The following is a 72,089-nucleotide window of genomic DNA, read 5'->3' as shown; positions in this document are numbered from 1 at the left end:
GGACATTCATTGTTAACTGCTGCTATATTTCTGCATAGCTTTATCCATTTGTAGTGCATTTGGAAAGTATTCTGACCCCTTGACTGTTTCCACATTTTGCTTCATTACAGTCTTAATCTAAAATTGGTTGAATAATGTTTTACCCTCATCAATCTACACACAATACCCCATAATGAAAAAGTGAAAAGGTTTTAAGACATTTTTGCAAATGTATATACAGTGGGGAGAACAAGTATTTGATACACTGCCGATTTTGCAGGTTTTCCTACTTACAAAGCATGTAGAGGTCTGTAATTTTTATCATAGGTACACCAACTGTGAGAGACAGAATCTAAAACAAAAATCCAGAAAATCACATTGTATGATTTTTAAGTAATTAATTTGCATTTTATTGCACGACAAGTATTTGATACATCAGAAAAGCAGAACTTAATATTTGGTACAGAAACCTTTGTGTGCAATTACAGAGATCATACGTTTCCTGTAGTTCTTGACCAGGTTTGCACACACTGCAGCTGGGATTTTGGCCCATTCCTCCATACAGACCTTCTCCAGATCCTTCAGGTTTCGGGGCTGTTGCTGGGCAATACGGACTTTCAGCTCCATCCAAAGATTTTCTATTGGGTTCAGGTCTGGAGACTGGCTAGGCCACTCCAGGACCTTGAGATGCTTCTTACGGAGCCACTCCTTAGTTGCCCTGGCTGTGTGTTTCGGGTCATTGTCATGCTGGAAGACCCAGCCACGACCCATCTTCAATGCTCTTACTGAGGGAAGGAGGTTGTTGGCCAAGATCTCGCGATACATGCCCCATCCATCCTCCCCTCAACACGGTGCAGTCGTCCTGTCCCTTTGCAGAAAAGCATCCCAAAGAATGATGTTTCCACCTCCATGCTTCACGGTTGGGATGGTGTTCTTGGGGTTGTACTCATCCTTCTTCTTCCTCCAAACACGGCGAGTGGAGTTTAGACCAAAAAGCTCTATTTGTGTCTCATCAGACCACATGACCTTCTCCCATTCCTCCTCTGGATCATCCAGATGGTCATTGGCAAACTTCAGACGGGCCTGGACATGCGCTGGCTTGAGCAGGGGGACCTTGCGTGCGCTGCAGGATTTTAATCCATGACGGCGTAGTGTTGTACTAATGGTTTTCTTTGACACTGTCGTCCCAGCTCTCTTCAGGTCATTGACCAGGTCCTGCCGTGTAGTTCTGGGCTGATCTCGTGATACATGGCCCCATCCATCCTCCCCTCAATACGGTGCAGTCGTCCTGTCCCCATGGGAATTGACATTCCTCATGATCATTGATGCCCCACGAGGTGAGATCTTGCATGGAGCCCCAGACCGAGGCGGATTGACCGTCATCTTGAACTTCTTCCATTTTCTAATAATTGCGCCAACAGTTGTTGCCTTCTCACCAAGCTGCTTGCCTATTGTCCTGTAAACCATCCCAGCCCTGTGCAGGTCTACAATTATACCCTGATGTCCTTACACAGCTCTCTGGTCTTGGCCATTGTGGAGAGGTTGGAGTCTGTTTGATTGAGTGTGTGGACAGGTGTCTTTTATACAGGAACGAGTTCAAACAGGTGCAGTTAATACAGGTAATGAGTGGAGAACAGGAGGGCTTCTTAAAGAAAAACTAACAGGTCTGTGAGCGCGGAATTCTTACTGGTTGGTAGGTGATCAAATACTTATGTCATGCAATAAAATGCAAATTAATTACTTTAAAAAATCATACAATGTGATTTCTGGATTTTGTTTTAGATTCCGTCTCTCACAGTTGAAGTGTACCTATGATAAAAATTACAGACCTCTACATGCTTTGTAAGTAGGAAAACCTGCAAAATCGGCAGTGTATCAAATACTTGTTCTCCCCACTGTATATATATATTTTTTTTACATAAGTATTCAGTGCATCCTGTTTCCATTGATCATCATTGAGATGTTTCTACAACTTGATTGGAGTTCAGCAGTGGTAAATTCAATTGATTGGACATGATTTGGAAAAGGCACACACCTTTCTATATAAGGTCCCAGAGTTGACAGTGCATGTCAGAGCAAAAACCAAGCCATGATGTTGAAGGAATTGTCCTTAGAGCTCCGAAACAGGAGTGTTGAGGCACTTCTATTGCTTGTCACTATGGGGTATTGTGTGTAGATTGATAAGATTTTTTTTTTTTTTTAAACGTATAGATTTTAAAATAATGCTGTAACATAACCAAATGTGGAAAAAGTCTGAATACTTTCCGAATGCACTGTATATAAAGTAACAGTAAAAGTTGCACACACTTGGCATTCTCTCAACCAGCTTCATGAGGAAAGCTTTTCCAACTGTCTTGAAGGAGTTCCCACATATGCTGAGTACTTGTTGACTGCTTTTCCTTCACTCTGCGATCCAACTCATCCCAAACCATCTAAATTTGGTTGAGGTCGGAGGATTGTGGAGGCCAGGTCATCTGATGCAGCACTCCATCACTCTCCTTCTTGGTCAAATAGCCCTTAGACAGCGTGGAGGTGCGTATTGGCTCATTGTTCTGTTGAAAAACAAATGATAGTCCCACTAAGCGCAAACCAGATGGGATTGTGTATCGCTGCAGAATGCTGTGGTAGCCATGCTGGTTAAGAGTGCCTTGAGTTCTAAATAAATCACTGACAGTGTCACCAGCAAAGCACCATCACACTCCTTCTCCATGCTTCGTGGTGGGAACCATACATGCAGAGATCATCCCTTCACATACTCTGCGTTTCAAGAAGACACGGCGGTTGGAACTAAACATCTCAAATATAGACTCATCAGACCAAAGGACAGATTTCCACCGGTCTAATGTCCATTGCTCGTGTTTCTTATTGGTGTCCTTTAGTAGTGGTTTCGTTGCAGGAATTCGACCATGAAGGCCTGATTCACCCAGTCTCCTCTGAACAGTGAATGTGTCTGTTACTTGAACTCTGTGAAGCTTTTATTTTGGCTGCAATCTGAGGAGCAGCTAACTAACTAATCCTCTGAAGCATTGGTAACTCTGGGTCTTCCTTTCCTGTGGCGGTCCTCATGAGACAGTTTCATCATAGCGCTTGATGGTTTTTGCGACGGCACTTGAAGAAACTTTCAAAGTTCTTGACATTTTCCGGGTTGACTGACCTCCATGTCTTAAAGTAATGATGGACTGTTGTTTTTCTTTGCTTATTTGAGCTGTTCTTGCCATAATACGGACTTGGTCTTTTACCAAATAACCCCTACCTTACCACAACACAACTGATTGGCTCAAACACATTAAAGAAGGAAAGAAATTCCACAAATGAGCTTCTAACAAGGCACACCTGTTAATTAAAATACATTCAAGGTGACGAACTCATGAAGCTGGTTGAGATAATGCCAAGAGTGTGCAAAGCTGTCATCAAGGGAAGGGTGGCTACATGATTCCATTAGGTTGATTTTATAGTTTTGACATCTTCCCTATTATTCTACAATGTAGAAAATAATAAAAGTAAAGAAAAACCCTTGAATGAGTAGGTGTGTCCAAACTTTACACTGGTACTGTATATATACTTTTTTAAATTGTTGCCGGTTTTGCATGTTATTTTGGCATTAACACATGTCACATACAGTTCAAGTCGGAAGTTTACTTAGCCAAATACATTTAAACTCAGTTTTTCCCAATTCCTGACATTTAATCCTAGTAAACAATTCCCTGTTTTAGGTCAGTTAGGATCACCACTTTATTTTAAGAATGTGAAATGTCAGAATAATAGTAGAGAGAATGATTTATTTCAGCTTTTTTCACATACACTCAATTAGTATTTGGTAGCATTGCCTTTCAATTATTTAAGGTGCTCCAAAGTCACATTTTTCAATTGAGCAGCCTGTCTTGTTTGCCGCCTTTTTTGCATAAATTCTTTGAACCATACAACTTTTCAATTAAATCGTCGAATCAGGGCTCTAACAGTTCTCACAATTAGTTTCTTAATAGGTGCATGTTTGGCAACTGGAAATAATATTTTTTACAAATATTCCAAGTGCTGCATCTAGATTCTCCTCATACGTATGAGTCCTGAGAAAACATTTTGTATTAGGCTTATAAATAACTTTAGGCCCTGCCTTTGATACTTCAGCTTTCCTCGTTATTGCCACAATAGTTGGTTGAGTGATACCGTGGGTCATGTTACAGGCATTAGTCAAGGTAAGAAGCTTCCTCTTGAAAGGACAAATAGATGATAACCAGTCAATGTTCAGGTCAACAAGAAAATACATGACTCTGTTAGCATTCGAGACCATCAGACACATTCTCCAGATACTGACAGTTTGCACTTGGTCTATCGCAGCACCCTAAAAGAAGAGGSTCCWGATGAGACACAAACCTGCAACCACAGCACTTCTACTTCATTTTRCATGAGATCCTCTCTGAGCTTTACAGGAATATGGCTCTGAATATGTACAGCAACCCCGTAGACATTCCTGTCTTTTCTATAGAGGTTATTTCCTACTATMCTTATTGCTGTATCAAAAGGTGCTGTCTTACCAAGTCTCAGAAATGACAAATATATTAATATTATCAAAGATGAGCAAATTACTAATCTCATGAACTTTGTATCGGAGGCTACCTATATTAATATGAGCTAACTTTAACCCTGTCCTGGATAAAACTTAACTCATAATGATAATGGGATGTAATAACGAAAGAAGGAATTACTGGATTTTTGAGCACATTATGTTCATCAGATGGCTTACCTGGTTTAGCTTGCCAGCAGCAGGGTGTTCTATTATTTGTGCCACTTCTGCATAGCTGTCTTGCTGGACTGTGGGTCTCTTCTGATTGGGGTGTTGTCCTGTTAGCGTGGGTTTTAGAGGGGGGAACCCTGTTTGTTTAAGTACGCTTAAGTTTAAGTATGCTAGGTCGTACATCAGCTGGGGTGAACGTCACGGTGTTTCTCTAGGTAAACATTGTATAACAGAGCACAGCCTCTAGACAGCTCAGCATTGTTGCTCTGAAAAAATGTGGAAGGGCACATCGCCACATGGTGGACATAGTGATTTTGGTGTTAGGAAATTTCACTGCAGCTCTGGCTGCCACTTGGTCCATTGCAGGAGCTACATGTCCTTGCATTGCCATCAAATCATTAGTACCTGTGTGAATTACAATGTTTGGCCCCATTTAATGTGTTGCTTGACAGACTTTTGGTGGTCTACCACTTCGCGGCTGAGCCGTTGTTGCTCCGAGACTTTTCCACTTCACAATAACAGCACTTACAGCTGACCGGGGCAGTTGAAGCAGGGCAGAAATATGACGAACTGACTTGTTGGAAAGGTGCCACGTTGAAAGTCACTGAGCTCTTCAGTAAGGCCATTCTACTGCCAAATCAAATATTTATTTGTCAAATGCGCCAAATAAAATAGGTGTAGACCTTAGTGAAATACTTACTTACAAGCCCTTAATTAACCAACAATGCAGTTAAGAAAAATACCTACAAAAAAATATAAATAAAAAGGTAAATAAAAGGAAATTACCTCGACCGATTAGTCGAGGTAATTGAGGTAATATGTACATGTAGGTAGAGTTATTAAAGTGACTATGCATAGATAATGACAGAGAATAGCAGCAGCGTGGGGAGGGGGGGGGTACAGAACAAATAGTTTGTGTAGCCATTTGATTAGATGTTAGAAGCAGTTTAGAAGCCTCTTGGACGTAGCCTTGGCACTCCGGTACCACTTGCAGTGCGGTAGCAGAGAGCTCTGGATTTTCCCACTTGCAGTGCGGTAGCAGAGAGCTCTGGATTTTCCCACTTGCAGTGCGGTAGCAGAGAGCTCTGGATTTTCCCCCTAGCAGCTTTTGTTTGTGACGCTGTTTAGAATTTCCGAGGTATTTTTTTTACAGGTAGAAGGGGCAAGCGCCTGCTACTGTTGCCAATGTTTTTGTTGTTTTTTTAGCAATGATGCATGTCACTTTTTAAATAATGCACTTTTTTATAATGAAAATATAAAGCTATTAAATGTAATTAACACTCTAAACCTAATTTACAATGTCCAGAACAATAATATTATAATTACCGTACCAAAATAAGATAAATGACAATACGGGCCAAAAAAAACAATTTATCTTCATCGTTCATTGAAGTTGATGTATTTAACCAAAGCCTAAAGGAGTGTGTGTGTGTGTTAACAGGCGTGGAAGGAAGCTAAAGTAATACCGCTACCTATAACTAGTAAAGCACCCTTTTCTGGCTCTAACAGCCGCCCAATCAGCTTGCTACCTATTCTTAGAAAACAGATGGAGAGAATTGTGTTTGAACAAATACAATGCTCTTTTTTTAAGAACACAAGAACAACTGACTTTTAGCATGCATATAGGGAAGGGCACCCAAATTGTACTGCACTGACTCAGATGACTGATGATTGGCTGATATAAATTGAAAATAAGATGATTGTTGGAGCTGTATTGTTAGATTTCAGTGCAGCATTTGATGTTATAGATCATCATTTGTTAATGAAAAAAACTAACTTATGGCTTTACCATATTATGACCTCACCATGTTATGACCTGTCATCACATGGTGAGAGTTAGTTATCCAACAAAACTCAGTATTATTAAATGGAAGCTTCTCTAACATTAGATATGTACTGTGCAGTATCCCTCAGGGCAGTTGCCTTGGGCTATTACTCTTCTCTATTTTTACAAATGATTTGCCACTTGTCTTACAAGAAGCTAAAATGACTATGTATGCTGATGATTGCACACTCTACACATACAGTGGCTTGCGAAAGTACTCACGCCCCTTGGCATTTTTCATATTTTGTTGCCTTACAACCTGGAATTAAAATAGATTTTTGGGGGGTTTGTATCATTTGATTTACACAACATGCCTACCATTTTGAAGATGCAAAACATTTTTTATTGTGAAACAAACAAGAAATAAGACAAAAAAAATCTGAAAACTTGAGCGTGCATAACTGTTCACCCCCCCAAAGTCAATACTTTGTAGAGCCACCTTTTGCAGCAATTACAGCTGCAAGTCTCTTGGGGTATGTCTCTATAAGCTTGGCACATCTAGCCACTGGGATTTTTGCCTATTCTTCAAGGCAAAACTGCTCTAGCTCCTTCAAGTTGGATGGGTTCCACTGGTGTACAGCAATCTTTAAGTCATACCACAGGTTCTCAATTGGATTGATGTCTGGGCTTTGACTAGGCCATTCCAAGACATTTAAATGTTTCCCCTTAAACCACTTGAGTGTTGATTTAGCAGTATGCTTAAGGTCATTGTCCTGCTGGAAGGTGAACCTCCATCCCAGTCTCAAATCTCTGGAAGACTGAAACAGGTTTCCCTCAAGAATTTCCCTGTATTTAGCACCAGCCATCATTCCTTCAATTCTGACCAGTTTCCCAGTCCCTGCCAATGGAAAAACATCCCCACAGCATGATGCTGCCACCACCATGCTTCACTGATGGTGTTCTCGGGGTGATGAGAAGTGTTGGGTTTGCGCCAGACATAGCATTTTCCTTTTAGTCTCATCTGACCAGAGTACCGTCTTCCATAATGTTTGTGGAGTCTCCCACGTGCTTTGCTTATTTTTTTCTTTAAGCAATGGCTTTTTTTCTGGCCACTCTACCGTAATGCCCAGCTCTGTGGAATGTACGGCTTAAAGTGGTCCTATGGACAGGTACTCTAATATCCGCTGTGGAGCTTTGCAGCTTCTTCAGGGTTGTCTTTGGTCTCTTTCTCTTCTGATTAATGCCCCCCCTTGCCTGGTCCATGAGTTTTGGTGGCCGACCCTCTCTTGGCAGGTTTGTTGTGCCATATTCTTTCAATTTTTTAAATAATGGATTTCTTTACCGCAGCACGAAGGAAAAGCAGCCAACAAGTGCTCAGCATATGTGGGAACTCCTTCAAGGCTGTTGGAAAAGCATTTCAGGTGAAGATGGTTAAGAGAATGCCAAGAGTGTGCAAAGCTATCATCAAGGCAAAGGGTGGCTACTTTGAAGAATCTCAAATATAAAATATATTTAGATTCGTTCAACACCTTTTTTGGTTACTACGTGATTCCCTATGTGTTATTTCATAGTTCTGATGTCTTAGCTATTATTCTACAATGTAGAAAATAGTAAAAATAAAAACCCTTGAATGGGTAGGTGTCTAAACTTTTGACCAGTACTGTATATCTGGGGTAGGGTATAAAACAATTTCCAGAGTGTTTAAAGTTTCCAAGAGCACAGTGCTCTATCATTGGGAAATTGAAAAAATATGGAACTACCCAGACTCTGTGTAGAGCTGGCCGTCTGACCAAACTGAGCAACCGGGCAAGAAGGACGTTGGTCAGGGAGGTGACCAGGAACCCAATGACCACTCTGACATAACTACAGAGTTACTTGGCTGTGATGGGAGAACCTGCCAGAAGGACAACAGTCTATACAGCACTTCACCAATCTGGGATTTATGGAAAAGTGGCCAGACGGAAGCCACTCCTGAGAAAAATACCCTTGACAGCACGCCTGAAGTTTGCAAAAAAGCACGTGCAAGACTCTGAGATCAGAAGGATTCTGTGGTCAGATGAGACCAAAATTGAACACTTTGGCCTGAATGCAAAGCGCTATGTCTGGAGAAAACCAGGCACCGATCATCACCCATCTAATACCATCCCTACCGTGAAGCATGGTGGTGACAGAATCATGCTATGGGGGATGCTTTTCAGTGGCAGGGACTGGGAGACTGTTAAGGATAGAGGGAACAATGAATGGAGTCAAATACATGCAAATCCTTGGTAACCTGCTTCAGAGTGCAAACAACCTTGAATTGGGGCTAATATTTACATTCCAACAGGACAATGACCCCAATTATAGAGCCAAAGCACCACCAGAATTGCTTCAGAAAAATAATGTGAAAGTCTTTGTGGCCCAGCCAAAGCCCAGACTTGAATCCTATTGAAAAAATGTGTAAAGACTTGAAGATTGCTGTTCATCGATGCTCCTGATCTGACTTAACAGAGCTTGAGAAAATCTACATTGGGAGAAAATCCCCAAATCCAGATGTGCAAAGCTGATACAGACATACCCAAGAGGTGTGTCTGTATCGCCACCAAAAGGTGCTTCTACAAAGTATTGACTCAGGTGTGTGAAGACTCATGTAAATGAGATTTCATTTTAAAATAAAATTGCATCCATTTCTCAAAACAAGTTTTCACTTTGTCATCATGGGTTATTGTGTGTAGATGGGTTAGAAAACCAATCTATTTAATCCATTTTGAATTCAGGCTGTAAAACAACAAAGTGGAATAAGTCAAGGGGTATGAAATCTTTCTGAAGGCACTGTAGGTTGACCAATCTGCTTGGTGGATACCACAGATACATTTACGAAGAAACTACAGCATGAATGACCCAAGCTCCCCAAAGAGCAAAAGGGTTTAAGTAATACAGTTTATGGTCATTTGCAAGGGTATCTCTCAAATAATTTTGAATAATTACAGATGCAGTATGCAGAAATTGCTCTGCCATTTCCTGGTTGCTAAAAATCTAATAGTTTAACTAATTTTAGTTTGTGACAAAACAAGCAAGTATAGTGTAGAGAATCATTGTACCATCTAAACCACTATAAAATATATTTTCCATAACACACATTTTTGTATTTTCCAGCTGTTTGAAGCTGGTGTAAAAGACGTAAAACCGAAACATGAGTATGGGAAGCATAGAAATAGTGCACATGGAACATATCTACTGCTTCTTAGACTTGCTTTCAATGAGAACAGATCGAGATCTCACATTTCTATATGAATTTGGAAAGTCGCCCAAAAAGTTGCAGCTTTAGTTATTTGCATTATTGTTTTATGGAAAACCGTCATCAAATTATTGCAGATGATGCCATATTTGTGCTAACCAGGAAAACATTGTATGGGACCAGCATTGAGAGTCCCAAACATGCTGGGCTGTTTGTTTGTTACCAGGACAAAGTCAACTGCTTTGTAGGAGGAYCACCAGACTCACGAACTGAGGTATATGAAATGTTGATGTTTTTTTAAAACAAGAACGAATCATGACGTCAGTGATCTTCAGGTCGGAGCTCTAGAAAGAGGCCAGAGTTCCACACTTGGAATTCCGAGTTGGATGACCCCTCAATTTATTTTCCCTGTCCGAGCATGTTCTTCCCCGAGTTTCCAGTTCTCTTGAACGCACTGAAGTCTGAGATTTCCCAGTTCAGAGTTTCCAGTTGTTTTGAACGTGGCAGAAGTCATGCTGGATTGACAGCATTGCCAACATATTTAACCATTTCTGGCCCATCGTATTGCATGTGAACGTTTATCCTTTTAAACTTGGAAAACAGATCCTTTCAGACAGATGTGTTGAATTCTTAAACCCAGACATGGACCGCACACCCTCTCCACCGAATAGCAGGCAGGGGGAAGCAAAATAGTGACGTCTTTGCGACGCTTGCAGTTTACCATTGATTCCTTACGAACTACTAATTGTTGAATTTGCGATTTCCGACTTGTGTTATGTTTATGTCCAATGAGCACCGATACGTTTTATCCATAATTTATCTTCATATTACAAGGATTGAAAGGGATTTGCCAGTAGATTTGTCGATATGATTCGTGATGATGACTGCTTGTCTAGCTAAGATTGTGTACGTATGATGTTGACATGATTAGTCCAATCAAAGCTACAGTAGATATAAAGTGTTTTGATGTAATTTTATCTGTGGCCAATGACCTTCAGCGTTCTTGGTTGTCTGTTGCTGGGTTGTTAAAATTGAAATGGCAGGTTACAGTCATAACTTTAGTCATTTGATTTGGGTTCTAATATTTAGCTTTGTTGCTTTTCCCGAACCCAAAACAAAGGCTATTTTAAGAGCCAATTCCCACCCCGGAATCATACTCTATTTACAGGACTGTGTATATGTATTATTTTGACGACTTCTTTGTATATTGTTTTAAATGTCTTTCTCTCACTAGCTCTAGTTGGGGCTCTATTGAAATGCACCAAAAACCTTTGTGATTACATTCACTAGCATATGAGTGTCGGTGCAACAATCTTGAACACAGTATTCTTTCAAAAAACCAAAAGCTGTTTTCAGAGCCGAATCATTAAAAATTAAGGGCTAATTTCCATTGTCTGTGTGTGTCTGTTACATATTAGATATTACCCAGCTACAATGTGTTTATTATAATGATGTTTAAAATAATATTACCAGTTTTAAATGTTTAGAAATTATACTTGATTACTATTTCAATAACGATTATCAATAATCCTGAAGATTAATTCAGTCGCCTCTGGTCAAGAAAAACACATTTTCCTATCCAGGTACTACAAATCTCAATTATACCACAAGGTGGCAGCACGACTACAAATGAAATTCTGACGTTTCTTCAAGATTTCAGACACTTGGTACTGACAAGTGTGCTAATCTAATTTACACAGTTCACTAGATATATAAATAACATTGAAATGGCATGCCATTGCCTTAAAATCAAATGTAAACGGCTTAAAAAAAGAAAAAAGCAATGTTGCTGCATGCAAAATTCGAARTTGTGAAGTATCACGAGTCGAGAGCAAATCCACTAGGCACTAAAATGCATGCAACACATTATTGACAGTTTCAAGAGGGCACATTAGCAGGAAGATCCCCGCCTGGGAATATTAGCCAATCAGATGCATACATTGGAGTTGCTCGAGACCATTGCCCGAGTCGTGACCGACTGAATGCGATTAGCCAAGGAAATGCACGCAAAATATATTTACATTGTTTATAAACATTGGCATAAAAGAAACTTGTATGTTGGGTTCTTATGGGGTACATGTAATATTCTTCAAGAATCAAAAGGGATCAATGGTATTATCATTACTTTATAAGTCCAAAAATGGATGTAGCAACTATGAATTCTAGCTTTAACATTCAGTGCATTCAGAAAGTATTCAGACCCCTTCCTCCACATTTTACTTTATAGCTTACTCTAAAATGTATTAAATAAAATAAATGTAAATCTACACACAATACTCCATAATGACAGTGAAAATAGGTTTAGACATTTTTGCAAATGTATTACAAATAAACAGAAATACCTTATTTACAGAAGTATACAGACCCTTTAGTAGAAGACTTGAAATTGAGCTCAGGTGCATCCTGCTTCCATTGATCATCCTTGAGATGTGTTTACAACTTGATTGGAGTCCACCTGTGGTAAATTCAATTGATTTGACATGATTTGGAAAGGCACCTACTCGTCTATATAAGGTCCCACAGAGCAAAAACATAGCCATGAGGTCAAAGGAAATTGTCCGTAGAAGTGGAAGGGTACATTTCTGCCACATTGAAGGTCCAAGCACACAATGGCTTCCATCATTCTTAAATGGAAGAAGTTAGGAACCACCAAAACTCTTCCTAGAGCTGGCTGCCCAGCCAAAACAGAGTAACCGGGGGAGAAGGACCTTGGTCAGGGAGGTGACCAAGAACCCGATGGTCATTCTGACAGTGCTCTAGAGTTCCTCTGTAGAGATGGGGGAACCTTCCAGAAGGACAACCATCTCTGCAGCACTCCACCAAATCAGGCCTTTATGGTAGAGTGGCCAGACAGAAGCCACTCCTGAGTAAAAAGGCACATGACAGCCCCCTTGGAGTTTGCCAAAAGGCAAGAAACCAAGATTGAAGTCTTTGTCCTGAATGCCAAGCTTCACGTCTGGAGGAAACCTGGCACCATCCCTACAGTGAAGCATGGTGGTGGCAGCGTCATGCTGTGGGGATGTTTTTCAGCGGCAGGGACTGGGAGACTAGTCAGGAGAGGGAAAGATGAACAGAGCAAAGTACAGTGAGAGCCTTGATGAAAGGTCCAGAGCGCTCAGGACCTCACACTGGGGCGAAGGTTCACCTTCCAACAGGACAACGACGCTAAACACGCAGCCAAGAAGTGGCTTTGGGACAAGTCTCTCAATATCCTTGAGTTGCCCAGCCAGAGTCCGGACTTGAACRCGATCAAACATCTCTGGAAAGACCTGAAAATAGCTGTACAGCAACACTCCCCAACTAACCTGACAGCGCTCGAGAAGATCTGCAGAGAATGGGAGAAACTCCCCAAATACAGGTGTGCCAAGCTTGTAGCGTCATACCCAGGACTTGAGGCTGTTATCGCTGCCAAAGGTGCTTCAACAAAGTTTTAGAGTAAGGCTGTAATGTAACAAAATCTGGAAAATGTCAAGAGGTCTGGATACTTTCGGAATGCACTAAAAAAACACAGACACAGGAAATGAGTCGTTTTTAATAAATATGGTGGCTCCCAAAAGAGCCTTTGCTTCTGCTGAGCTGTTTCCTTACTGCAATACCTGCTGCCAGGAGTGGACCTGTGAATATTCCAAGACCGTAAAGACATTGGAGACAGCTGTGAAATAAAGTAGAGTATATTTTTCTTATTAATTCAAGAGATCAGTCTCAAACCTGCCCATGCCAATTGCTGGACTTTCACATAGAGGTTACTAAGTCGCACAGTTCAAACCACATTTTAAATAATCATTTATTTATTTTTTTTTATAAATGTGGCTTGTTTATTAGAAGTGTTCTGCCTTGCAATAAAAAAATCAGATAAAATTGAAAAAAAAACAGCAAATACTTAGGTTAAGTATTTAGTCCTATAATGGTATTTACTGACATAATATAAAGAAAAAAATAATTTCTAAAAGTGTTATAGGCTACCCAATTTTAAGTTTACTGACTGTTCAGGGTTACAATAGGTATAAGGGTTAGCGTTTTTTCCCAGCAAATTTTTTTTATGGGTTTATAACTCCTGCTCCTCACCGTGGCCATCTGCAGATACTAGATACTTATTTCGCTGGGTTGATAATCTGAGGTACCAACTACATCAGATCAACAAATAAATGAGCTAGACCCATCCATTTGGTTTGTAACTCAGTGAGCAGCATACGCTCAATTCGATGCCTACGAACGAACAGATTGACACATATCAAATTACCCAGGAGCCATTTAGAGAACAAACWTTGTCCAAATTTCTCCTGCCAGTTTAAATTGTATTGTGAAGCAGAACATTCCAAAGGCGAGTTGGTGCCACGCTGCTCAATAGAACTAATAGCAGCTGGAAGGGTGAAATGTGCCCTAAAATAAGGCCTGTTTATTGTGATTACTTCAAAACTACAYCAAGCAGCTGGAACATACGGTAATATTATGAAACTGGACTCCATGTCGGATGCAATGAATATATTTATCAGAAAAAAGCAGTGTCAAAAACGTTGTGCTCAGCCTGAAAAGAATCGAGCTAGCTTGCTTAGTAGCTAGCTAACTTAAAAATAGCTTTACATAAGCAATTTCGGTAGATAGCATCAGACTACAACGTTAGCTACACTTGTAGCAAACTCTTAAAACTTCTTCAGGATTGGTGGGTCCCCTGCGGAACGGTTGAGCTAATGTAGGCTAATAAGATTAGCATGAGGTTGTAAGTAATAATAACATTTCCCAGGACGTAGACATATCGGATATTGGCAGAAAGCTTAAATTCTTGTTAATCTAACTGCACTGTCCAATTTGCAGTAGCTATTACAGGGAAAGAATACCATGCTATTGTTTGAGGAGAGTGGACAGTTTTGAACATGAAAAGTTATTAATAAACAAATTAGGCACATTTGGACAGTCTTGACACAAAAGTTTMAACAGAAATGCAATGGTTCATTGGATCAGTCGGACACATTGCACAAACACTGATGCCATCTAGTGGCCGAAATCTAAATTGCACCTGGGCTGGAATAATACATTATGACCCGTCTCTTGCATTTCAAAGATGGTACAAAAAAAAACATGTTTTTTTCTTTTGTATTATCTTTTACCAGATCTAATGTGTTATATTCTGCAACATTCCTTTCACATTTCCACAAACTTCAAAGTGTTTCCTTTCAAATTCTACCAAGAATATGCATATCCTTGCTTCAGGGCCTGAGCTACAGGCAGTTCGATTTGGGTATGTCATTTTAGGTGAAAATTTTAAAAAAAGGGGCCGATCCTTAAGAGGTTTTTATTAACATTGACTTGGACGATCGCATCCAAAAACGTATTACAAAGAATAAGAAGAAAAAAATAAAAAAAACTTTCGACCTAGCCAGAAAAGACTGACATTTTAATTTACCCACCCCATGACAGATGGGCTTCTTTGTTGGACATGGGCAAGCAGATAGCACATGTCATGTTTCGCTTAACTGGTTGTACCAGGAAAGACGCCGTATGTCATACCTGGTTTAAATGCCCCATGAGCAAAAATGCTGTGTCTAGTTTCTTTTTCCAGCTTCTACGTCACCAACAGCTCTGGGTAACTTCCCTTCTGTAATCTAATCTATTTCATATACATTAATTGACTTCAACAACAAATTGTTCTTTGCGTTTTTATTTGTGTTTCAAATACAGGAGAGTTATTTAAGGTAGACTCAGCGATATGACGTGGATGCAGAAAGTAAACAGCATAGTGGGTCAATTTCCGCAACAACTAAAAGGGTTGAAGCGCGAGGCTCAACTTCTCCACTGTTTTGGTCCCGTGGCTACCAGGCTGCAACAGTGTGAAGCGAACCCGTTCACATGCTCAGATACTGTGTATGACTGTGAGAGAGAAGTCTTGCATCTCGCTCATCTCAATATCTGCGATGCTGCTCGTGGCAAAACATTTCGCTGAGTATCTAATGTATAAACAAAGATTTGTCAAGAACTGTACAATATTTACAGACTGTCTTTCCAAGGAAAAATGTCCCCCCCCCCKKAAAAAAAATGTTATAGTAATATGCAAAACATCAGACATAAAAATTAAATGACCATTTTCTCTTTAAATATGACTCATTTATAACCATTCCTGTAGGGGAACTTGATAATGTTTCTTTCTCTTTGCAGCTGCATGATTCTGATGAACTTAAGCACTAATGTCGGTTTCAAATATACCCATTCTCTACAAAGTTGATGTCAGGTTTCCGTCTCATCCACCCATCTTTTGTGTCAAAGAAAAAAAATAAGACAGCTCGGATATGTGGGTGTACGTACAATTGAACGTTTAACATGTGAAAAATGTTAATGCTAAGGCGGCATCCCAGCACTCGTGAGTTTGTTAAAATCCTCCTCATAGAAATAATTTAAATGGGTTTATATATTATCACATAGCTCACTGGTGCCACTGCCTACTGTCGCATAGAACGTCGCATAGAACGAGTGAGAGAATTAACACCGTTATGTTGCATCCTTTCCACAGACAAGCCATATATTCACACCGCTCACTGCACTCCTCTAATGCAATGTTTAAAAACAAATAATTTATGTAAAAACAGACAGTAATAGATTCTCTGAAACGTTTTTTTGTCTGACGCACAGTTTTACGATGTCTGTGAGACAATCCACGTGACTAGGTGCAATAGCTCCTCCTTCTGCCTTCGGTGTATTTTCTCACCTTGGTCTTTGCCTCCTGATTGGTCAGTGTCATCTCTTGACCAATCAGGAACAACACCAGCTCCGGTGGGGTCATCATCCATTCTCAAGGTCAAGTCAATTAATTGCTATATTTTTGTCATTGAACTAAGGAGAGGTCACTCCAAGGTCACACCTACCGACCCTCTTGTTCCTAGAGTGGCCTTTCAAGTTGTCCGTCGGACCCACACGACTCCAGGTGGGATGGGACCTCTTACCTCGTTCGCCCACCTCACCGTTCCTGGGGCCTAGTTTCTGTGCCTTTTGTTCTTTCGCTTTCTCTTTTCTTTCTGTCTTCCATCCCCTCTGTCTGTCGCTCAGGCCTTGGCGCTGAGTGTGAGCAGCTCGATGAAGGAGTTGAAGAGGGTGTCCAGCCAGCCCTGGTTGGCCATACACTGCTGCACCACCTCCTCCTGCCCAGGATCCTCAGCTGCCTGCTCTATAGTGTTGGTCTGCCAGGGAAACACAAATATAAGCACAATATACAGTTTATTTAGACTATGGTAATATGTCTATTTGAAAAATAGAAGTACATGTCTCAAGTCTATGGTGTGTCTACCCAAGGAATAAACATTATCTATGCTGGGTAAACACAATATTAATATAAACTAGGGCTGTCAAAGTTTATGCGGTAACGCGTTACAGCTTGTGACTAGTTCATGTTGAAGAACATGGATAAGTAGCCTAGGCCTGGCTGATCTGTTGTCTTCTGTGGAACTCACAACATAGTTGGACAGGTTGATATGCTACGTGTTTCAGAAATGGGAAGAACACTCATTTAGAATGCCTGAAGCTTTAACAGTACTTGAGTGTGTGTGTGTGACTATGTGCAAGTCTTAAACTTCAAGAACATTGATAAGAGGGAGTAAGCCTACTTAAACATTGAGAGCATTTTGTTTCTGATACAGATAATTGTGTGTTTCTGGCCCTTACAATCAAAGTATAGTATGCCTGTAACTCAATGCCCTGCTTTTTAGAGCCAAATMTGAGCAATTAAAAAAATTGCAATTAAATCGTGATTAACTACTGAAAAATCATGCAATTATTTATTTTAATTGTTTGACAGCGTTAATATATAAACACAATACTTAGAATTCCTATCAACCATTGTTGATAAGCAAAGATTAATATAATTTACTCTATTTCAACCACAATATATTTGGTGTGTTTAAGCAAGGAATAAAAGACATTTGGGTAATATTTCTGCTGGGTAAATTGAAACAATATTTAAATAAACCATAGTAGGGGAGACACAAATAACTGTTCTTGATCCAATATTTCAATATCAACAAGAGAAATACACTGCTCAAAAAAATTAAAGGGAACACTAAAATAACACATCCTAGATCTGAATGAATGAAATATTCTTATTAAATACTTTTTTCTTTACATAGTTGAATGTGCTGACAACAAAATCACACAAAAATGATCAATGGAAATCAAATTTATCAACCCATGGAGGTCTGGATTTGGAGTCACACTCAAAATTAAAGTGGAAAACCACACTACAGGCTGATCCAACTTTGATGTAATGTCCTTAAAACAAGTCAAAATGAGGRTCAGTAGTGTGTGTGGCCTCCACGTGCCTGTATGACCTCCCTACAATGCCTGGGCATGCTCCTGATGAGGTGGCGGATGGTCTCCTGAGGGATCTCCTCCCAGACCTGGACTAAAGCATCTGCCAACTCCTGGACAGTCTGTGGTGCAACATGGCGTTGGTGGATGGAGTGAGACATGATGTCCCAGATGTGCTCAATTGGATTCTGGTCTGGGGAACGGGCGGGCCAGTCCATAGCATSAATGCCTTCCTCTTGCAGGAACTGCTGACACACTCCAGCCACATGAGGTCGAGCATTGTCTTGCATTAGGAGGAACCCAGGGCCAACCGCACCAGCATATGGTCTCACAAGGGGTCTGAGGATCTCATCTCGGTACCTAATGGCAGTCAGGCTACCTCTGGCGAGCACATGGAGGGCTGTGCGGCCCCCCAAAGAAATGCCACCCCACACCATGACTGACCCACCGCCAAACCGGTCATGCTGGAGGATGTTGCAGGCAGSAGAACGTTCTCCARGGCGTCTCCAGACTCTGTCACGTCTGTCACATGTGCTCAGCGTGAACCTGCTTTCATCTGTGAAGAGCACAGGGCGCCAGTGGCGAATTTGCCAATCTTGGTGTTCTCTGGCAAATGCCAAACGTCCTGCACGGTGTTGGGCTGTAAGCACAACCCCCACCAGTGGACGTCGGGCCCTCATACCACCCTCATGGAGTCTGTTTCTGACCGTTTGAGCAGACACATGCACATTTGTGGCCTGCTGGAGGTCATTTTGCAGGGCTCTGGCAGTGCTCCTCCTGCTCCTCCTTGCACAAAGGCGGAGGTAGCGGTCCTGCTGCGGGGTTGTTGCCCTCCTACGGCCTCCTCCACGTCACCTGATGTACTGGCCTGTCTCCTGGTAGCGTCTCCATGCTCTGGACACTACGCTGACAGACACAGCAAACCTTCTTGCCACAGCTCGCATTGATGTGCCATCCTGGATGAGCTGCACTACCTGAGCCACTTGTGTGGGTTGTAGACTCCGTCTCATGCTACCACTAGAGTGAAAGCACCGCCAGCATTCAAAAGTGACCAAAACATCAGCCAGGAAGCATAGGAACTGAGAAGTGGTCTGTGGTCACCACCTGCAGAACCACTCCTTTATTGGGGGTGTCTTGCTAATTGCCTATAATTTCCACCTGTTGTCTATTCCATTTGCACAACAGCATGTGAAATTTATTGTCAATCAGTGCTGCTTCCTAAGTGGACAGTTTGATTTCACAGAAGTGTGATTGACTTGGAGTTACATTGTGTTGTTTAAGTGTTCCCTTTATTTTTTTGAGCAGTGTATATATCAAATAGGTGTATCTATTACAATAATATAAAATACAGGGCGGACGTCCTTACCTCTTTCTTGCAGTGCAAGAAAGTATGATATTTATAATGATGCAGGGAGTGATAGAGGCTGTAGATCCGACATGATTCTGTTGACAGTTTAAGGTCCTGGGGGAAGACAGATTAAAAACAATATATGGAGAGAATAAAATTCACCTATATAATCAAAGGTTCAACAGTGCGACATGAGAATGCACATGACACACACCTGCAAATACCTACAAACAAACTACCAACTTATGGGAGAGATGGGCAACGCAYCCTAGCAGCTGTTGAACTGATTGTTGGTAATGCCTTGAACGCAAAACACCCACTCACTGCAAATACCCACAAACACACCCGCCCCCTCAAAAACACCCACCCAAAATACTTTATTTGAATCCACAAATTACATTACAGTCGAAGAATTGAATTGAAACAACAAAATCTTGAAGAAGTCTAGGGTTGAGAATACTTTCTGAAGTCAATGTATATGGACAGTCAGGGATACAGCAAGCACCTTCTCCATACAGCTATGCTGCCCATGACAGCTGACACGGAGCAGTAACTAGCTAGCTGCTTTGCCTGTCTTACGCAGGCCTGCAATCTGAAGGCCATGTACCGTCACAAGCCTATGTACACGGCCGAGGCTCCCAAACATCAGTACCACAACTTTGCACTGGTGTACAAATTACCTGGACTAACCTGTACCCCTGCACATTGACTCGTTAGTGGTACCACCTATATATAGCCTCGTTCTTGTTATTGTGTTACTTCAGTTTATTTGGTAAATATTTTCTTAACTCGTTCTTGAACTGCATTGTTGGTGAAGGGCTTGTAAGTAAGCATTTCACGGCGCATGTGACAAAGTTTGATTTGAACGTTTAAACAAAATTGGGATCCTTAACGCTAAGAAGAATCAATAACCCAATTATTATTTATTTTAAATTTACATAGAAAGTAAACAGCATAGTGGGTCAATTTCCGCAATTACCAAAAGGGTTGACGCGCGAGGCTCAACTTCTCCGCTGTTTAGCTCCCGTGACTACCACGCTGTGAAAAGCGTGAAGCGAACCTGCACACATACTGTGTGTGACTGAAATGTTGTATCTCGCGCATCTCAATATCCTAGCCTATTCATTGATGATAGGCCCCGCTTCACAGAAGTTGAGAGACATTGTGAGATAGAAACTGTGAGATACAGCTATTGATTGCCAATAGACAGGCCTAGTACACGATTCTGAATGTCTGCCTGGTGGCCGACCTGACTCTATCGTGACCCTTCCCTCTCTCCGTCCCTCGCTAGCTCGCTATGAAAGATGCGAGTGTTTATGTTCTTGACAGTACAGCATCTAAATTTGTCTCCTCTGTTAAACAAACGCTGAATCTTGACACTTGGGAGTTGACGTCGGTAGGCGACGTGCAAGGAGTCGAGGAATCAATTATTGTGTCCTGTGTGGCAATACTTTTAGGAATTTCTATCGTTTTAACGGAAAACCGATAAAGCAGTTTATACATTAAATAAATGTTTTCCATTTGTCARATCCCTACTGGTAATCAAGGCATGATGGGGTGGTAATTCAGCAACTTGGCAGCAAAGGTCTGACCATATAGGAATCAAAATAGCAACCCACCTCCAAAATGAGCAACTCCCTCTGGCCTCCCCCCACAACAACATCTGGCATATTTGGTATGCAAAACCACCTACATCAGAACTACCTACAAACACACACCTGCGGTTTGGGTAGGCTCTTCTTGACTCTGTTAAGGGTCTTACGGTTGTAGCCCTCCCCACTGAGCCGCATCCACACATCTCCTGAGTCCAGGGGGTCCGCCGCCATATGAGGATACATGTGCAGGGTCTCCTAAACGGGTGGAGAGAAAATGGAAGGAAACCACACACAACCAGTCAAAAGTGTGTACTATTTTCTACACTAGAATAATAGTGATGACATCAAAACACATAGAATCATGTAGTAACCAAAAAAGGTGTTAAACAAAATCTAAATATATTTTACATTTTAGATTCTTCAAATTAGCCACCCTTTGCCTTGACAGCTTTGCACACTCTTGGCATTCTCTCAACCACATTCCTGAGGAATGCTTTTCCAACAGTCTTAAAGGAGTTCCCACATATGCTGAGCACTTGCTGGCTGCTTTTCCTTCACTCTGCGGTCCAACTTATCACAAACCATCTCAAATTGAGTTGAGGTTGGATGATTGACGGAGTGCTGCATCAGATGACCTGGTCTTCACACTCTCCTTGGTCAAATAGCCCTTACACAGCCTGGAGGTGTGTTTTGGATCATTTTCCTGTTGAAAAACAAATGATAGTGGGACTAAGSGCAAACCAGATGGGATGGCATACCGCTGCAGAATGCTGTGGTAGCCATGCTGGTTAAGTGTACCAAGAACTCTAAATAAATCACAAACAGTGTCACCAGCAAAGCACGCCCACACCATCACACCACCTTCATGCTTCACGGTGGGAACAATTGATGCGGAGATCTGGTCACCTACTTTGTGTCTCACAAAGACACGGCGGTTGGAACCAAAAATCTCAAATTTGGACTCATCAGACCAAAAGGACAGATATCCACGGGTCTAATGTCCATTGCTCGRGTTTCTTGGCCCAAGCAAGTCTCTTCTTCTTATTGGTGTCCTTTAGTAGTGATTTCTTTGRAGGAATTCAACCATGAATGCCAGATTTACACAGACTCCTCTGAACAGATGATTTTGAGATGTGTTTGTTACTTGAACTCTGAAGCATTTACTTGAGCTGCAATTTCTGAGGCTGGTAACTCCAATGAACTTATCCTCTGCAGCAGAGGTAGCTGGGTCTTCCTTTCCTGTGGCGGTCCTCATGAGAGACAGTTTCATGATAGTGCTTGATGGTTTTTGCGACTGCACTTGAAMAAACTTTCAAAGTTCTTGAAATGTTCCATATMGACTGACCTATAATCTGCTGGTCCATCATTAAAGCAGTCAATCACGTAATGTGTTGGTCCATCATTAAAGTAATGAAGGAAATAAATTCCACAAATMAACTTAAGGCGCASCTGTTAATTTAAATACATTCCAGGTGACTACCTCATTAAGCTGGTTGAGAGAATGCCAAGAGTGTGCAAAGCTGTCATCAAGGCAAAGGGTGGCTAAATATATACACACACACAGTTGAAGTCAGAAATTTACATAACACTTAGGTTGGAGTCATTAAAACTAATTTTTCAACCACTACACACATTTTTTTAACAAATTAAAGTTTTGGCAAGACAGTTCGGACATTACTTTGTGCATGACAAGTAATTTTTCAAAAATTGTTTACAGATTATTTCACTTATAATTCACTGTATCACAATTCCAGTGGGTCAGAAGTTTACATACACGAAGTTGACTGTGCCTTTAAATAGCTTGAAAAATTCCAGAAAATGATGTCATGGCTTTAGAAGCTTCTGATAGGCTAATTGACATATTTGAGTCAATTGGAGGTGTACCTGTGGTGTATTTCAAGGCCTACCTTCAAACTCAGTGCTTGACATCATGGGAAATCAAAAGAAATCACCAATACCTCAGAAAAAATATTGTAGACCTCTACAATCGGTTCATCCTTGGGAGCAATTTCCAAACGCCTGAAGGTACCACGCTCATCTGTACAAACAATAGTACGCGAGTATAAACACCATGGGACCACGCAGCCATCATACCACTCAGGAAGGACACACCTTCTGTCTCCTAGAGTTGAATGTACTTTGGTGTTAAAAGTGCAAATCAATCCCAGGACAACAGCAAAGGACCTTGTGAAGATGCTGGAGGAAACAGGTACAAAAGTATCTATATCCACAGTAAAACGAGTCCTATATCGACATAACCTGAAAGGCCGCTCAGCAAGGAAGAAGCCACTGCTCCAAAACCGCCATAAAAAAGCCAGACTACGGAATGCAAATGCACATGGGTACAAGGATAAATGTCCTCTGGTCTGAAGAAACAAAAATAGAACTGTTTGGCCATAATGACCATCATTATGTTTGGAGGAAAAAGGAGGAAGCTTGCAAGCTGAAGAACACCATCCCAACCATGAAGAACGCGGGTGGCAGCATCATGTTGTGTGGGTGCTTTGCTGCAGGAGGGACTGGTGCACTTCACAAAATAGATGGCATCATGAAGCAGGAAAATTATGTGTATATATTAAAGCAAWATCTCAAGACATCAGTCAGGAAGRTGAAGCTTGATCGCAAATGGGTCTTCCAAGTGGACAATGACCCCAAGTATACTTCCAAAGTTGTGACAAAATGGCTTAAGGACAACAAAGTCAAGGTATTGGAGTGGCCATCACAAAGCCTCGACCTCAACCCATAGAAAATTTGTTGGCAGAACTGAAAAAGCATGTGCGAGCAAGGAGGCCTACAAACCTGACTCAGTTACACCAGCTCTGTCAGGAGYAARGGGKCAAAATTCACCCAACTTACTGTGAGAAGCTTGTGGAAGGCTACCCGAAACGTTTGACCCAAGTTAAACAATTTAAAGGCAATGCTACCAAATACTAACTGAGTGTATGTAAACCTCTGACCCACTGGGAATGTGATGAAAGAAAAAAAATCTGAAATAAATCATTCTCTCTACTATTATTCTTATTTAAACTGAGTTTAAATGTATTTGGCTAAGGTGTATGTAAACTTCCGACTTCAACTGTATACATATAATTTTTAAATCACTCAAACGTTTTAGAACACCTACTCATTCAAGGGTTTTATATTTTTACTATTTTCTACATTGTAGAATAATAGTGAAGACATTAAAACTATGAAATAACACACATGGKATCATATAATAACCCCKAAAAAGTGTTAAACAAATCTAAATATATTTTAGATTCTTCAAAGTGTGTGCGTGCGTGTATGCATGCCCACTACCGTTCAAAAGTTAGGGGTCATTTAGAAATGTCCATGCTGATAATGGGCCTGATAATGGCATATCAAGAAGCTGATTAAACAGCGTGGTCATTACACAGGTGCACCTTGTGCTGGGGGACAATAAAAGGTCACTAAAACTTGCAGTTTCGTCACACAACACACAATTCCACATGTCTCAAGTTGAGGGAGAGTGCAATTGGGCATTCAGACTGCAGGATTGTCAACCAGAGCTGTTAACAGAAAATGGTTAATTTCTCTACCATAAGCCYCCTCTAATTTCGTTTTAGAGAATTTAGCAGTATATCCAACCACAGGACACATGTCTGGCGTCGTGTGGGCAAACGGTTTACTGATGTCAACGTTGTGAACAGAGTGCCCTATGGTGGTGGTGGGGTTATGGTATAGGCAGGCATAAGCTACYGACAATAACCACAATTGCATTATATCGATGGAAATCTGAATGCAGKGATACTGTGAGGAGATCCAAGGCCCATTGTGAGGCCCATTTCTTTAAAGGCATCTGTGACAAACAGATGCATATCTGTATTCCCAGACATGTACAGTGCCTTGCAAAAGTATTCATCCCCCTTGGAGTTTTTCCTATTTTGTTGCGTTACAGCCTGTAATTTAAATTGATTTTTATTTGGATTTCATGTTATGGACATACACAAAATAGCCCAAATTGGTGAAGTGAAATAGATTTTCCTTTCTTGTTTCAGAAAATTTCCTGAAATAAAAAACAGAAAAGTGGTGCATGCATATGTATTCACCCCCTTTGCTATGAAGCCCCTAAATAAGATCTGGTGCAACCAATAAGCTTCAGAAGTCACATAATCAGTTAAATAAAGTCCACCTGTGTGCAATCTAAGTCTCACATGATCTGTCACATGATCTCAGTATAAATACACACACAACTGTTCTGAAAGGCCCCAGAGTCTGCAACACCACTCAGCAAYGGGAACCACCAAGTATYCAGCACCATGAAAACCAAGGAGCTCTCCAAACAGGTCAGGGACAAAGTTGTGGAGAAGTACAGATCAGGGTTGGGTTATAAAAAAATATTCAAAAGTTTGAACATCTCACAGAGCACCATTAAATCCATGATAAAAAGATTGTAAGAATATGGCACCACAACAAACCTGCCAAGAGAGGGCCACCCACCAAAACTCACAGACCAGGCAAGGAGGGCATTAATCAGAGAGGCAACAAAGAGACCAAAGACAACCCTGTAGGAACTGCAAAGCTCCACAGCGGAGATTGGAGTATCTGTCCATAGGACCACTTTAAGCRGTACACTCCACAGAGCTGGGCTTTACGGAAGAGTGGCCAGAAAAAAGCCATTGCTTAAAGAAAAAAAATCAGAAAACACGTTTGGTGTTTGCCAAAAGGCATGTGGGAGACACCCTAAACATATAGAAGGTGTTGTTGGCCAAAAATGTAGCTTTTTGGCCAACAAGGAAAACGCTATGTCTGGCGAAAAACCCAACAAGTCTCATCAACCCGAGAACACCATCCCTGTGGGGAAGTTTTTGCATCGACAGGGACTGGGAAACTGGTCAGAATTGAAGGAATGAAGGATGGCGCTAAATACAGGAAATTCTTGAGGGAAACCTGTTTCAGTCTTCCAGAGATTTTAGACTGGTCAGAAGTTCACCTTCCAGCAAGACAATGACCCTAAGCCTACTGCTAAAGCAACACTTGAGTGGTTTAAGGGGAAACATTTAAATGTCTTGGTATGGCCTAGTCAAAGCCCAGACCTAAATCCAATTGAGAATATGTGATATGACTAAGATTGCTGTACACCAGTGTAACCCATCCAACTTGAAGGAGCTGAGGCAGTTTTTCCTTGACGAATGGGCAAAAATCCCAGTGGATAGATGTGCCAAGCTTATAGAGACATACCCCAAGAGACTTGCAGCTGTAATTGCTGCAAAAGGTGACTCTACAAAGTATTGACTTTGGGGGTGAACAGTTATGCACACTCAAGTTCAGTTTTTTTGTCTTATTTCTTGTTTGTTTCACAAAAAATATTTTGCATCTTCAAAATGGTAGGCATGTTGTGTAAATCAAATGATACAACCCCCCCAAAAAATCTATTTTAATTCCAGGTTGTAAAGGCAACAAAATAGGAAAAATGCAAAGGAGGTGAATACTTTCGCAAACCACTAAAAACCATAGATTAGGGCCGAATTTAAAATAAAAAAAATATTTAATTGACTGATTTTCTTATATGAACTGTAAAATCTTTAAAATTGTGGCATGTTGCTTTTATATTTCTGTTCAGAATATATACATTTACAGTATATTCAGAGCAGGTTACCTGGTGCTGAGTACTCATGTTTACTCTCCTCATCAGTCTCCTCTTCTGTTCCACGATGATGCCATCAATCTTCCTCATTCCAGGGAGGTACAGCTCATCTGAGGGAACCAATGGAGATGGAGAGGAAAGCCTGATTAATTGGATATGTTTCAAACGACTGTCAATCATTCCAAACCTGGAGAGGCTAACCAGGGGCATATTCAGTTGATGAAATGTTTTGCTACATTGCGGAACGGTTTGTACTGAACCTAACGCTTTCCCACAATGCTGTGCACTGTTCAACATTCCTCAAGGTATGTTTGCTCCTGTTTGGTGTGTGTGGCGGGGTGTGGCCTGATCAATATGGGTGTAGAGTTGCACATTTTGGGGAATATTCAGGTGGAAACTTTCCGTGGGAATATATGCAAATTAATATTAATACCATTTAAATGTAGATGTTTTTTGCATTGGATATATTTACCATATCATATGGAGACAGAAACATAAACCTTTTTCCTTATCATAAGTAGACAATTGCAAATMATTAAATCCTTCCAATAGAAAAAAAKCAAAAAACAATTCAGCTACGAATTGAACTTMAATTAAATGAGTTGACTCGTCACATGGGATGACTTCACTGAACAACAACGAAGGGAATATTGAATGATCCCCAATGATCCATCGCATCTCCCAAAAATATGTTCAACATACGTCTGTAAAATGATAGTCTAGAAACTAAAGCTTTGGTTGTCTTCCTCTCAGGCTTCCATGTTTTCTCCCTGGACCTCCTCAATGTCCACCTCTTGAACATTGGACTCTGAGGCCTCATCTTCACTGTCACGTTCTAACCTTGTTGAGGATGGCTCATTGTCAGCCCCAAAAAGCCTCAAATTTGCCCYGATGGCCACCAATTTTTCAACCCTTGTATTGGTCAGCCTGTTGCGTGCTTTGGTGTGTYTGTTCCCAAACAAGGAGCAGTTGCACTCTGAGGCAGCTGATGTTGGTGGGATTTGGAGGATGATGGAGGCAACAGGGGAAAGAGCCTCAGATCCACAAAGTCCCTTCCACCAGGTGGCTGATGAGATATATTGGCACGACTGCCAAATTGCCTATGGTGCCATTCCAAAGCCCTTGCTTGGAAGTGTACTTCGCCAGACTGCCAAGAACCTTGCCCTCTTCCAGGCCAAGGTGGCGAGACACGGTAGTATAGGCTTTGTTGATCTCTGCACCAGACAGGATGCTCTTGCCAGCGTGGGGTCCAACATGTATCCATTGTTTATGGGCTTTAGGCAGAAGTCTTCACGCTTTTTCATGTATTTCAGAACTTCAGTTTCCTCTGCTTAGAGCAACAGTGAAGTGGGCAGGGCAGTACAGATATCTTCTCTTACATCTGCAAGCAGAGTCTGAACATCAGACAGGATGGCATTGTCTCCCTCAATCCGTGCAATGGCTGCTATAGGTTTCAGGAGTTTCAGGCTGCTTACCACTCTCTCCCAAAATAAGTCATCCCGTAGGATCCTCTTGATGGGGCTGTCCATATCGGCAGACTGATACAGCTTGGAGAGACTCCTTCCCCTTCAGGAGACTGTCAAACATGACACCCCAACAGTAGTTGCTGGGCAGCTTCAATGTGGTGCTCTTATTCTTCTCACTTTCCTTGGTGAGGTAGATTGCTGCTATAACTTGATGACCCTTCACATACCTAACCATTTCCTTGGCTCTCTTGTAGAGTGTATCCATTGTTTTCAGTGCCATGATGTCCTTGAGGAGCAGTTTCAATGCATGAGCAGCACAGCCAATGGGTGTGATGTGAGGGTAGGACTCCTCCACTTTAGACCAAGCAGCCTTCATGTTCGCAGAATTGTCAGTCACCAGTGCAAATACCTTCTGTTGTCCAAGGTCATTGATGACTGCCTTCAAACTCATCTGCAATGTAGAGACCGGTGTCTGTTGTCCCTTGTGTCTGTGCTCTTGTAGAATACTGGTTGAGGGGTGGAGATGATGTAGTTAATTATTCCTTGCCCACAAACATTCAACCACCCATCAGATGATTGCAATACAGTCTGCTTTCTCTATCATTTCAACTCTGTGGAACTCTGTGTCCAGCAAATGAGTAGATAAAGCATGTCTGGTTGGAGGAGTGTATGCTGGGCGAAGAACATTCACAAATCTCTTACAATACACATTGCCTGTGAGCAGAGGTGAACCAGTTGCATACACAGCTCGAGCAAGACATCCATCAGCATTTCTCTAACTATGTTCCTCCATTGAGTAAAAAAAAACATCTGATTCCAAGAGGACCATGAGCTGTTGCTATCGATAAGGTGTCCGATTCATCATTTTCACCTCAAATAAAAGTAGAGGACCTTTTGTCAGAGGTTGCATGTTGTGTGCGCTGAGGGAACTTTATGCACTTGGCCAGATGATTCTGCATCTTTGTTGCATTCTTCACATATGATTTGGCACAGTATTTGCAAATGTACACAGCTTTTCCTTCTACATTAGCTGCAGTGAAATGTCTCCACACATCAGATAGTGCCCGTGGCATTTTCCTGTGAAGATTAGAAAAGAAATTWWWWWAAAAAACGAATACAATTCCATGTACAGATAAATAGTTAAGCAGTTAGATTAAACAACTCCTTTGTAAGATAAATGTTTTCAAATGAAACATGTATGGAAACTGGTGAATTAACCCTCCTCAGTTAGCAGGCTCAAGCAAGCTAAAACCCACATGGTAGCAAAAACTAACTAGCAGAAATTGTTAACAAGTTAGAAATTACTTAAACGCTTTGCTGTAGGCTACTATTTACTAGTTAACAACAAATCATGCATGTCATATAAAATATATTCACCCCACCCAGTATTGTAATCAAAACTTACCAGAAAGCATGTAGTCCTTGGCTCAGACAGTGTAGTAGTGTGGGCTCAATAGAATCTCATTAGTGTGCAGGATCTTGAGAATCAGCTGTACATGTAATGGAAGAATGCACTGTGCATGCAGAAGGTTGCAATTCCATTGAATTGGGGATAGTTTAACCAAAATATGCCACAAGACCTAGAATTGCCTTATGTGTATCCCACAAAAAAGGTTCACTGTTATAAGTTAAGCAAAATTCCCAAAATTCCTGGGCTGAACTTCCCATGGAAAATTCCCAACCCTTTGCAACCCTATATGGGTTTGACCATTTGAAATCTCAAAACCGAACAATTACCATAATCACAACATTCAACTGGTCGTTCAAAACATCACTGTTTCCATTCAAATGAACATTTGAACGTTTGGCAGTGCCTTCCCTTATCAAACTCTTTACCGACATATTACAGCTGATATAACACTATTTGCTTTTCAGAAATGAGCACGAAACAATCAAGGCTAAAGGTCAGAAACTATCCCGAACACACACTGTACCTTATTCACACTGTATGGCCGACCCAAATCACACTGTGCTGACTCAGATACTTTCTTCTCGCCTTGTCCTTTCTAGAATGGTTCCAGCTTTATCAATAAATGTATTGAGGACGTCGTCCCCACAGTGACTGTACGTACATACCCCAACCAGAAGCCATGGATTACAGGCAACATTCGCACTGAGCTAAAGGGTAGAGCTGCCGCTTTCAAGGTGCGGGACTCTAACTCGGAAGCTTACAAGAAATCCCGCTATGCCCTGCGACGAACCATCAAACAGGCAAAGCGTCAATACAGGGCTAAGATTGAATCATACTACACCGGCTCCGACGCTTGTCGGATGTGGCAGAGCTTGCAAACTATTACAGACTACAAAGGGAAGCACAGCCGCGAGCTTCCCAGTGACACGAGCCTACCAGACGAGCTGAATCACTTCTATGCTCGCTTCGAGGCAAGCAACACTGAGGCATGCATGAGAGCATCAGCTGTTCCGGAAGACTGTGTGATCACGCTCTCCCTAGCCGACGTGAGTAAGACCTTTAAACAGGTCAACATACACAAGGCTGCGGGGCCAGACGGATTACCAGGGCGTGTGCTCCGACCATGTGCTGACCAACTGGCAGGTGTCTTCACTGACATTTTCAACATGTCCCTGATTGAGTCTGTAATACCAACATGCAGAACACCATAGTCCCTGTGCCCAAGAACACAAAGGCAACCTGCCTAAATGACTACAGACCCGTAGCACTCACGTCCGTAGCCATGAAGTGCTTTGAAAGGCTGGTAATGGCTCACATCAACACCATTATCCCAGAAACCCTAGACCCACTCCAATTTGCATACCGCCCAAACAGATCCACAGATGCAATCCCTATTGCACTCCACACTGCCCTTTCCCACCTGGACAAAAGGAACACCTATGTGAGAATGCTGTTCATTGACTACAGCTCAGCGTTCAACACCATAGTACCCTCAAAGCTCATCACCAAGCTAAGGAACCTGGGACTAAAAACCTCCCTCTGCAACTGAATTCTGGACTTTCTGACAAGCCGCCCCCAGGTGGTGAGGGTAGGTAGCAACACATCTGCCACGCTGATCCTCAACACTGGAGCTCCCCAGGGGGGCGTGCTCAGTTCCCTCCTGTACTCCTGTTCACCCACGACTGCATGGCCAGGCATGCCTCCAACACCATCATTAAGTTTGCTGACGACACAACAGTGGTAGGCCTGATCACCGACGAGACAGCCTATAGGGAGGAGGTCAGAGACCTGGCCAGGTGGTGCCAGAATAACAACATATCCCTCAACGTAACCAAGACTAAGGAGATGATTGTGGACTACAGGAAAAGGAGCACTGAGCACGTCCCCATTCTCATCGACGGGGCTGTAGTGGAGCAGGTTGAGAGGTTCAAATTCCTTGGTGTCCACATCAACAACAAACTAGAAGAATGGTCCAAACACACCAAGACAGTCGTGAAGAGGGCACGACAAAGCATATTCCCCCTCAGGAAACTAAAAAGATTTGGCATGGGTCCTGAGATCCTCAAAAGGTTCTACAGCTGCAACATCGAGAGCATCCTGACCGGTTGCATCACTGCCTGGTACGGCAATTGCTCGGCCTCCGACCGCAAGGCACTTCAGAGGGTAGTGCGTATGGCCCATTACATCACTGGGGCAAAGCTGCCTGCCATCCAGGACCTCTACACCAGGCGTTGTCAGAGGAAGGCCCTAAAAATGCCAAGTCTAGGACAAAAAGGCTTCTCAACAGTTTTTACCCCCAACTCATAAGACTCCTGAACAGACTATTTGCATTGTGTGCCCCCRCAACCCCTCTTTTACACTGCTGCTACTCTCTGCTTATCTTATATGCATAGTCACTTTAACTATACATTCATGGAAATACTACCTAAATTGGCCCGACCAACCAGTGCTCCCGCACATTGGCTAACCGGGCTATCTGCATTGTGTCCCACCACCCCCTCTTTTTACGCTTCTGCTAATCTCTGTTCATCACATATGCATAGTCACTTTAACGATACCTACATGTACATACTACCTCAATAAGCCTAACTAACAGGTGTCTGTATATAGCCTTGCTACTCTTTTTTCAAATGTATTTTTACTGTTGTTTTATTTCTTTACTTACCTACACACACACCTTTTATTTTCTCGCACCATTGGTTAGAGCCTGTAAGTAAGCATTTCACTGTAAGGTCTACACCTGTTGTATTCGGCGCACGTGACAAATAAACTTTGATTTGATTAGCTACGGCTAGCCCGTAACCAGGCTAGCCCAGTTCAGCCCTATAGTGTGAATCGGACTACAGTGTCCCTTTATGTCAATTACATCTAACTCATAACAAGAATGACTTAGGGCCAAATCCTCAACTTGGGATATGCATGAGGCAACTTGTACTTGACAAAAATCCTTGACATATTGCAAGATTAATGTCCATTCCTTCAGTGTTGAACCTTTCTCTGCCCCAAGGGGCATAGGAAAGTTAGGATTTGTCCAAAGGGTGGCGGGTAAGTTACACTTTCTGCACTTGTTATGGACAAATCCAAACTTTAACTCTCTGGGTGCCACTGGGATGTGAGGCGAATGAGGTGAAAAATTCAGAATGTTTTCAGTTAGCGATGTTATGAATAGATCAGACATGATAGATCATCATATCTGAACATTCTGTAACTTTGAGCGCTCCTGAAAAGGGCTGTCCGTGTTCATTAGGACACGCCATGATCAGTTCCAAATAGTCCCTACCCATTTCAGTCCAATTTCTTCCATTTGGAGCCTAATGAACATGACCTAGGCCAGGGCTACATGATATAGGCCAAAAAATTTAATTGCTATTTCTTTTACCAAATATAGCGGTCTGATTTGCGATATAGATCAAAACACGAGTCTACTGTTGGAATCATAAAAGTAGAATGGAATTTAAGAAGCAAAGTGGAAAGCAGCATTGTTCTTGTTTGGAACAATCGGTTAACTGCATTTGACCTAACAGAGCAGCATGCAAACTTATTTTGAATCTAACAGTGGGGAGGAAGAACTGTGCTGCTTGAGTGCGCTGCAAGGCTTTGTGTGCGTGGGAAGCAGCTGCAACAGGAGACAGGGAAAGAGACGACAGAGTAAACTATGACGATATTGACAAAAATCCATATCACGAAAAAATAATTTTTTTGCGATACTGATCAATTATATTTTTGGAAGGTGCACAGTTACTCTCCGCCTTTCTTACATCATCTCAAAGAAATGTCCATAATATATTAGCCTAAGTCATTTGGTTACCAGGTGGATCTAGCAAAAGGCTGCAAAGGAAAGTAAGGCATAATAAACATTTTCCCCAACTCAACTTTATTCAGAAAAGCGTCACACACATTAAATTGAGATATGAACAACTGACAAGGGCAAAGTTCCCAGCGCTTATGTCAAAATCCTTCTGGGTAACTTTACCTTTCATTGTAAACAAAAAATACATTTTCCAAACCCAGTTGAGATTGTAATCAAAGCAAATTCAGCAGGATATGGTGGGAAATAGGCTATTAGAAGTGCCATCATTCTTTAATGAATTATATTGTTAATGTTGTCTTTGGTGTGCTTATCAATGCACAAACCCCTTTTCCACCACTCCTAATTAAAAATAATAATAATATTGATAGGTCATACGAAAGTTTTACAGAGCATGGAGTTTCAAATGCATGTATTTTAATGACTATTTTTAACAAAAGAACACCTGACTAATAAAAATATTTTAAAATCAGTCATCTTCCTCAAATATGGTCCGGAGAAAAGGATGATGGCCCATTTCTTTTTGCGAGAGTGATGGAATCTAATTTGATTGGTCCTCAACTCAAACACTTCATTCAGGATGAAGAGTTAGCAGGTTAAAGCTAAAGCATTCGTTGCCATAGAAATGTACTGAAAGGTGAGCCACCTTCGTGTCAACGGTTATCCCAAGTTAAACAAGGAATTGACCAAAAGTTAGCACAGTAACTTCTCTATCCAGCTTTGTGGTTCACCCCTCAGGGCTGTTTGTGTATTGTGCGGTGTGCGGGTTCTGCTCTCACCGTCTGTGTCCTCCACGGTTTGGATCATGTCGAGGTCCAGGGCCGTGTGTGTGTGTGTGTATGTGTGTGTGTTGAGCGCTCACCTTCTGTATCCTCCAGGGCTTGGATCATGTCGGGGTCCAGGGCCGTGCTGACCAGCATCTCCACATAGCTCCTGAACATCTCCCGCATGGCCCGGTTGTTCACCCTGCCTTGCACTGTCACTGCAGAGGTTACACACACACACACACACACAGTGTTGTCACAATACCTGTAGCAGAAATTGAGGAAAACAGGCATAATGGTTTCTTATGTTGTAACCCAGAGTCCCATTTGTTTCATCTCCAAGCTATAGCACACAATGTAACATAACACTCCTAAATGGCCAAAGAGCTTAGTCTGCATTGTGTTTTCCTTTATGCCATGGAAAATGTTGTACCGTATTATCGTGACAACCCTACACACACAGCTCTACCTATTTGCCCAACACATTCCTGAAAGCTTATTTTCGTCTTCCCTTCTATTCACTGCCTGGCGCACCTATTCCATTTATTATAGGGCAGATACAGACATTTCAAAAAATATGTTTTCACTTTTTCATAATGAGGTATTGTGAGAAGATGGATGGGTGAGAAAAATATAACTGTAATCCATTTTGAATTCAGGCTTTAACAACAAAATGTGGAATAAGTCAAAGGGTATGAATACTTTGAAGGCACTTACGAGGGCCCATAGGGCTCTGGTCAAAAGTAGTGCGCTGTATAGTGTTATGGTGTAACTATCAATAATCAGTTCAAAACTGCTTCACAAAAGAATAAAGTATTACAGGCTACATTCCCGGACACAGTTTATGACTAGCCTCAATGGAAATAGCTTTTTACTCCGAGAAACTCCATTGAGAATGCGTTTTAGTCCTGGACTAGGCTTAATCTGTGTCTAAGAAACTGGCCCTACAGGCAAAAAAACGCTTCTTACTCTCATCCTCGCTGGCTGCCTCCTCAGATGAGTCGGAATCAGACGACGAGGGGACCCCCTTCAGCCACTTCCTCTTTTTCGGAAGAGGTTCCGCCTTGACCTTGGCTGGCTTCGACTTGGGAGGGTGCTCTACCTTCTTCCCTTTCTCCACTCCCCCTTTCTTCTCCTTCCCCTTCCCTCGTTCTGTCGTTGCCACTGTGGCGGCCCGTTTCTCGGGCTTCTGAGACGGCTGCACCCTCTTCTCTTTCTCTCTCTGCTTCTCTTTCTCCCCCTCCTCTTTCACTAACGCAGCCGCCTTCTCCTTTTCTCGCTGTTCGTTCTTTGCCCTTGTTCTCTCCCTGGGCTCACGCTGCACCGGTGCCACTCGCTGCTCCCTCTCCTCCTTCTCAGCTCGAGGCGGGGTCTGGGTGGTGAGAAGCGGAGACGCCATTTTGGGGAGGGCCTGTTGCCTGTTGAAGAAGAGTAGAGAATTGAATAAAGAGAAAGCAACCATATTTCAGATGTCCAGTTCTATAACCACCCACTTCCAACCAAATAGATGACTACTAACCCTAATTTTGTGGGGGTCATGCCCTCTCACCCCCCTAGCTGGCAACTTTCAGTATGCTGGCTACTTCAGATTTTTGCGAACACTGGATGGCTAGATGGAAGTACAAACACCATGTTAGCTCTTTAGGCTAGTATTTTCCTCTTATGCCTTGTCCTTGGACATTCAACAGGACAGCACGCTCTGAAATTTATATTTAAAAGGTGCAAGTAAAAAAATGTCCAGACATATCTTTCGGACAACACTGTCCTATGAACTGTTCAATGACAAGTAGGAAGAAAACCTTTGAGAAGTGAAGGCATATACAATGTACAGTTGAAGTCGGAACTTTACATACACATAGGTTGGAGTCAWTAAATCTCGTTTTTCAACCACTCCACACATTTCTTGTTAACAAAATATAGTTTTGGCAATTCGGTTAGGACATCTACTTTGTGCATGACACAAGCAGTTTTTCCAACAACTGTTTACAGACAGATTATTTCACCATCACAATTCCAGTGGGTCAGAAGTTTACATACACTAAGTTGACTGTGCCTTTAAACAGCTTGGAAAARTCCAGAAAATGATGTCATGGCATTAGAAGCTTCTGATAGGCTAATTGACATCATTTGAGTCAATTGGAGGTGTACCTGTGGATGTATTTCAAGGCCTACCTTCAAACTCAGTGCCTCTTTGCTTGACATCATGAGAAAATCTAAATAAATCAGCCAAGACCTCAGAAAAAATATTGTAGACCTCCAACTCTGGTTCATCCTTGGGAGCAATTTCCAAACGCCTGAAGGTACCACGTTCATTTGTACAAACAATAATACGCAAGTATAAACACCATGGGACCATGCAGCCGTCATACCACTCAGGAAGGAGACACCTTCTGTCTCCTAGAGATGAACGTACTTTGGTGCGAAAAGTGCAAATCAATCCCAGAACAACAGCAAAGGACCTTGTGAAGATGCATAAGGAAACAGGTACAAAATGATCTATATCCACAGTAAAACGAGTCCTATATCGCATAACCTGAAAGGCCACTCAGCAAGGAAGAAGCCACTGCTCCAAAACCGCCATAAAAAAAGCCAGACTACGGAATGCAACTGCACATGGGGACAAAGATCGTACTTTTTGGAGAAATGTCCTCTGGTCTGATGAAACAAAAATAGAACTGTTTGGCCATAATGACCATCGTTATGTTTGGAGGAAAAAGGGGGATGCTTGCAAGCCGAAAATACCATCCCAACCATGAAGAACGCGGGTGGCAGCATCATGTTGTGTGGGTGCTTTGCTGCAGGAGGGACTGCACTTCACAAAATGGATGGCCTCATGAGGAAGGAAAATTATGTGTATATATTGAAGCAACATCTCAAGACATCAGTCAGGAAGTTAAAGCTTGGTCGCAAATGGGTCTTCCAAATGGACAATGACCCCAAGCATATTTCCAAAGTTGTGGCAAAATGGCTTAAGGACAACAAAGTCAAGGTATTAGAGTGGCCATCAAAAAGCCCTGACCTCAATCCTATCGAAAATTTCTTGCCAGAACTGAAAAAGTGTGTGCGAGCCAGGAGGCCTACAAACCTGACTCGGTTACACCAGCTGTCAGGAGGAATGGGCTAATTGAGTTTATGTAAACTTCTGACCCACTGGGAATGTGATGAAAGAAATAAAAGCTGAAATAAATCACTCACTATTATTCTGACATTTCACATTCTTAAAATAAAGTGATGATCCTAACTGACCTAAGACATGGAATTTTTACTAGGATTAAATGTCAGGAATTGTGAAAAACTGAGTTTAAATGTATTTGGCTAAAGTGTATGTAAACCTCCGACTTCAACTGTACATGTKTAAAATAAAGCCATTTTCACGCAAGACCGATGGCTATAGGCATGTATATTATTGTTCTGGCTTTATCTAGCTCTATTTGTGATTTTACCTTAACTCACTGGCTTGCTAGGTAATCAATCCTCTGACGATAACCATCTGATTATGTGTTAACTTGCACGAGGTGCATTTGAAGTTGCATGTGATCGTATGGCGTGGTCGGGAAATAGGTGTATAGATGCGTACCTCAGTCCGGATGGTCTGTGCCAGGGTCGTCGAGAGCACACTCTCACATAGTCCTTCTTGTTGATGTTCTCCAGGAACTTGACGTACAGGCGCTGGTATCGCCTCTTGGCATCTCCAAAGTAGCCCAGATACTAAGAAAAAGAAAGAGCAGCCATTTTGTTTATTGGGATGCCTAATAGCTACTTATTTAACAGATAGTCATCCTGGTGTCCACACAAATCAGTGGGTCTGTTCCAGGTCATCTTTATTGCAGTTTATTTGATTCTATATTCATAGTGTCTGAGTAGGACCAGGTTCCCACTGTCCATTTCTTATCATCGAAAACGAAAAATGCTGATCTAGGAACAGTTTTAGATCTCAGGAATAACGTCACTATGATATAGCACTCGTAAGATGCTCAGCGACTGCAATTAAGAAGACCTGAAACCAACAATCACACAGTTGGACAAAGCAGTGATCTTCATGTGGAACGTCAGTGGCACCTTTGGCACCTCATTTTGGAAACGGTACTGGAAGAGACTATCCGGACTTGTACTATGCAACGCTCATTTTCATTTACGAAATGTTTAAGACATTTTCCGATGCGTGCTCTGCTGATAGACAGAAACATGCATTCTGTGTAGACATTGAGCAGTGATCTTCATGTGTCGGGTCAGTGGAACACAAAATTAAGAGTACAGATTATTGTATGGGAAAATAAAGTTTCTGAGAAAGATCATTTGAAAAATACAAATCGTATTGAGTGAATGTATTTATTGAGATGAAAATGCAATGAATTGAAGGTTCTTTGTTGATGTAAAAATCTAAATTTAAAGATTAGGGTTGTGAGGTCCGGTAACAAGAAATTCTTTGAGAAAAAAWTTTAAATGGGGTATGAATAGTATGGATACCACTGTGCCGGGTGGACAGACCGACTGACTCACGTTGCTGGTGGCACAGAACTGCCTCTGTCCGTTCTTAATCTCAGGGCTGAACTTCTGCAGCAGGGCTTTCTGCACCCTCCAGATGGGGGGAGGTTCTCGACCGGTCTTCAGGGCCAGCTGGGGAAAGGATTTAATACAGTACATACTGAACACACACACAATCAACTTATGGAACAGATGGACTACATTGAGAAACAATCTAACTGTTGATCTGGTGGTTAGTGATGCCTTAATTATTTTACACAAAAACGCAAACACACAAATACCTTCATAGTTCCGATGTCTTCTACGCGCACCACAAACTCGTCCCTCTCTCGGAAAATGCCTTCCCCTCCACTCTCACTCTTGTCGTCCTCGCTCTCTCCAGCAATGGCGGCATCCTCCTGCTTCTGGGCCACGTGCAGCGAGGTGACCTGAGGGGCGGGGGCGTCTTCCGGGGACGCGGGGGGCTCCAGTGCTGGCTCGGGGGAATCCGAGGCCGGGGGAGTCTGGGAGGAGGGAGGGAGGGTGGCGGGAGCAGGAGGAAGAGAAGGAATGGAAGGAGGGAGGGGGCTCGGAGGTTGGGACTGCTTCTGTTGTGCCGCCTCTTGTGGGGGCAGGGGTGATGAAGGGAGAGAGAGGAGAAGTAAGGGGGAAGGCGGGGGAGAGGGAGAGAAGGACTGAGCGGGGGAGGCGGAGAGAGGTGAGGGACCGACTGGTGCCACTGGTGCAGAGGCTGGAATAAAAGGAGATAAGTGGTGATTTTTCTTCAAGAATCAAAATGTGAATCCACGCCATAACAGCCCAAAAATATTTTTCGGATGATAGAATATTCTGTCAATTCTCACATAGAAACTACATTGGGAGGAAGGATGTTTAACATGCTTTTCAAATTTGTATCAAAAACACAAAAAGAACCTAAGAAAATCATGATGAAAGTGGCCATTTTAGGCCCTTTTTAGACCTCTACAGTGCATTCGGAAAGTTTTCAGACCCCCTGATTTTTTCCACATTTTTATATTTTACAGCCTTATTCTAAAATGGATTGAATTGTTTTTTCCCCCCTCAATCTACCAACAACACCCCACAATGGCAAAGTAAAAAACATTTTCTATAAAGTTTTGCAAATTTATATTTAAAAACAAATCTGAAATAACATTTGCATGAGTATTCAGACCATTTACTCAGTACTTTGTTGAAGCACCTTTGGAAGTGATTAAAGCCTTGAGTCTTCTTGGGTATGACGCTACAAGTTGAGCACACGTGTATTTGGAGAGCTTCTTCCACTCTTCTCTTCAGATCCTCTGAAGCTCTGTCAGGTTGGATAAGGAGCGTTGCTGCACAGCTATTTTCAGGTCTCTCCAGGGATGTTCGATCCGGTTCACGTCCAGGCTCAGGCTGGGCCACTCAAGGATATTCAGTGACTTGTCTCGAASCCACTCCTTCGTTGTCTTGGCCGTGTGCTTAGGGTTGAAAGGTGAACCTTCGGCCCAGTCTGCGGTCCTGAGTGCTCTGGAGCAGGTTTTTATTAAGGATGTCTCTGTACTTTGCTCCTTTCATCTTTCCCTCAATCCTGACTAGTCTCCCAGTCCCTGCCACTGAAAAACATCCCCACAGCATGATGCTGCCACCACAATGCTTCACCATAGGAATGGTGCCAGGTTTCCTCCAGACATGACACTTGGCATTCAGGCCAAAGACTTCAATCTTGGTTTCATCAGACCAGAGAATCTTGTTTCTCATGGTCTAAAAGTCCTTTAGGTACCTTTTGGAAAACTCCAAGCGGGCTGTCATGTGCCTTTTACTGAGGAGTGACTTACGTCTGGCCACTCTACCATAAAGGCCTGATTGGTAGAGTGCTGCAGAGATGGTTGTCCTTCTGGAAGGTTCTTCCATCTCCACAGAGAAACACTGTCAGAGTGACCATGGGTTCTTGGTCACCTCCCTGACCGAGGCCCTTCTTTGGAACCACCAGCMCTGTGTTCTTCGGGACCTTCAATGCTGCAGAAATGTTTTGGTACCATTCCCCAGATCTGTGCCTCGACACAACCCTGTCTCGGAGCTCTACGGACAATTCCATCGACCTCAGGGCTTGGTTTTTGCTCTGACATGCACTGTCAACTGTGGGACCTAAAGACAGGTGTGCGCCTTTCCAAATCATCTGAAGGATGATCAATGGAAACAGGATGCACCGGAGCTCAATTTCAATTCTCATAGCAAAGGGTCTGAATACTTAAGGAAATAAGGTGTTTACATTTTTAATACATATGCAAAAAAAATATTAACCGTTTTCATTTTGTCATTATGGGTTAGTGTGTAAATTGACGACGAATTTGTTTCATTTAATCCATTTTTAGAATAAGGATGTAACGTAACAAAATGTGGAAAAAGTCAAGGGGTCTGAATACTTTCCGAAGGCACTGTACATGCCTCCTGTAAGACACTATGATCCGTGACCGTACATGATACAGACAACATCTGTGTCGTTATAGTGTGTTCTAACACATGGAGTATGTCTAGATTCTGAAATATAATTTCTCACGTTAATTTATTCAACATTAAAAATATTAATCTCTCAAAAGTACCCAATTTAATTTTGTTCATTTTATGAAAGAATATACTTTACGGGTACATCACATTTCCAGAATGGGCTCTCTGCTAATTTTGAAGTTYTGATAAATGTTATGTGCACAACCAACACGATGAACGGGAAAATTGATTAAAAGGAAACGTCTTCTGTTGGCGATTTGCCGAATGTGCAATCCTAAATAAGGGCTGTGATTGGTTAATGACCTATAAATGTAAATTTCTATGTATAAAATAGGGTCATATCGTCCAAAGTACAAGAGCCCACTTTGGAAATGGGAGTGTTTGAAGAGTATATTGTTCCAAACAAGGTTTAAAAACTGTACTTTTGAGATATTAAATATGTTGAAAAAATTTAATGTGAAAAAATMTATTTCAGAATTAAGACATACTCCAGTTGAGAGCCCACTATAAGGCAGGATTCCCCAAATGGCAGCCCGAATTTGGCCCACTGGGGATTTTATTTGGCCCCCGCAAGTTTAGCAAAAAAGTTATAATTATTATTATTTTATTTTTATTTTTATTGTTGGACATAAGACTGTAAAAACACCAGCAAATCAGCTCCAAGTGATTAACATTTTGGAAATCTGTTCCAAAGTATTACCACGCATAGTAGAGATATGTGATAGTWAACAAATGAAAGCAAGGTTTGAAATTATGTTTTAGTCAAATATTAAAGCCGTTTGGACTTCTTGCAGTCAATTTGCGGTCTACAAATATATTTACATTTAGCAGACACTCTTATCCAGAGCGACTGACAAGAGCTATTAGGGTTAAGTGCCTTGCTTAAGGGCACAGACAGATTTTTCACTGAGTCAGCTCAGGAATTAGATCCAGCAACCTTTCGATTACTGCTCCAACACTCTTAAATGATTGGTAATTATGTTCCTGCCCCCTGACCAGCCACTCAAGAAAAGGAAAATCGTCCAACGGCTAAATCTAGTCGATGATCCTTGCTATAAGGAGTATAATTACACAAAGATGTCTGTATGATGTATGGTTCGGTTCACAGATCATAGGGTCTTACAAAAGGCATGTATAGGTCTAAAATGGGCCTAAAATAAACCATGTTTGTGACACAAATGTAAAAAGCATGTCAAAGACCCTTCCTCCCAATGAAGCTTCTATGTGAGAATTTCCTGAACAATCTGAGATACAAAACATTTTTGGGCTGTCTTGGTGTGGAATAGCGCAATGGGTATCTATCATTCATTCAAATAACCAAAAACAGCTGTAAAGATCAGTGTGTCTGATTTAGTTCAAGCTATCAGATATATCATAACAATTGGGCTATCGTTTCATTTAATCAGTTCTTTACTATGTGTGCACAGGAAATGGATTCAATTACCGAATTCTACAGCAACTGCAAAGCCAGAGGCTAAAATCATAATTTTTCATGAGCTAAGCCGTGAAAATTAATTCTAAGAAAAATGGGGCACGAGCTGAAACAACAAGACTATGAAGAAAAGTATTGTAATAAATGAGATTTTTTTGGTGGTTCCACAAAGAGATGCACAATATAACAGCCTACATACATTCTCTGCCAATAAAACATATAGGCTATCAGTARCAGACGATAGTCGATATTATGGGACAGTTACGTATACAATTAAGTCTCAGCCAAAATAGTGAATATGTGGGGAATGTCCCAAAAATGACTACTAAGTGATCGTTTGCAACATCCACTACCTGACTAAAATTATCGAAAAGTACCGCTCGAACATCTGATTCCAAAATCATGGGCATTACTATGTAGTCGGTCGCCCCTTTGCTTCTATAACAGCCTCCACTCTTCTGGGATGACTTTTCACTAGATGTTGGAACATTGCTGTGGGTTCTTTCTCCATTCAGCCACAAGAGCATTAGTGAGGTCGGGCACTGATGTTGGGTAATTAAGCCTGGCTCGCAGTAGGCGCTCGAATTCATCCCAAATGTGTTCAATGGGGTTGAGGTCAGGCCTCTGTGCAGGCCATTCATGTTCTTCCACACTGATCTTGACAAACCATTTCTGTATGGACCTCACTTTGTGCACAGAGGTATTGTCATGCTGAAAAAGGAAAGGGCATTCCACAACCTGTTGCCACAAAGTTGGAAGTACAGAATTGTCTAGAATGTCACTGTATGCTGTAGCGTTAAGATTTCCTTTCACTGGAACTAAGGGACCTAGCCCGAACCATGAAAAACAGCAACAGACCATTATTCCTCCTCCACCAAACTTTAAATTTGGCACTACGCAGAGGGGCAGGTAGCGTTCTCCTGGCATCCGCCTAACCCAGCTTTGTCCATCGGACTGCCAGATGAAGTGTGATTCATAACTCCAGAGAAAGCATTTCCACTGCTCCAGAGTCAAATGGCGGCAAGCTTTATACCACTCCAGCCGACGCTTGGCACTGCGCAGGGTGATCTTAGGCTTGTGTGCAGCTGCTCAGCCATGGAAACCCATTTCATGGAGCTACCGACAAAAAGTTATTGTACTGACACTGCTTTCAGAGGCAGCTTGGAAATTGGTAGTGAGTGTTGCAACCGAAAATACGATTTTTACGCGCTTCAGCACTCTGCGGTCCCGTTCTGTAAGCTTCTGTGGCCTACCACTTCACAGCTGAGCCAGTGTTGCTCCTAGACGTTTCCACTTCACAATAACAGCACTTACAGTTGACCGGGGCAGCTCTAGCAGGCATGAAATTTCACTAACTGAATTGTTGGAAAGGTGGCATCCTATGACGGTGCCACGTTGAAAGTCACTGAGCTATTCAGTAAGGCCATTCTACTGCCAATGTTTTTCTATGGATATTGCATGGCTGTGTGCCCAATTTTATACACCTGTCAGTAAAAGGCACATGACAGCCTGCTTGGCATTTGCCAATCGGCACCTAAAGACTCTCAGACCACAAGGAACAAGAGAATCTCGTCTGATGAAACCAAGATTGAACTCTTTGCCCTGAATGCCAAGCGTCATGTCTGAAGGAAACCTGGCACCATTCCTACGGTGACGCATTGTGGTGGCAGCATCATGCTGTGGGGATGTTTTTCAGCGGCAAGTACCTGGGAGACTAATCAGGATCAAGGCTAAGATGAAAGGAGCAAAGTACAGAGAGATCCTTGATGAAAACCTGCTCCAGAGCGCTCAGGACCGCAGACTGGGCCGAAGGGTCACCTTCCAACAGGACAACAACCCTAATCACACAGCCAAGAAAACGCATGAGTGGCTTCGGGACGAGTCCTTGAGTGGTCCAGCCAGAGCCCGGACTTGAACCGGATCAAACATCTCTGGAGACCTGAAAAAAAAAGCTGTGCAGCAACGCTCCCCATCCAACCTGACAGAGCTTGAGAGGATTTGCAGAGAAGAAAGGGCACAACTGTCAAAATACATGTGTGCCAAGCTTGTAGTGTCATTCCCAAGAAGACTCAAGGCTGTAATTGGTGCCAAAGGTGCTTCAACAAAGTACTGAGTAAAGGGTCTGAATTAGGGACGCACGATATACTGGTGAACATACCAGAAATTGGCCAAAATGATCTAAAAATGCCAACATCGGTGTCAAAGTTACCATGCATACCTATATAACGTAGGTACATGACGTAATGACACCACGTAAAATGTTGGCTACACGTGCAACACAGCATTCCTAACCTAGCCCACAATGTCTGCTATGTGGATCAAGAAGTCAACAAATCGAGCATTCATTTGAAAGAGTAAGAAAATTTCAGCGAGGCAACTCAAAAGCGAAATCCAATTAAGCCAAGATAATGGAATTCGGTTCTCTGTCGTGGGTGATGTAGGCTTTCGCCGACTGGTCGAGCACCGGTACACACTACCAAGCGCGCCATTTTTCAGATGTTGCCCTACCGGAGTTACACAGTAATAGCGTCACTGCAATTAGCGTCACAACATACATACTATGGAATCCCGTTTCTTTGCGTGTCAAAAAAGATACAGTAGCACTGTCAAAGCTGTACAAAAAAGTCTGCAAACAAGCGAACACCGGCCACGAACGATGTGTTTTCAATACCGTGTTTGTAATAAACATCATTTGTTCGACCACAACTTCTGGGGTAGCTAGCTTTAGCACCAATACAACCAGCCCGAAAACAATGAGCAGTAGAAACTGCAGTCATTTTCATTTTTCTTAGCAATGATTTAGGAATCATTGTGAGTAGGTATTAGCTAGGTTGCCACTTGTTCACCTATTAAAATTGATCTTCAGTTCATGTAAATAAATAGCTAGCCAGCTACTTAACCCTGTTGCCCAAAGCTAACATTATAAGCAGCCAGCTAGCTTCATCTGGCTAGTGAGCCTCGACCGGACCGGGTTATGTGTTGTGAAGCTAGCCACAATAAGGATTAGTCACAATAGTGGAATTTGCGGTTTGCAGTTAAAATAAAAGGCTTCATATGATCTGTATCAGCCCGGTATTTCCCTTACCTTCCAATCTGGGTGCACCAAGTATCTCCAGCTCCTCCTCTTCCATATCATTCACTTCACTCTCATTATCACCCCCTCCTCGCATCTTCCTCTCTTCCTCCTCCTCATCATTCTCCTCCATCTCCCGGTCCTCTCGCTGTAGTACTGCCGGCTCGGCCGCCTGGGGCTGGGTGTGAGGGTTGTGTGAGGGGGGCTGGGGGCTAAGGGCTGGGGGCTGCAGGGTGGTCGGTGTGAGCGGGGCCTGGCTGGGTTGGTCTTGGGACTGGGGTGGGGGAGAAGGCGGGGGCGGCTGAAGCGAGGCCAGCTGCGGCGTGTCGTAGAGAGCCGAGATGGCCGAGGAGATGCTTTTCTGCAGGTCCTGGTTCTTGCCCACCGAATCCTCCTCGTCTGAGGAGAACGAGGGCAGCGTCTCCAAGTTCCTCTTCAGCTCGTCGTCCAGGGTGCGCTTGCAGGGACTGGGGCAGCCCCCTAGGCCACTGTTGCTCTTGCCCTCACCAAACTGAGGCAGTGTTGGAGGGGGTGCCGGGGACAGGGGACAGAGCCCTTCAGATTTGAGAGGGGAGACGTCACTGTTTCCTGATTGCATTTCCAAGCCCGGAGGTCTCTTTCCCGACTTGAGGAAGTCCATGAAGGAGGCCATGCAGTCTGATTTCTCAATCCCCTGAGAGAGACAGAGAGGGAGAGGTTACAGGGGGAATAGAGAGAGCGAGAGAAAATAGACAGTTCATGAGAGAGGGAAATACTGAGTTCCCTCTTCATTTGACCAGCTAAAGCTAACATTTTGTCACATACAACACGCAGGATTAACCATAATAGCTGACTGATTGAGTGGCCAAACAGAGTCTAATCGTCCCTTACCCTTCCATCCATCCCCTCGCCATCCACTCCGTCACTCTGTATCTGGCTCTTCTGCTTGCTCTTGTCCTGGATCCTGTTGGAGTCTACCCCTTCGCACAGGGGTCCAGGACTTAGGCCAAGGGAGGGAGCAGAGCCCACTGAGCCGTCTGATAGAGCGGGGTCCGTGCCGGACAGAGAGTCTGTCCTCAGCAGGGCTTCGGAAGAGGACATGGAGCCGATGGGCAGTTTGATCTAAGACAGGAAAAATAGAGGAAATGTTTGAATAAAACGCCAATAGAGTAAAAGTACAATACAGTAAACGTGGCTATTCCCACCACCTTAAAGGAACATTACACTCAAATTAAAAGTTGTCAGATGTATTTGGAACTCAAGAGAAGTCTGATGTCCTGATGCATTCGRATCCCATGTCATCATGAGTTCGCATTCTATGTCATCGGTTACGTAGATCCATGTTTACGAGATGTGGTTTAATCTTGACAGACTACTTTAAAGATCTGAAACCATTTGACAAACTTTGATTTAAAAGTGTAATGTCCCTTTAAGTATAAACCTGCAATGACATGGGACAGCAGGTAGCCTAGTGGTTAGAGCGTTGGACTAGTAACCGAAAGGTTGCTAGATCGAATCCCCGAGCTGACAAGGTAAATATCTGTCGTTCTGCCCCTGAACAAGGCAGTGTTCCTAGGCCGTCATTGAAAATAAGATTTGTTCTTAACTGACTTGCCTAGTTAAATAAAGGTAACATTTTTTAAATTACATCTACATTTCCCCCTGGGAATTAACAGTTCAGTTCCATTCAATTTATCCACGCTCACCTTGAGATGCGGTATGGGCTCCTGATGCTGTGGGGGTGGAGCCTGGTGGTGGAGTTGATGCTGTTGCCGATTAAGGTGGTGTTGCTGCATCTGCTCCTTCCCAGTTATCTCCATAAACATGTCGTCTCTCCTCCCTCTCCCTCGGCCTCCGCCACCACCACGGCCCCGTTTAACCTCAATTCCTCCTCCATACCCACTTCCTGCTTCGGTTGCTCCTCCCATTTCACCTCCAATCATTCCGCGGGGTTCGTGCTGCTCGGGCTGCGGGCGAATGCGAGGCCTACCCCTGGGCCTTGGAGGCCCTGCTCTCTTTGGCTTGGTGGGCTTACGGCCCCTCTTCTTGGGCCCGTCCTGCGGCAGGAGCTGGGGAGGGGGGCAGAGGGAGGGGTAGCAGGAGGAGTGGTAGAAGTCGAGGTCGCCCATGAGGGGGCTGAGCGTGCCTCCTCCTCCGGCCCCACCTCCTGTCTTACGGCAGCTGGAGACCAGGTCAGGAAGGTGGTCAGGGAGCCGGCGGCTGTTCAGACGGATGTCCGCCGGCTGGTTGTCCTTGTCCTCATCATCCTCAAACTCATACTCCTGCGCGTAGCTCTTTTTGGGCAGTGTGTTGGGGTCTCGACGCTCCTTGAGCAGGTGGAACGAGCTCGACTTGAGGAGCTTCTTGGGGCGCGACGAGCAGAAGATGGGCGAGGTGAGGCCTCCAGGGCCGGCACCAGTGCCGCCGGTGCACCCGCCTGGACTAGAGGACTGGATCAGGCCCAGCTGCGCCGTGTTAACAGTGGAGGGCAGCTCATGGGTCTTGAGAGAGTCCAGGTCCAGGGTGCGGTTGCCGGACTCGGAAAGCCTGTGGCAGTACTGCCCATAGCCCTGGTCGCCCAGCATTTCATACCCGGCTCCTCCGCTTCCCCCTCCTGAATTATCCTTCATGGGCTCCTCATGGCCCCCTCCTGGTCCCTCCTGGTTCATCTCCTCCTGCACTGGGCCAGCGCCTCCGGCACAGCTCGACTTGGAGAAGTCGTCAGAGCAGAACATGTCCTCCATGCCGGGGAAGAAGGAGCGGTCCTCGTCCTGCAGGAGCGAGTCCGGGAAGCAGATAGAGGTGAGTGTGACAAAGCGGTTCTGGCTCTGGCCACAGCTTTTCTCCACAGGGCTGACCGTGTCGAATGGGTGCTGCTCGGTGCGCTGATGCTGGTCTATTTGGACCTGCTGGCCTGGGGTGAGCTGGGACGGGTGGGACTGGGACTCCTGTTGGGAATGGGTGGAGGGAAGGGGCTGGGGGTGAGCGTGGCCATGGGAGTGGGGGTGGTGCCCCGAGTGGCTTTGCTGGTGGTGGGAGTTGGGATGTTGATGGTGTTGGGGGAGGTGGTGCACGTGCAAGGGGGCGGATAAGCCCATGTCGGGCTCAGAGAGGAACGAGTGGAGCTCCGAGGCGGAGTGTTGAGGGTTATGGGACGAGAGCCTCTGCTGCTCTTGCTGCTGCTGCCTGTGGCGCTCTCCGCTCCCTCCACCTCTTCCTCCTGCACCACCACCACCTCCTCCTCTCCTCTCTCCCCCTCCGTCTGCACTGGAGGTCTGGGAGAGTGAGCGCTCAAGCATGTCCAGGGAGGACACCACCGAGCTCTGCTGTCGCTGCTTGGACTGGCTCTGGTCTTGCCGAGGAGGTCCGTGGTTGTAGTGAGCCGCTGCCGCTGCGACCTCCAAAGCCTGGGACTGGAGTTGTAGCTGAAGCTGGGAGGCCTGCTGGGTCTGGGACTGGTGTTTGCCCGCGCCCATTCTCCCTCCGGCTCCATCCATCATAGCTTGTTGCTGGCTCACTGAATGCTGCTGCTGATGGGGCTCCATCTTGTTGCGAGTGGTGTGGGACAGCACAGACTGGAGCAGGTGGGGCGGCTGGTGGGACTGGTCCGTGGGGGAATCCATGAGGGAGGCCGAGGATTGAGAGTGCTGTTGCACCTCGGGGTTCTTGCGAGGGTACACCAGCTCGGAGCGCTCTTGTGGATTCTTCTGCAGCTCCATGTGAGCGTGGGACTGTAGGTGGCTGTGGGAGGCGGCGTGCTGCTGCTGCGTGTGGGAGGAGTGTTGGGGGCCCAGGGAGTGCTGGGAGTACGGGTCGCTCCGGCCGTAGTGCACCACCGACCCCAGGGAGTCGTGGTGGTGTAGATGGGGGTGGCTTTGCTCGGCACCTCCTCCGCCACTCCTGCCACCGCCTTCACTGTCATTCCTCTGTTGTTGTTGATGTTTCTTGAGAGACATCTCCAGCTGGCTGTCTAGGCCCGTGACCGCGCCTCCAGATCCGGCACCGGAGGTGGCGCTGTGGGTGCGGATGACGCTCTGGAGGTGGTATCTCTCCTCAGAGCTCTTGCCCAGCTCGTAGGACGACAGCCCCTTGCCGCCGTCCGTGGTAGAGGGGACAGGCTGCAGAGGTGCCTGTTGTTGGGCCGTCTGTTGAGGTTGTTGCTGCTGGGAGTGGTGATGGGACGCCTGGGGTGTGGGACTGGCCTGGGCTTGGAGAAGGTGCTGGATCAAAAAGTCATCATCATCGTCCACATCTTCTTGGGACCTCTGGGGGCCCACACCTAGCATGCGGCTGGAGTCGGACTTGGTCTTGTTGGCAGTGGGGTGGTAGGACTGGGACGTGGGACCTCTGGTGTCGGGGTAGCCCTGAGGGGAGGAGATGAAGGTGGGAGAGAGGACAGAGGAGATGTATTTGTTGGAGCCCGTTCCTCCCGGGGACTGGGTGGGACAGGCAGGGGTGGGGGAGTGCAACCCTGGACGGATGATCCCAGAGTTAGCCGACGGAGAGGGGCTAGACTCAGGGATATGGTAAGACCCTACTCTGGCGCCACCTCCTCTCTCATTGGCCATACTGCTCCCAGCTCCTCCTGAACCGGAGTTCCCGCTTCCTGCGGTGGTGCTACCACCGCCTCCTGAGGTTCCGCCCACCGACGACCCGCTCGACTGTAAAAGAGCTGGGGAGTGGCCGGGGCCGTAACCTAGCGATGGACATCCCGCTCCGCCCAGAGAGGAGGGGACGGACCCATAGGCAGAGTCAGCCCCGTAGACCACATCAGCCGAGTACGACTGGCTTCGCCCTCCCAGGCTGCCGTAGCCTTTTCTTCCCCCGGCTGAGCTCAGGTCCTGGGCCTGAGGGGAGCTGAAGCCGCCATAGGACTGGGGTAGGTGGGAGGGAGGGGGCTGGCTGGGAGAGTATGACTGGTTCTGCTGTTGTGGCGGGGTTTGACCTGTGAGGGCGGCGGCGGGGGGTTTCACTGGGGGCACGGGTGAGCCGTAGCCTGAGAGGCTGTGTTTGGGTAAGGGCTGCTGGACAGATGTGGACGAGGTAGGAGGGGGTTGCTGCTGGGGAGCTGGAGCACTCTGAGGGGGAGGCTGCTGTCTAGACGGGGCCGAGCTGGAGCTGGAGGGGGGGAGTGAGTTGGAGGGGTGGGCTCCCGAGGCAGAGGAGGAAGAGGAGGTCGTCGAAGAGCTGGAGGACGCAGAAGGGGGAGTGTGAGGGGTACGGGAGGAGGACGCCGAGCTGGTCGAGGAATAGCCGTTGCTGGAGTTGCTCTTGGCGCCCTTTCCCGCTGCTGAAGATGAGGTGGAGATCGAGTAGGGGGGCTGGATGATGGGCCGGTACACCTGTTCCGTCCGGGAAGAGGCCTTATGGTCCGAGGGGCTCTGGTCACCCAGGGGGCTGCAAGAGAGGCCGGCCTGCCTGTGGTGGGCTATCTGCTGGTACCCAGCCCCGCCGCAGCTGAGGTAGTGCTGCAGGGAGTGGGCCGCTGAGGAGGAGAGCTGGGACTGGGACGGCGTGGGCCGCTGGTAGTGCTTGATCACGCTGTCCTGCCGGGGCACAGCCCTCTCCTGGATCGAGTTGGACTGGGCCTGAGCCTGGGCTGAGGAGAACACTGAGGCGTTGTACAACTGGGAGGACTGGTCCTGCAGCTGAGAGGACAGCAGGTTGAACTGGTGGGACTGTAGGTGCCGCGTTGATGAGGCCTGGGCCGACGAGGCGCCTGTAGGGTCCTGTCCGCCCCGGTAGGCTGTGGTGGCGCCCTGGGAGGGCAGGAGGCGGTCAAAGCCCAGGCTGGACTGAGAGGGACCCTTGATATGCAACAGAGGGTCGTGGGGGGAGAGGAGTCCGTTGGAGGTGGAGTTGAACGTGGGCGTGTCCTGGAGGGCGGGGAAGGAGCGGCTGGAGAAGGAGGCCGGGTGCTGATAGGCAGACAGGGCCGAGGAAGAGGTGAAGGAGCCCGAGCCGGGGAGGGGCCCGGAGATGAAGAGCTCAGCAGGGGCCGGGGTGTGTATCGCTGTCAGGGCCAGATGGAGACAAGACGACTATTATTCAAAATCCATCAACAGAAAAAACTGACAAGCATGACTAAATAATTGTACCCCCACCCCCCTCCCTTAACAAGTAAAAAGCTAAATAATCCAATATGCAAATGAAACCAACATAATCTCACCAATAATGCAGACATGCAAGATGAATGACAATTTGATAGAACGTGTGAGGCGTTGGAAATGTCAAAGACTTTCGCCACCCCGTTTTGAATGTCAACACAGGGCTGGTCACATGCTCACCTGTCTGCCAGGACGGCGTGCGGAACTGGGAGAGGAGGGAGGAGGCGGAGGGGGGAGCCTGTGGACCTCGCTGGGACTCCAGAGCGGAGATCAGATTCATGACCGAAGCATCTGGACCAGAGGGGCTGGCATGGTGCAGGCCTGTTTCAAATAGTCCAGAGAGACCTGATGGGACAACAAATACAACCATGAGTAAACCGTGACGATCATGTCCCTTTTCACAGATTATGCAAACAGGGCATTTAGAGAGATTGCTATATCTACGTGATTAAATGGCATAACTTTGATGAATAGGTCAAGGAGTGTCCATTACAACATAATACAATGATGTAGTCCTAACAGATGTTATCAATCTGATTTGGCCCTATATTTTACCAGGTAAAATACAGGTTTTTCCTGTACACACAAAAGGGGTTTCCATAGAAACTGCATTTTTCAGTGGCTGCAACTGTAGTGCCAGCAGCATGGCCAGTCATAACACCTGTACTGTGGCGACACAATTAAAGGTGTGTGACATATCCCTCACCCAAACTCCGTCCTGCTCCCCAAGCCCCGCCTTGGCCAGAGCTGCCTGGGTGGTGATTGGTGGAATAGCCCTGCAGAGGATGGGGAGTGCCGTAGGTTTGTCGATGGAGAAGTTCCGACTCCGGGTGTGATGATCTGGAACTTCCATAGACGAGACTAGGGAGGAGAAGAGGTCATTTATTCAACTGTTCAAGTCCAATTGCCTTCATTTTCATAAACCTTTGTCCCAAAGGTGACCTCTGGGAGACGCCATGAAATTTAAACAGATGCAAATCCTATGTAAGTAGGCCTACGATGTAAATACACTAAGAACATTGTTGAGCTTGAAGGTCATGACTAACTACCGCACTCTTCAGAAAACTGTAAGATCTTAGTTATTCAGATGCATTAGTCAACTTCGAGTGCATCTCCATCCTAATAAAATGATCACTGTAGCTCATTATTCTTCAAATTGTAAGAAGTTAGAATATTAGAGTATGATTACTCAAAATCAACTCAGAATGAATACTAAAATATGATTGCCATCTTAATGCCTGTTGTAGACTTCATTTACAATTCCTGTCCATGATATTTTACCAACACATGCCTTTATGCATGGACCTACAATATGGAAGCCCAATAACACCACCCAAAAAAATGACTTGATACTATCTCAAAAATGTTATACCATCTCAAGGCCTACATACAGGATATGTTTCTTCATTAGTAGCATTGTGTGGTGTATTCCAAATATCCACATGGCAGAGATCAGTACAGCAATCAAACAAAAGCTGACCGAGCTTGCTTTATGCAGGGTTGCATCGTGTAGGTCTACAGTGCATTTGGAAAGTATTCAGAACCCTTGACTTTTTCCACATGTTGTTACGTTACAGACTTATTCAAAAAAATTATTAAATACAATTTTTCCTCATCAATCTACACACAATACCCCATAATGACAAAGAAAACAACAGGTTTAGAAATGTTGGCAGAAATACCACATTTCCATAAGTATTCAGACCCTTTGCTATGAGAATCGAAATTGAGCTCTGGTACATCCTGTTTCCATGGATCATCCTTGAGATGTTTCTACAACTTGCTAAAAATAAAAAATAAACAATTTCACCTTCATTTAACTAGGCCAGTAAGTTAAGATCAAATTCTTATTTACAATGACGACCTACCGGGGAACTGTGGGTTAACTGCCTTCAGGGGCAGAACAACCTATTTTTACCTTGTCGGCTCGGGATTCAATCCAGCAACCTTTTGGTTACTGGCGCAATGCTCCAACCACTAGGCTACCTTGGAGTCCACCTGTGGTAAATTCAATTGATTGGACATGATTTGGAAAGGCAAACCCCGTTCTATATAAAAGGTCCCACAGTTGACAGTGCATGTCAGAGCAAAAACCAAGCCATGAGGTTGAAGGAATTGTCCGTAGAGCTCCGGGACAGGATTGTGTCGAGGCACAGATCTGGGGAAGGGTACCAAAACATTTCTGCAGCATTGAAGGTCCCTAAGAACACAGTGGCCTCCATCATTCTTAAATGGAAGAAGTTAGGAACAGCCAAGACTCTTCCAGTTCTATTGGCCAACGTGCAATCACTAGAAAACAAACTCGCTGATCTACAGTCGAGACTATCCTTCCAACGGGACATTAAAAACGGTAATAATTTATGTTTCACAGAGTCGTCGCAGAACAACGACACGGATACATGGCTGGTTTTTCTGTGTATCGCCAGGACAGAGTAGCTACGTCTGGTAAGATGTATTTGTCAATAACTGCTGGTGCGCGATGACTAATGTTAAAGAAGTCTTGAGGTATTGCTCGCCTGAGGTAGAGTACATCGTGATAAGCTCTATTATTCGTAGCCGTCTATATACCACCACAAACAGACGCGGGCACTAAGACCGCACTCAACCAGCTATAAAAGACCTTAAGCAAACAAGAAAATGCTCACCCAGAAGCAGTGCTCCTAGAGGCTGGGTACTAATATCCGTTTACCTCATTTCTACCAGAATGTCACATGTGCAACCAGGAAACAAATCTAGAAAATTTACTCCACACACAGACACGCATACAAAGCTCTCCCTCACCCTCCATTTGGCATATCTGACCATAATTCTATCCTCCTGATTCCTGCTTACAAGCAAAAACTAAAGCAGGAAGTACCAGTGACTCATTCAATACGAAAGTGGTCCGTGCACGCACGCACATATATATACACACACACACACCAACCAGAAGCCATGGACTACAGGCAACATACGCACCGAGCTAAAGGCTAGAAATGCCACTTTCAAGGAGCAGGACACGAATCTGGACGCTTATAGGAAATCCTGCTATGCCCTCAGATGAACCATCAAACAGGAAAAGAGTCAATACAGGACTAAGATTGATTCCTACTACACCGGCTCTGGCGCTCGTTGGATGTGGCAGGGCTTGCAAACTATTACGGACTACAAAGGGAAACCCAGCCGAGAGCTGCCCTGTGACGCGAGCTTACTAGACGAGCTTAATTCCTTTTATGCTCGCATCAAGGCAACCAACACTGAAGCATGCATGAGAGCAACTGTTCCGGACGACTGTGTGATCACGGTCTCCGTAGCCGATGTGAGCAAGACCTTTAAACAGGTCAATATTCACAAGGTTGCAGGGCCAGACGGATTACCAGGGTGTGTACTCCCAGCATTCACGGACCAACTGGCAAGTGTCTTCACTGACATTTTCAACCTCTCCCTGACCGAGTCTGTACTACCCGTGTTTCAAGCAGACCACCATAGCCCCTGTGCCCAAGAATGCAAAGGCAACCTGCCTAAATGACTACTGCCCCATAGCACTTATGTTAGTAGCCATGAAGTACTTAGAAAGGCTGGTCATGACTCACATCAACACAAACATTCTGGAAACCCTAGACCCACTCCAATTCGCATACCGTCCCAACAGATCCACAGATGACACAATCTCAAATCGCACTCCATACTGCCCTTTCACACCTGGACAAATGGAACACCTATGTGAGAATGCTGTTCATTGCCTACAGCTCAGCATTCAACACCATAGTGCCCACAAAGCTCATCATTAAGCTAAGGACCCTGGGACTAAACACCTCCCTCTGCAACTGGATCCTGGACTTCCTGATGGGCAGCCCCCCCCTAGTGTTGTTGCCTACCCTTACCACATCTGCCACGCTGATCCGCAACACCGGTTCCCCTCAGGGGTGTGTGCTCAGTCACCTCCTGCACTCCCTGTTCACCCACGACTTTGTGGCCAAGCATGACTCCAACGCCATCATTAAGGTTGCTGATGACACAACAATGGTAGGCCTGATCACCGACAACGAGACAGCCTATAGGGTGGAGGTCAGAGACCTGTTAGTGTGGTGCCAGGCCAACAACCTCTCCTTCAACGTGAGCAAGACAAAGGAGATGATCGTGGACTACAAGAAAAGGAGGGCCGAACAGGCCCCCAATAACGTCGACGGGGCTGAAGTGGAGCAGGTTGAGAGCTGCAAGTTCCTTGGTGTCCAATTCTCCAAAAAACGATCATGGTCCAAACACACAAAGACAGTCGTGAAGAGGGCACGACAAAACCTTTTCCCCCTCGGGAGACTTAAAGCATTTGGCATGGGTCCCCAGATCCTCAAAAGGTTCTACAGCTGCACTATCGAGAGCATCCTGACCGATAGCGTCACCGCCTGCTATGGCAACTGCTCGGTATCTGACTGTAAGGTGCTAGAGGGTAGTGCGTACGGCCCAATACATCACTGGGGCCAAGCTTCCTGCCCTCCAGGACCTATATACCAGGCGGTGTCAGAGTAAGGCACGAAGAAAATGTCAGAGTCCAATCACCCTAGTCATAGACTGTTATCTCTGCTACCGCACTGCAAGCGGTACCGGAGCGGCAAGACTAAGTCAAAAAGGCTCCTGAACAGCTTCTATCCCCAAGCTATAAGACAGCTGAACAATTAATCAGATGGCCACCCGGACTATTTACATTGACCCCCCCCTTTTGTTTTTACACTGCTGCTACCCGCTGTTTATCATCATCTACGCTTAGTCACTTTACCCCTACCTACATGTACAAATTACCTTGACTAAGCTGTACCCCCGCACAGTTACTCGGTACCGGTGCCCCCTGTATTTAGCCTCGTTAGTAACAGTAGAATTACGTAAGTAAGTAAAGTAAAAATACAGTAAATTTTATTAACTCCATTTCTTGAACTGCACTGTTGTTTAAGGGCTTGTAAGCATTTCATGGTAAGCATTTTATTGTATTCAGTGCATATGACAAATAACATTTGACTTTTATTTCAGTTTTTAATAAATTAGCAAAAATGTCTAAAACCCCATTTTTGCTTTGTCATTATGGGGTACTGTGTGTAGATTGATGAAAAAATACAATTGAATCCACTTTAGAATAAGGCGGCAACGTACACTAACAAAGTTGCAGTTTTTACAGTAAAACGTACAGTAATTCCAAGTTTTATCTATTAACAATATGTTGTAGACTGCAATGCATCTTGGTTCAACTAATGATTACATTTTATAACAGTAAATGTTACGCAAACAAAATACAGGCACGATGATTTACAGCTAATACCGGTTAGTCCTAGGCCCATTGGATTATGGGTCTTTTTGGGTGAATTCTTGTAGAAGACCTCTACATTGAAGCAGCCATCAGGTGGGTTAAGTTATATTTTACGACGTTAAAAAAACCTACAGAATCACATAGCCTATTGTAAACAATTGGCCATTTGGGCACATCTCGCTTTCCACATGCCCGGGCAGTCTCGTGATGGAAGCGAACATCTGCAATTACGGTCAGTAGGCTACATGAAATTTGTTGAATTTTTATATAAAATGTTGCGTCGGGAGCCCGTGAATCGGTTTGAAAATGAAGACTCGCAGAGATACTTGACAGTCTAAAACTGTTATACTTAATAGCCTAGTCCATGCTGTGTTTCCCCAAATATGTTTTATCTGTGAGAGCTAAAAGTTAGCTGTGCCCTCCCTTAGCTAAATATTGGAACGTTGTTTGAATCAAGATGGAATAGATTCTAGATGTATTTTCGTTATGTCCGTTATGGCTTGACGGTTCGAATGTTTAATCAGTCTGTCGGCGAGCTAGCTGCATTATAACTGCCATTTGAGGTGAATTTAGGAAAACTATTCTCAGCCACAAACGTTAGCTTACTATTCTCAATTGAATTTTTTATATAACTTATATTTTGGATTCTAGAAATAAGTCAAGATTACTGCAGCTTGAGCTGAGACAGCTGATTTGTTTTTAGTTTTTTTAAATGATCCAGAATCAACCTTACAGTTAAAATGTTTCAGTGCAAATCGTGTATGCATGATTCTAATACAGTAGTATCACTCGTACAGCAAATGAAACAGAAATGCACCCAATTGCTCATTTAATTGTGGCGTGCCCAAATGTTCCCGTCCATTCAGACAATTTACTGCCTTTAAGTCTCACTTTTACAGAGACCACAAGGGATATTAAAGGTCTGTGAAAAGTGCTCAATTTCAACCAGCAGAAGAAATCAGTTCAGATGTTTACATTTGACTAAATGTATTTCTCATTTGAAGGATAATTTGCAAAAGGGCAGAGAAATTGCCCTTTTATGGGATGTGAAAAAACATATGCTGTTAAATCTAAAATTGCATCTCATATATCCAGAACAAACAAAAACACCTTTGTCAAATATGCATATGAGACAGTGTTGGAAACACAAACTGAAAATGTTACTGAGACCCCTGGTGTCTACAGAGAATTACTTTTCCGAGGACCTAGAGGCGGCCCCTTGGACAGTGTTGATGAAGCTCTCTGTACAAAAAAAATCTTACATGGTTTTATTTAAAGCTTCAGGAAAAGTTATTGTTACCTGTGTCTGTCACTCAGTCTATTATTGAAGAATTTCAAGATATCCATGACCTTGGTCAAGCACATCTTTCAAGGAGAAGCTCAAGGAGAAGTTGGTTGTACTATTCTGACATTATACACTGCTCAAAAAAATAAAGGGAACACTTAAACAACACAATGTAACTCCAAGTCAATCACACTTCTATGAAATCAAACTGTCCACTTAGGAAGCAACACTGATTGACAATAAATTTCACATGCTGTTGTGCAAATGGAATAGACAAAAGGTGGAAATTATAGGCAATTAGCAAGACACCCCCAAAAAAGGAGTGATTCTGCAGGTGGTGACCACAGACAACTTCTCAGTTCCTATGCTTCCTGGCTGATGTTTTGGTCACTTTTGAATGCTGGCGGTGCTCTCACTCTAGTGGTAGCATGAGACGGAGTCTCCAACCCACACAAGTGGCTCAGGTAGTGCAGTTCATCCAGGATGCACATCAATGCGAGCTGTGGCAAAAAGGTTTGCTGTGTCTGTCAGCGTAGTGTCCAGAGCATGGAGGCGCTACCAGGAGACAGGCCAGTACATCAGGAGACGTGGAGGAGGCCGTAGGAGGGCAACAACCCAGCAGCAGGACCGCTACCTCGCCTTTGTGCAAGGAGGTGCACTGCCAGAGCCCTGCAAAATGACCTCCAGAGGCCACAATGTGCATATGTCAGCATATGGTCTCACAAGGGGTCTGAGGATCTCATCTCGGTACCTAATGGCAGTCAGGCTACCTCTGGCGAGCACATGGAGGGCTGTGCGGCCCCACAAAGAAATGCCACCCACACCATGACTGACCCACCGCCAAACCGGTCATGCTGGAGGATGTTGCAGGCAGCAGAACATTCTCCACGGCGTCTCCAGACTCTGTCACGTCTGTCACATGTGCTCAGCGTGAACCTGCTTTCATCTGTGAAGAGCACAGGGCGCCAGTGGCGAATTTGCCAATCTTGGTGTTCTCTGGCAATGCCAAACGTCCTGCACGTGCTGGGCTGTAAGCACAACCCCCACCTGTGGACGTCGGGCCCTCATACCACCCTCATGGAGTCTGTTTCTGACCGTTTGAGCAGACACATGCACATTTGTGGCCTGCTGGAGGCATTTTGCAGGGCTCTGGCAGTGCACTCCTTGCACAAAGGCGGAGGTAGCGGTCCTGCTGCTGGGTTGTTGCCCTCCTACGGCCTCCTCCACGTCTCCTGATGTACTGGCCTGTCTCCTGTAGCGCCAACATGCTCTGGACACTACGCTGACAGACACAGCAAACCTTTTTGCCACAGCTCGCATTGATGTGCCATCCTGGATGAACTGCACTACCTGAGCCACTTGTGTGGGTTGTAGACTCCGTCTCATGCTACCACTAGAGTGAGAGCACCGCCAGCATTCAAAAGTGACCAAAACATCAGCCAGGAAGCATCGGAACCTGAGAAGTTGTCTGTGGTCACCACCTGCAGAATCACTCCTTTTTTGGGGGTGTCTTGCTAATTGCCTATAATTTCCACCTTTTGCCTATTCCATTTACACAACAGCATGTGAAATTTATTGTCAATCAGTGTTGCTTCCTAAGTGGACAGTTTGATTTCACAGAAGTGTGATTGACTTGGAGTTACATTGTGTTGTTTAAGTGTTCCCTTTATTTTTTTGAGCAGTGTACATTCTTAAAATAAAGTGGTGATCCTAACTGACATAAAACAGGGAATTTTTACTCGGATTAAATGTCAGGAATTGTGGAAAAACTGAGTTTAAATGTATTTGGCTAAGGTGTATGTAAATTTCCGACTTCAACTGTATGTGTGTGTATACACACACGTCATTTCTTACCGAGCAGTGATGCCCAAAGATTACAGATTGCCTTTGCCGATCGCTCATCATCTTCATTCATCAGTGAGTCAATGGCTTGAATAGTCATTGACTCACTCACGCGTTGAAAATGAACGGGTTGGCGTCACATTCCGTGCCAGGCACACCTGTGAGCTCTGGAACTCCACCCCTGACAGGCAGAGTCAACAAACAGTATTCCATTATATGTGTTGACTGAATATAAGCAAGTAGTGTCTGCTAAATAATCAAGTTAGATTTCTCCAGAAATAAATAATTCTAAAAAACAAACTGCTTATATTTACAAATTAGTGAGAATGTCTCACACCATGTTCAAGAATTGCCTTTTTCCTCACTCACTCTAGGTTAAATGAAAACAAAATCTCCAAAATATTGTTACGTTTTAAACAAAGCGATTATTATTAATTAATTTAACAAACTGTTAGAATTATACAAAAAGACCCTTCGATATTGAGATATTCTCACAGATCCTAACGAAAAATGCACCTTAGATATTAATAGACTCCTCCAATCCTCTAAATGTAATTGTTGGCGGAGAGTCACATCATTGAAAAAAAATATTTTTATATATACTGTTAAAAATGGTGTAGGTCATTTATTTAAAGAGCATATTGAAGTTAGAAGCAAAAGCCTACAACTATTTTACCACTGTTTTGGCTGCTCTGAGACAAGCACGACACAGGGATTCTTTAGCTAAATAGCCCAGTACTGTACTGCCGGACATCACGTTGTACAGCGCCATATTTTCCTTTCCATCCTAACAGAAACCCAGAAGGTTTTTAGTTTTTCATAGAATAGAAACACCATAATATTAATCAAATTAATTAAGCAAGTACCAGTCTAAAGTCCAGACACACCTACTCATTCCAGGATTTTTCTTTATTTTTACTATTTTCTACATTGTAGAATAATATTGACGACATCACAACTATGAAATAACACATATGGAATCAGTTAAGAACAAATTCCTATTTACAAGGACAGCCTACTCCTTCCTCCCCAACAGGAAACCCCGGTCTCCCGCAATCTATAGTACAGACATGGCCTGCTCTCCCTTATGTAAGGAATTAGGCACTTTCCCATGTTAACTACAGTATGTATTGGAGACTGCACAGTAGCCCAATAAACAATGAAACACAGTTCGTTAATAAAATGTCACAATTGTAAAATAATCAGTTGGTCACCGGTTAAACTGATTATACATTGAATTTAGTCTTTGAGATGCTCAAACAAGTGTGTTTATCTGTAGTTGTTCTTCAACAAGAACACAACAGGCAAATGCATATGCGGTCCCAATGTCTAAATAGTGGCGGTAGGGATAGTTCAAACTGCAGTAGGATGGTTCTCACAGGTGAGATAATCAGCCCATGCTTGGTACCTTAGATACCGATAACGTGATAGGCAGACGTGATCAGCAGAGAAAGTACACAAGTTTTGATTGGTTTACAGTTTATTACTCAGCTGCGTTTTCCTGTCCAGCAAGCAAAAATAAAAGTATTTTGAAAAGAATTGACATTGCCAAAAAACAGAAATGTGTTTAGAAGGAATAAATATTAACAATATGTAAAAACCAGCTTCGAGAGATTGATCCTCTCAAAAACTAAGTCAGATAGCTAGCTGAAGGGTTGGGCGGTATCCAGATTTTCATAGTCATACCATCCTTCTCTCATCCCGGGATTTATAGTATTACCGGCATAGTACACAAGAGGGTGCAAAAAAAAAAAACACAAACCCCCATTGGGTGTCTATTACCAGAATACTAACAAAATCTGCACAAGTAATAGCGAATATCAATGGGAGCTGCTAGCTAAATATGCTAATGAGCACAAACAAAAATAGACTAATTGCAAAGACAGGCAATCCAGCTCAAAGTTATACATACGTAGGTAGGAGCTACCGAATGTCATTGTTGGCGAGTTTGGATATTGACAAGCGAATGTGAATGAGAGACAGTGTGCAAATTAACTAAGTTGACACATGCTTGTCTGAAGGAAAAACTGTACTGGCGCTAAAGCAGCATGTGTCTGTGTGGAGTCTGGTGTCGCTAGGGCAACGGGCCTGCCTGCTGGCCAAGAACACAGAGGAGAAAAATGCAAGGAAATCAAGCAGAGGCAGCTGTTCAGATGTCAAAGCACTTTGGATGAGTTCTCAAACACAGCAAGAAGCAAACACTATATGATGCCCCGTCACCTTATTAATTCAGCCACTTGCTTAGATATCTGAGGGGTCGTGTCAACACAGAACTCTACATTTTCCACGCCATAAAAAATTATGAAATGCATTAGAAATATCATGATGCATTTTTTAAACGGAGATCGGAAATTCTTCTTGTAATTTCTTCTCAGCATCAGACTAATTATGTCCTTCAGTTGTAATTCTCCACTGGGATGAGAATTCACAAAAAGCCATTCTATCAGCAGACAGCACCCTGACTGATGTGGAGCTACTGTTCTCCATCATTCTATCAGCAGACAGCACTCTGACTGGATGTGCTAGCTCTTTCTCGGTGTACTTTTCTTGGTGTAGCCAGGCCTACTTTTCTCCAGTAGATTTAAAGATTAACTTTAAGCAAATCAGTAGGAAATGTAGCTGGCTACATTCTTTCTTTTATAAACATTGGAAACATGATGGCCATGCATAGTTTTTGCAAAAATGACATTTTTCATTGTAAGCTAATTTTCTGGTGTGGCTGCCAGCCAAATAGCGTTGCACTTCTGTTGCCATCTGATGAAAATGACATTTTCTGCCTAATGTGTTGCACAATGTATTTTCTGTGAAGTAAAACTGCAGTGCACGTCCCTGATCATTCTTTTTAAGCAACAAAAAAAACTCTTGACTTTCAATATAAAACTCGACCCCTGTCAATACACAGCTGGACTCCGGCTTTCTCGACTTGCTCTGTGGAACTACAGTAAGCTTCATAGTGTAACGACCCTGGGTTTATAAGCGCGGATATCGACTCTCGCGCTGATCATGCTTTTGCGGCACAGTCGATAGCGCGCTGGAGTTCGGGCTAGCAGGCAGGTTGAGGCCTGCTTCCGCCTGTTTCATTTGTGTCAGAAGTGATCGGACCTTGCATCCACGACAGTGCGTGTGCTTGGCCGGTGAGCGCGTTCCTGTAAGACGTAGAGTCGCAAGCTAGAACGAGGACGCGCTCTTTGAAAGGAGGGAGTAGTGTAACGACCCTGGGTTTATAAGCGCGGATATCGACTCTGCCGCTTGAGCATGCTTTTGCCGCACAGTCGATAGCGCGCTGGACTTCTGGCTAGAAGGTCGAGGGTTCGAGACCTGCTCCCTGCCTGTTTCATTACAATACTGTAAAATAATGTGACATGAACAACTCAATCTGCTTTATCTCCTAACGTATTGCACAAGTTGGCGGCAGGTATTTACTTAAAAAGTAACTACAAATATTTACATTTATTTTAAAACTTCAATTAAATAGTTAACTGTATTGACAGTATTGAAAAACCATGCCGTGTCTATTTCTAAATAACCCAGTATATGGTATATACGGTATACCGCCCAAGCCTACTAAATAGCCATGATCCGACCATGTACCATGCTAGCTTTTGTCATTAGCTAGGTAGCCTACTAGCTAGCAAACCAAATCATATCATGGTAGATATGACATGATGGCAATATGTTGAAAACACTGATAAGAAAAATCAAAATAAAGACTTAGCTACCTAATGTATTTGATCTGCTATCAAGACTGGGTGTAATGCATTTTAACTTAATTATGCACAACAACCTAGAGTTGTGGTGTTATTTTAGAAGCCAATTTGTTGACTATCAATCATTATCGTTCTTCACAGCACGAGAGCTGGCAACATTCGACCACTGACACCTCGCGCTAAATCACTGACAAGCAAACAATTTACATTGTAACAACTTTGCTACATCTCAGGCGGACGCATCTCAGTTAATATGTGAAACGAACGTATCATGCAATGTCACAGGAGGAAACACTAGAAAGATAGAAACTGGGCATTGTAATGGCAGTTTCTTGCAAATGCAATAGTCTCGTGTACATTTACCTATGAATGAAATACGGGCTGTTTTCACTGTCAATGTGTCAAACTATTCTAAAAGGATATACTACTATAATTATTCTAATGGTCCAGACATATGCTCCATATGTTCCTCCACCCCCCCCCCTTTACTCTCGTTCCCTCCCCCTCTGTCTACCTAAAACCATGCTTTGAGTCTGTCAATCGCATTCTATACATTTTCAAGAGTCCTACAAGCTAGTCCCACCACCCCCACACGGCTTGCTCCATTCCATTTATAATACTGGTAACAATGCGATGCTGCCTGCAGGCAGGTTACAGATCGATGTCAATGTACCAAATTAACGACCATTCAATMACATACACGCAAAGAGAATGCAATATATTAGCTAGTGTGCAAACATTATCAGGACTGGATCAAATGCTTACCTTGCTTTCGCTGATCTCTCATAACTCCATCCGGCTCCTGCGCCCAAATCACCGAACCCTGTTCCCGGGTAATTTCTATCCATTTTTCATTTATGAGAAATTAGTTACAAGGACGAAAACTCGGAGTATTAGTAATTTTCACAGAATTGGGGTATCAGTCTTCCCCGTGATCGATTGACTATTTTCCCCGTTTCATTAGAAAATCATCGGGATTGGAAAACAGTATATTGAAAGAGAAATGGAGGGGAGGAGAAAACTGGACAAAAAAGAGGGGTCAGGGGATGTACTCCAACCACCTCCAAAAATCAGTCTCTCCTTTCCTACACTTTCCTCTAAAAATAATTTACACAACTGCCAAATTGCAACGACGCTATACACGATCATGATAAATTATCGATAAATTGCAGAGAAACATTCATGCCGTACACCATCCCCTTTATTGCTAGAGCAAATGCATTGTTCCGCGACTGAAAAGATTTAACATCGATATCTCACGACTGTTCCAAATAGTATCAAACGATAAATGATCATAGAACAGTTATCGTGATTTATTTAGCATGCAAAATGCCTTCCCATCCTGAAATCGTTGTGGGCTAGCAGATGCTACTAGTTAATAGCTAGCTAGCCCTGTCGACGCATCAAAATAAAACTGGGTTGCTATTTATATAGCCTTCTACCATTCCTTCTCCTTTTTTACATTACAAAATAATGATTACGACGATATCGCGACATCTGGAAACCATAATCTAAATTCCGAAAATCGATGAAGACGGAAAGTAGGCCTCGTTCTTTATATTTTTAGTCTTTTTCCTCGGAAGACGCCATTTTTGAAGGCGGCTGGCTCTCTATCCTTTCTCCCTCCCCTCACTCACGTCGCTCAAACACACGCGCACTGGGTCTGTTGTGTCCTCCATTCACCGGTTCTCACGGGTCGTCACTAGTTACCACAGCGACAAAGTAATAACCCCCGCCTATTTCTTACTTTTCTCTTCTTAAAATCGGATTTTCAACCTAACCTCAACCACACTGCTAACCTTATGCCAAACCTTAAATTAAGACCAAAAAGCAAATTTTTGTTTTCATGATTTTTTACGATATATCCAATTTTGACTTTGTAGCTGTAGGAACTAGTGGAAACCGTTCTCATGAGAAGGGGAGGGGCTATACCAGTAGGGGCTGGATCCTCTGATGTTACATCCAGTATAGCATCCAGCTCAGGGTGACAACATCCTGCATAGCATCCGGCTGAGTTTTACATACAGCATGTAACTATGAACTGAGATACCTACTGCAGCCCTCATCCTCGACCCGTTCTGCCAGTCACATTCTGTTAAAGTTCCCCAAAGCACACACACCCCTGGGTCGCTCATCTTTTCAATTCGCTGCAGCTAGCGACTGGAACGAGCGGCAACAAACACTCAAACTGGAGTTTTATCTCAATCTCTTCATTCAGACTCAATCATGGACACTCTTATTGACAGTTGTGGCTGCTTTGTGTGATGTATTGTTGTCTCTCCCTTCTTGCTGTTGTCTGTGCCCAATAATGTTTGTACCATGTCTTGTGCAGCTACCATGTTGTGCTGCTACAATGCTATGTTGTTGTCTTAGGTCTCTATGTAGTGTTGTGGTGTCTCTCGCGTGATGTGTGTTTCGTCCTATATTTTTATTTTATTTTTAATCCCGTCCCCGCAGGAAGCATTTTGCCTTTTGTTAAGCCGTCATTGTAAAATAGGATTTGCTCTTAACTGACCTGCTTAGTTAAATAAAGGTTTTAAAAAAACATTTTGAAAACCTGGATGTAACACTTCAAAATAGGAATCCCCCTACATGTCATGCTAAACTGAAAAATAACAGTCCCTCAACTTCTCATGACAAAATAAATCCTGCGATTTCGATTTCAAAATTAAAGTCCCTCTGTTTGTCATGCCAAAATAAGTCGTGCTGTTTCCAATTTCAAAATTAAAGTCCCTCGATTTGTCACGCTGAAATAAATCCCGAAACTCCCATTTCAAACTAAAAGTCTCGCAATTTGTCATTCAAATATAAAAGTTCTGCGATTTCCCAATTTCAAAATAAGAGTCAAATAAAATGTTATTTGTCACATGTGCCGAAAACAACAGGTGTAGACCTTACAGAGAAATGCTTACTTATAAGCCCTTAACCAACAATGCAGTTCAGAAAAATACCTACAAAAAGTAAGAAATAAAGTAAGAAATAATTAAAGAGCAGCAGTAAAATAACAATAGTGAGGCTATATCCTGGGGGTACCCGTACAGAATCAATGTGCGGGGGCACCGGTGTCAAGGTAAAATGTACATGTAGGTAGAGTTATTAAAGTGACTATGCATAGATAATAACAGAGAGTAGCAGGAGCGTAAAGGGGGGGGCATTGCAAATAGTCTGGGTAGCCATTTGATTAGATGTTCAGGAGTCTTATGGCTTGGGGGTAGAAGCTGCTTTGTAGCCTCTTGAACCTAGACTTGGCGCTCCAATACCACTCGCCATGCGGTAGGTGGCTGGAGTCTGAATATTTTTGGGGCCTTCCTCTGACACCGCCTGGTATAGAGGTCGTGGATGGCAGGAAGCTTGGCACCGGTGATTTCCCAAGCCAAAATTACTTGCTTAAAAAAATTCAAGCGGTGTGCGCGTGCATATGTATTCACCCCCTTTGCTATGAAGCCCCTAATTAAGATCTGGTGCAAGCAATTACCTTCAGAATTCACACAATTAGTTAAATAAAGTCCACCTGTGTGCAATCGAAGTGTCACATGATCTCAGTATATATACACCTGTTCTGAAAGGGGTCACAGTCTGCAACACCACTAAGCAAGCGGCACCATGAAGACCAAGGAGCTCTTCAAACAGATCAGGGACAAAGTTGTTGAGAAATACAGATTAGGGTTGGGTTATAAAAAATATATAAAAAACTTTGAACATCCCTCGGAGCACCATTAAATCCATTATTAAAAACATTGAAAGAATATGGCACCACAACAAACCTGCCAAGAGAGGGCCGCCCACCAAAACTCACAGACCAGGCAAGGAGGGCATTAATCAGAGAGGCAACAAAGAGATCAAAGATAAAAAATAAGCAAACACGGTTGGTGTTCGCCAAAAGGCATGTTGTTGACTCCCAAAACATATGGAACAAGGTACTCTGGTCAGATGAGACTAAAATTGCGCTTTTTGGTCATCAAGGAAAACACTATGTCTGGCGCAAACCCAACAAGTCTCATCAACCCGAGAACACCATCCCCACAGTGAAGCATGGTGGTGGCAGCATCATGCTGTAGGGATGTTTTTCATCGGCAGGGACTGGGAAACTGGTCAGAATTGAAGGAATAATGGATGGCGCTAAATACAGGGAAATTCTTGAGGGAAACCTGTTTCAATCTTCCAGAGATTTGAGACTGGGATGTAGATTCACCTTCCAGCAGGACAATGACCCTAAGCATACTGCTAAAGCAACACTCGAGTGGTTTAAGGGGAAACATTTAAATGTCTTGGAATAGCCTAGTCAAAGCCTAGACCTCAATCCAATTGAGAATCTGTGGTATGACTTAAAGATCGCTGTACACCAGCGGAACCTATCCAACTTGAAGGAGCTGGAGCAGTTTTGCCTTGAAGAATGGGCAAAAATCCCAGTGGCTAGATGGGCCAAGGTTATAGAGACATACCCCAAAAATACTGGTTCAGTCTGCCTATCCTACAGTAACTGCCATTGGTAATAGAACAGTGACTATGTGTGTATGTGCTCACAGAAACATGTATGGAGCCAACATATGGAGACTTGCAGACTGACAGACGGGCTTGATACTGATGTCTCTAAATGGCACTGGGCATTACAATTTTACTTGAAACAACTTTTACTTATAATGTATTTTCTTTTCATTATTGAATTGAATGGTATCAGTCAATATGGGGTGTGAGTGAGAACCCTGTTTTTTTCTGCAACACAATCAGGGAACTCCTGTTGTACAGTGCCTTAAAAGTATTCATACCCCTTGACTTATACCACATTTTGTTTTACATCCTGATTTCAAAATGGATTAAATTGACACAATATCCCATAATGACAAATGCATTGAAAATTAAATCAGAAATCTTATTTACATATGTATTCACACCCCTGAGTCAATACTTTGTAGAAGCACCTTTGGCAGCGACTACAGCTGTGAGTCTTTCAGGGTAAGTCTCGTGGAGCTTTCCACACCTAGAGTGTGCAACATTATTATTTTCAGAATTCTTTAAGCTCTGTCAAGTTGGTTGTTCATTGCTAGTCAACCATTTTCAAATTTAATTCAAACCTGGAACTCGGCCACTCAGGAACATTTATTGTCTTTGGTAAGCAACTCCAGTGTAGATTTGGCTTTGTGTTTTAGCTTATTGTCCTGCTGAAAGATGAATTAATATCCCAGTGTTTGGTGGAAAGCAGACTGAACCAGGTTTTCCTCTAGGATTTTGCCTGTACTTAGCTTCATTCCATGTATTTTTTTTCTTGAAAAACTCCCCAGTCCTTAATGATTACAAGCATACCCATAACATGATGCAGCCACCACTATGCTTGAAAATATGAAGAGTGATACTCAGTAATGTGTTGTATTGGATTTTCCACAAACATAACACTTTGTGTTCAGGACAAAAAGTAAATTGCTTTGCCATATTTTTTTGCAGTATTACTTTAGTGCCTTGTTGCAAACAGGATGCATGTTTTGGAATATTTTGATTCTGTACAGGCTACCTTTTCACTCTGTCTGAGATCCTTTTTATGTCTCTATTTTGGTTTGGTCAGGGTGTGAGGTGGGGTGGGCATTCTATGTTTTGTGTTCTATGTTTTCTATTTCTATCAGAGGCAGCTGTCTGTCGTTGTCTCTGATTGAGAACCATACTTAGGTAGCCTTTTCCCACCTGTGTTTGTGGGTAGTTGTTTTCTGTTCTGTGTTGCTGCACCTGACAGGACTGTTTCGTTTTCGTTCATTCTCGTTGTTATTTTGTTTAGTGTTCTGTTTAAATAAAAATAACATGAACACTTACCACGCTGCGCTTTGGTCCACACCTAATTCAACAGACGATCGTTACACTGTCAATTAGGTTAGTATTGTGGAATAACTATAATGTTGTTGATCCATCCTCAGTTTTCTCCTATTACAGCCATTCAACTCTGTAACTGTTTTAAAGTCACCATTGGCCTCATGGTCTCCTTCCTCTCCGGCAACTGAGTTAGGAAAGACGCCTGTATCTTTGTAGTGACTGGGTGTATTGATACACCATCCAAAGTGTAATTAATAACTTCCCCATGCTCAAAGGGATATTCAATGTCTGCTTTTTATATATATGTTTTTACCCACCTAACAATAGGTGCTCTTATTTGCGAAGCATTGGATACCTCCCTGGACTTTGGTTGAATCTGTGTTTGAAATCCACTGCTTGACTGAGGGTCCTTACAGAGCTGAGTCATTCAAAAATCATGTTAAACACTATTATTACAACTTATTAGTCCATTCAACTTATGTGACTTAAGCATATTTTTACTCATTTAGGCTTGCCATAAAAGGGGTTGAATACTTATTGACTCTAGACATTTCAGCTTTTCATTTTTTATTAATTAATAAAACATTTTAAAAACATAATTCCACTTTGACATTACGGGGTGTTATTGTGTGTAGGCCAGTGACAAACAGAAATGTAATCCATTTTAAATTCTGTCTAACACAACACATTATGGAAAAAGTCTAAGGGTGTGAATACTTTCTGAAGGCACTGTATACTACACACGAATGTATGACCACTGTGGCATTGTTTGCGAAGGTACTGTAGACCCATTAACACCAGACACAATACCGCTAGGCACAGTATCTGTATCGCCTGGGAATGACAATGACCACGTTTACATGCGCCCAGTATTCCGGATAGTGGCTCATATCTCGCTTAAGGTCGTATTTGGGATAAGCTGTTTACATGCACAGTTGATATCCCACTCGCAAGATCCATGAATAAACAGAGTATTCCTAATTTAAGTTCATATGGGTTAAATGGAATAGTAACTGAAATATGGACACTGACTGTAGGCCTATAACCTCTTACAGGTAGCGAAATGTTATTTTTGCATTATGCATTTCTTGCAGTAAAATTATAGAACAAATGTTAATTTTATCTCAGGAACAGGGAAATATGATTGATTTCTTTCAGCATCTCTTGAGAAAATGTGAATAGGCGCGTAGTTTATCTTTGACACTGATATGCAAGCAGACAGTATTTAAACCACATAAAATATGCACCCAAGACGAACTGAAGTCTTAACAGAAACATGTTTAATAGTTTTCTCAGCTTTTCATTTCCTTAAAACCGGTCAAACTGATGACATTTTGCACAGGACCAATATTTCTGTTTTGGAGTGGTTTTCTCGGTCCCTAAACGAAACAGACAACCACCACGACAGGTCTGCCGACGAATACTCCATCCGCTGTGCCTTCAACCGGACTCCGTCGGACATCTGAGCAGACGCTTCTACTAGCCCCGGGCTACTAACTTTAAACTCCGTGTCGCCCGTGTGCTAGCGTAGTAACGACTACTCCGCGGCTTCCCTGTTCCTTCTATTGCTGCCCCTTGGACCCTATGATCACTTGGCTACATAGCTGATGCCCGCTGGACTGTCCATTAATCACGGTACTCCATTCTGTTTATTTATTTATTTTTTGTTTATCTGTCGGCCCCAGCCGCGAACTCAGGCCCTGTGTGTAGTTAACAGACCCTCTCTGCCCATTCATCACCATTTTACCTGTTGTTGTTTTAGCTGATTAGCTGTTGTTGTCTCACCCGTTGGTGTCTTAGCTAGCTCTCCAAATCCACACTTGTGATTACTTTATGCCTCGCTTTATGTCTCTCTCATATGTCAACATGCCTTGTATACTGTTGTTTAGGTTAGTTATCATTGTTTTAGTTTACAATGGAGCCCCAAGTTCCACTGATTATACCTCTGATACCTCCTTTGTCCAACCTCCCACTCAAGCTGGTTATAATGGGTGAGGTCACCGCATATCTATAGATACAACCTCTCTTATCATCACTCAGTGCCTGGCTTACCTCGCTGTACCCGCACCCCACCATACCCCTGTCTGCACATTATGCCCTGAATCTATTTCTACCACGCCCAGAAATCTGCTCCTTTTATTCTTTGTCCCAACGCTCGAGGTGACCAGTTTTTGATAAGCCTTTTAGCCGTACCCTCATCCTACTCCTCCTCTGTTGTTGGAGGTAAACCCAGGCCCTGCGTGTACCCCACGCACCCTCATGTTGTGACTGTCTGTGATAGAAAAAACCTTGGTTTCATGCATGTCAACACAGAGGCCTCCTCCTAAGTTTGCTTTACTCACTGCTTTTAGCACACTCCGCCAACCCTGATGTCCTTGCCGTGTCTGAACCTGGCTTAGAATGCCACCAAAATTCTGAGAATTTCCATACCCAGCTACAACATTTTCCTCAAGATAGAAACTGCCAAAGGGAGAGAGTTGCAATCTACTGCAGAGATAGCCTGCCAAAGTTCTGTCATACTTCCAGGTCTATACCCAAACAGTTTGAACTTCTAATTTTAAAAATGAACCTCTCCAAAAAAAGTATCTCACTGTTGCCCGCCTGCTACGACCCACTCCGCTCCCAGCTGTGCCCTGGACACC

At 43.6% G+C, this 72,089-nt stretch overlaps 1 protein-coding gene across 2 annotated transcripts; it reads right to left on the bottom strand.

The window, feature by feature from the left end:
• Window positions 1-15,333: 15,333 nt before the first annotated feature.
• Window positions 15,334-65,296, bottom strand: LOC111976270 (proline-rich protein 12). Of its 2 annotated transcripts, XM_024005054.2 has the most exons (15): window positions 64,417-65,296; window positions 52,249-52,403; window positions 51,723-51,887; window positions 47,142-51,448; window positions 46,327-46,557; window positions 45,469-46,129; window positions 38,749-39,197; window positions 38,483-38,599; window positions 37,560-37,690; window positions 34,952-35,400; window positions 34,081-34,200; window positions 26,546-26,643; window positions 21,049-21,180; window positions 19,349-19,444; window positions 15,334-16,859 (listed from the first exon to the last, which is right to left on the bottom strand). In XM_024005054.2, the coding sequence occupies exons 1-15, from the start codon at window positions 64,497-64,499 to the stop codon at window positions 16,725-16,727; spliced, it is 7,329 nt and encodes a 2,442-aa protein (XP_023860822.1). In that variant the 5' UTR covers window positions 64,500-65,296; the 3' UTR covers window positions 15,334-16,724. The 2 variants fall into 2 exon arrangements, with proteins under 2 accessions (XP_023860822.1, XP_070304239.1); XM_070448138.1 differs by lacking the exons at window positions 15,334-16,859; window positions 19,349-19,444; window positions 21,049-21,180 and adding an exon at window positions 21,220-21,628.
• Between the last annotated feature and the right edge of the window lie 6,793 nt (window positions 65,297-72,089).

This window comes from Salvelinus sp. IW2-2015, linkage group LG17, assembly GCF_002910315.2.
Source record: "Salvelinus sp. IW2-2015 linkage group LG17, ASM291031v2, whole genome shotgun sequence".
In the NCBI taxonomy this organism is placed as follows: Eukaryota; Metazoa; Chordata; class Actinopteri; order Salmoniformes; family Salmonidae; genus Salvelinus; species Salvelinus sp. IW2-2015.
Note: the sequence above shows the minus strand (reverse complement) of the source record. Positions and strands in the feature narration are given on the sequence as shown.

Excerpts from the sequence above, each read along its gene's own strand:
- LOC111976270 (XM_024005054.2), bottom strand. The coding sequence starts at position 64,499 with ATGGATAGAAATTACCCGGGAACAGGGTTCGGTGATTTGGGCGCAGGA. Across the intron at positions 39,198-45,468 it reads TGGTGCACCCAGATTGGAAG|CCTCTGCACCAGTGGCACCA; the intron begins GTAAGGGAAATA and ends CTTTTATTCCAG. Across the intron at positions 38,600-38,748 it reads AAGACATCGGAACTATGAAG|CTGGCCCTGAAGACCGGTCG; the intron begins GTATTTGTGTGT and ends TCCTTTCCCCAG.